The 72,089-nt window shown below is 37.3% G+C and overlaps 1 long non-coding RNA gene across 3 annotated transcripts; it reads left to right on the top strand.

Moving 5' to 3' along the window:
* Positions 1 to 22,197: 22,197 nt before the first annotated feature.
* LOC134484486 (uncharacterized) lies at positions 22,198 to 57,540 on the top strand. 3 transcript variants are annotated; one of them, XR_010061955.1, is made up of 3 exons: positions 22,198 to 23,353; positions 54,785 to 54,842; positions 57,322 to 57,540. It is a non-coding gene; the product is annotated as an uncharacterized LOC134484486 (long non-coding RNA). The 3 variants fall into 3 exon arrangements; XR_010061957.1 differs by lacking the exons at positions 22,198 to 23,353; positions 54,785 to 54,842 and adding an exon at positions 56,544 to 56,763; XR_010061956.1 differs by lacking the exons at positions 22,198 to 23,353; positions 54,785 to 54,842 and adding an exon at positions 56,880 to 57,005.
* The last annotated feature ends 14,549 nt before the right edge of the window (positions 57,541 to 72,089 follow it).

Genomic DNA, 72,089 nt, shown 5'->3' with positions numbered 1-72,089 from the left:
ACAGAAAGATAGAAATAATCCCACGCGTGCTCTCAGACCACCACAGCCTAAAACTGGTCTTCAATAACAATAAGGGAAGAATGCCCACATATACGTGGAAATTGAACAATGCTCTACTCAATGATAACGTAGCCAAGGAAGAAATATAGAAAGAAATTAAAAACTTTTTGGAATTTAATGAAAATGAAGGTACAACATACCCAAACTTTTGGGACACAATGAAAGCTATGCTAAGAGGAAAACTCATAGCGCTGTGAGCCTGCAGAAAGAAACAGGAAAGAGCATATGTCAGCAGCTTGACAGCACACCTAAAAGCTCTATAGCAAAAAGAAGCAAATACACCCAGGAGGAGTAGAAGGCAGGAAATAATCAAACTCACAGCTGAAATCAACCAAGTAGAAACAAAAAAGACCATGGAAAGAATCAACAGAACCAAAAGGTGGTTCTTTGAGAAAATCAACAAGATAGATAAACCCTTAGCCAGACTAACGAGAGGACCCATAGTGTGTGTCCAAATTAACACAATTAGAAATAAAAAGGGAGACATACCTACAGATTCAGAGAAAAATTAAAAAAATATCATCATATCTTACTATAAAAGCCTTTATTCAACAAAACTAGAAAATCTACAGGAAATGGACAATTTCCTAGACAAATACCAGGTACCGAAGTTAAATCAGGAACAGATAAACCAGTTAAACAACCCCATAACTCCTAAGGAAATAGAAGCAGTCATTAAAGGTCTCCCAACCAAAAAGTGTCCAGGTCCAGACGATTTTAGTGCAGAATTCTATCAAACCTTCATAGAAGACCTCATACCAATATTATCCAAACTAATCCACAAAATTGAAACAGATGGATCTATCCCGAATTCCTTCTATGAAGCCACAATTACTCTTATACCAAAACCACACAAAGACCCAACAAAGAAAGAGAACTTCAGACCAATTTCCCTTATGAATATCAGTGCTAAAATACTCAATAAAATCTGGCAAACCGAATCCAAGAGCACATCAAAACAATCATCCACCATGATCAAGTAGGCTTCATCCCAGGCATGCAGGGATGGTTTAATATACATATAACCATCAACGTGATCCATTATATAAACAAATTGAAAGAAGAAAACCACATGATCATTTCATTAGATGCTGAGAAAGCATTTGACAAAATTCAACACCACTTCATGATAAAAGTACTGGAAAGAATAGGAATTCAAGGCCCATACCTAAACATAGTAAAAGCCATAAACAGCCAACCAGTTGCTAACATTAAACTAAATGGAGAGAAACTTGAAGCAATCCCACTAAAATCAGGGACTAGACAAGGCTGCCCACTCTCTCCCTACTTAATCAATATAGTTCTTGAAGTTCTAGCCAGAGCAATCAGACAACAAAAGGAGGTCAACGGGATACAGATCAGAAAAGAAGAAGTCAAAATATCACTATCTGCAGATGATATGATAGTTTATTTAAGTGATCCCAATAGTTCCACCAGAGAACTACTAAAGCTGATAAACAACTTCAGCAAATTGGCTGGGTATAAAATTAACTCAAATAAATCAGTAGCCTTCCTCTACACAAAAGAGAAACAAGCCGAGAAAGAAATTAGGGAAACGACACCCTTCATAATAGACCCAAATAATATAAAGTACCTCGGTGTGACTTTAACCAAGCAAGTAAAAGATCTGTACAATAAGAACTTCAAGACACTGAAGAAAGAAATTGAAGAAAACCTCAGAAGATGGAAAGATCTCCAATGCTCATGGATTGGCAGGATTAATATAGTAAAAATGGCCATTTTGCCAAAAGCGATCTACAGATTCAATGCAATCCCGATCAAAATACCAATCCAATTCCTCAAAGAGTTAGACAGAACAATTTGCAAATTCATCTGGAATAACAAAAAACACAGCATAGCTAAAACTATCCTCAACAATAAAAGGAGTTCAGGGGGAATCACTATCCCTGAAGTAAGCAGTATTACATAGCAATAGTGATTAAAAACTGCATGGTATTGGTACAGAGACAGAAAGATAGACCAATGGAATAGAATTGAAGACCCAGAAATAAACCCACAAACCTATGGTAACTTGATTTTTTACAAAGGAGCCAAAACCATCCAATGGAAAAAAGATCGCATTTTCAGCAAATGGTGCTGGTTCAACTGGAAGTCAACATGTAGAAGTATGCAGATTGATCCATGTTTATCACCCTGTCGAAAGCTTAAGTCCAAGTGGATCAACGACCTCCACATCAAACCTGATACGCTCAAACTAATAGAAGAAAAACTAGGGAAGCATCTGGAACACATGGGCACCGGAAAAAATTTTCTGAACAAAACACCAATGGCTTATGCTCTAAGATCAAGAATGGACAAATGGGATCTCATAAAACGGCAAAGCTTCTGTAAGGCAAAGGACACTGTGGTTAGGACAAATCGGCAACCAACAGATTGGGAAAAGATCTTTACCAATCCTACAACAGATAGAGGCCTTATATCCAAAATATACAAAGAACTCAAGAAGTTAGACCACAGGGAGACAAATAACCCTATTAAAAAATGGGATCAGAGCTAAACAAAGAATTCAGAGCTGAGGCATGCCGAATGGCTGAGAAACACCTAAAGAAATGTTCAACATCTTTAGTCATAAGGGAAATGCAAATCAAAACAACCCTGAGATTTCACCTCACACCAGTGAGAATAGCTAAGATCAAAAACTCAGGTGACAGCAGATGCTGGCGAGGATGCGGAGAAAGAGGAACACTCCTCCATTGTTGGTGGGATTGCAGACTGGTACAACCATTCTGGAAATCAATCTGGAGGTTCCTCAGAAAATTGGACATTGAACTGCCTGAGGATCCAGCTATACCTCTCTCGGGCATATACCCAAAAGATGCCCCAATATATAAAAAAGACATGTGCTCTACTATGTTCATCGCAGCCTTATTTATAATAGCCAGAAGCTGGAAAGAACCCAGATGCCCTTCAACAGAGGAATGGATACAGAAAATGTTGTACATCTACACAATGGAATATTACTCAGCTATCAAAAACAACGGCTTTATGAAATTCGTAGGCAAATGGTTGGAACTGGAAAATATCATCCTGAGTGAGCTAACCCAATCACAGAAAGACATACATGGTATGCAGTCACTGATTAGTGGCTATTAGCCCAAATGCTTGAATTACCCTAGATGCCTAGAACAAATGAAACTCAAGACAGATGATCAAAATGTGAATGCTTCACTCCTTCTCTAAAAGGGGAACAAGAATACCATTGGCAGGGAAGGGAGAGGCAAAGATTAAAACAGAGACTGAAGGAACTCCCATTCAGAGCCTGCCCCACATGTGTCCCATACATATACAGACACCCAATTAGACAAGATGGATGAAGCAAAGAAGTGCAGACCGACAGGAGCCTGATGTACATCGCTCCTGAGAGACACAGCCAGAATACAGCAAATACAGGTGAATGCCTGCAGCAAACCACTGAACTGAGAATAGGACCCCCGTTGAAGGAATCAGAGAAAGAACTGGAAGAGCTTGAAGGGGCTCGAGACCCCATATGTACAACAATGCCAAGCAACCAGAGTTTCCAGGGATTAAGCCACTACCTAAAGACTATACATGCACTGACCCTGGACTCTGACCTCTTAGGTAGCAATGAATATCCTAGTAAGAGCACCAGTGGAAGGGGAAGCCCTGGGTCCTGCTAAGACTGAACCCCCTGTGAACTAGACTCTTTGGGGGAGGGCGGTAATGGGGGGAGGGTTGGTAGGGGAACACCCATAAGGAAGGGGAGGGTGGAGGGGGATGTTTGCCCGGAAACCAAAGAATTATTATTAAGTATTAAATAAATAAAAAAAATTGAAAAAAAATGGGTCACAATGTATACCGACCTTTCCATGCTGCTATGCAAATGGAATATTTTGATAATGTGACAGGTTTATAACTATTTCATCTTAGCTTCTCAGTAGTCTGTACTTTATGCCTCTGAACAATAAATATGTTGCCCTATTATACACACAGAAAAAAAGAAAAGGAAGTTTCTTTAAAAATATTTCAAATTATAAAAGTATTCATTTTCTGTGTTAGCTGTGGGAAGGTTGTTTATTTGTTTTTGTTAATTTGTTTGTTTTAATTGAAAATTGAGACATATTTACAAAACATCAAAATAAGTGTGAAATCCATCACAATAGAATCCTCTGCATTCCAGTAATTTTTCTACAAGAGCAAAGTCCACTGAGAGGTCAACTATGTACAACAAACCTACTGCTTAATAATTGTCAGAGCTTTAAGTCTGTCTCATGTTCTCTACACTTAGATTTTTATAACTTTTGCATGAATGGGTGCAGATCTAATGTAATAGATCTAATAAGCTAGTATACGTGATTATGTCTCCTGCCCCCTTGAGAAAGTACGTATTGTTTTGCTCTTTTGTTGTTGATGTTTGGGGAGCTATCTTTTTCATTATCCCCAATAGAAAATTAATCTAGTGATGAATTATTGAATAGAAACGAAAATTATGTATGATGATGAGAAGTTCCCCAAAACAGAGTGTACACAAAGTTAAATCTGAAATGTGTGTTGGTAGACATGCACACATGCTCTTGACTCATGTAGTTCACAAGCATTCAACTCCAGATCAACTTAAGTGATTTGGGAAATTAACTTATTTCACATAGAAGCAATCCAATGGGGAATATATTTTTTCTTAGTCGCTTCTTTAAGTGATCTAATGGTGAAATGGGATGTAAACAAATACTGTTACCCTGCATTTTTGTTTATACTAACATTTTAATTCATGTACAATCTCCATGTGCTCTTTCTCTATTTTGTTTCTCTGTGTCTGTGTTTTGCATGAATATATAGGCACACATGTGTATGTGGCATACATGTGAGTGCATGTGCATGTGTATGTGTGTGTGTGTGTGTGTGTGTGTGTGTGTGTGTGTGTCTTATATGGTATTTGTAAACATAGGTAACATGTGTATATATAATTTGGATATACTGAAACTCACGTTTGATTTGTGGATCAACCATGTGACTGATCTACTCACAAATCTCTGAAATCCCATTATATCAAGTGAATAGAGAGAGAAGCTAATAGGCAGGTGGTATCTCCTATTCTACCCTTGTAAGGAGAAAGTATTTTTTGGCAAGAAAAGCCAAACTTCAGCAAAGACATACACACCCCAAAAAAACAGGTAAGGTTATGTCATTTGAAGAGAAAAGATATCAACTGGGAGAAAAATGAGTTTGACACATCTTCAATGCTTGAGAGACATGAGATTGAACTTCAGAAAATATAATGGGATGGGACCGACAGAATCTCTAAGGAGCCAAAATAAGCTAAACACTGGAAATTCTCATTACATGAGAGCTCACGGATTGGTAAGTATGGTAAAAATAATGATAAGAACTTTGCAGACCATATTCAATATCCATATAAGGCTACAATTTGAACAAGGTGAAATGTAGTCACCACCACAGTGCTAACAACTACTTTATCAGTTACAGTGTGAAATACAGAGTTTAACTGTAGACAGAAGAGAAGGATGTTATCTGAAAACAGACAAGGCTGTGCTGGAACTGAACAGTTTTCCATGTAAGTAACCAAGCAAGAATACAGCAGCTGCCTGATGCAAAAGTGAGCAAAGAGGAATGAACTGCATAGATACTATGTGTACAGAAATACAGGCAATTTGGTAGAATTTTAAGATGCTGAGATGAAAGAATAGGAAGAAATTTCTATCAAGCAAGGCACCATGTCTTGCTCTTACAATACCCACATTTAAGAGACCGAGGGAGAGGAACTAGGAATTTCAGGTTAGCCTGGAATACATATCAAGACACCACCTCTTTTTTCTCTTTTTTTAAATTTAAATCAATAGTCTGATTGATAGAATATCATGAACAATATTAAGAAAACAGTAATTTAAAGCCTATGCAATCATACTCTCTCTAAGAAAACATGTTCTATAAAGAGACTGGAGGGGTTGGGGATTTAGCTCAGTGGTAGAGCGCTTGCCTAGGAAGCACAAGGCCCTGGGTTCGGTCCCCAGCTCCAAAAAAAAAAAAAGAACCAAAAAAAAAAAAAAGAGACTGGAACTATTAAGTTACAGATAACAGCTGCCATATTGAACGATGCATCATGAAGAATTATGGTGTTGTTTGGTTGATCCTTCTTCACTTTCATGGCTCATTTTACACTTCTTAAGATTTGTTTCTGTCCACATCATTATTGTGCAGACATCTAGATGTTCACTGCCTTTAAATTTATGTATGTAAACCAATAATTATTTATTTATCCAATGATTATTTGATTTTAATTCATCTTCAAAAATGATGAGTCTTGAGGAAATGATAACTTTATTGTGTGGGTTTGAATATTCATAATGGCAAACAGAGAAAAATCTGGGCCCAACACACACACACACACACACACAAACACACACACACACACACACACACACACACACACACACAGGGTGGTTGGAGAGACTATACCTGTGGCATCAGGAAAGCATAGAGATGAGTGGGTGGATCAGTTTTTCTGTATAACATTGATAACTAGTTAATGATAAGAATGTGTAAAAATCGAGATACACTTAAGGTTTTCTTTTCCTTCATTTGAATGATAGCTTATACAGCCTGTGAAACTGAACTTAAACCGAAGGTAAATCTTCCGCCTGAGCATCATTAGTCCAGGACTACATGTTTCCAAATTCTTTTGTAAATATTTGGACACTTGGCTCAATGCTTAGCACACTTTGAAAAATTCCCTGGTGTTAAGAGAGAAAGTATAAGATATGAAATTATGTGAGAAAAAAATCTTTTCTAAGCTTTGATTTTTGTAACTGCAGACTGACTTTGACTCTGAAGTAACTGAGGCTTTAAAATACTAAAAAATTAATATCTCTCATCTACAATAATCCTAAAAATTGCTTACTGTTCTGTGTTACTGGAGATGAGTGTCAATTATGTCAATTGCTCTTTGTGGCAGGAGAAGGGCTTGACTGTCAAATGCTTTGCAAATGCCAAGTTCTCTGAGGTCCCTGGAGAATGCTTCCTTCTGTTCACCCACATTCTTCTCTCATTGCCTTAGCTATCTTCACCAGTCCATCTCTACACACCCCCATGTACTTCTTTCTGGTGAACTTATGTATCCTGGAAATTGGTTACATGGGCTTTGTCACACCTAAGGTGTGGAGAGCCTTGTACTTACGACTCTCTCAGGAGGGATGTACCACACAGATGTTTTTCTTCACACTTTTTGGTATAACTGAGTGATGCATATTGGCACCCATGCCTTTGCCCAGCGTATGGCACAGCTTCACTATGCAACCCAAATGAGTCGTGGTCTGTGTGTCCATTTGGCAATTATTTCATGGAGAATGGGATGCCCTGTAGGTTTGGGACAAAACTACTTGAGGCCCAAATCTAATCACGCATCAGGAGTTAATAATCTCTTGGTCTATACAGCAGTGACATTCATGCTGAACACCATCATCTAAAGCCTAAATAAACAAGAAGTCAAGGCTGCATTGAGAAAAACTCTGGGTCTGAAGAAAGTTGTGATAACAAATAGGTAATTGAGGATCACAAAGTGCTTTTTCAAAAAGGTGCATAGTCTGTGAAAGAAAGAAAACAAAACCACTGTGCTCTTTCTGGCTGTCTTGAAACAAACTTTTAGAAACATAACTTTGTTTTAGAGTGTTCTCTACATTCACCACCATTCTTAATTGCAAACAGTGGTAAAGTACAATTACTATTAAATAAGTTTAGTAGATTAGTCCAGTACTTAAATATTTTGATCTGGGCAGAGTTTAAACCACATGCTAATGTCTCAGGGTCCTTGAAAGTTCTCTGTATCCTTTCTTAGCTATTTGGAGATCTTCCAAGAAATACTTCCAAGTGATCTCAGCTCATTTTGCTACAATTCCATATTCCTCAGTACATGTAAATTCATTTCACTGGACTGGAACTCCTAAGTAGTTCTCAGGGGAGTGAATTGTTAGACTCTGCTTTGTGTACCATTTGGTCAGTCCACATGTCAGATTTGGGCACCCAGCGCCTATGATTTTGGAACAGGAGTAATCATTCTTCCCTTTTATGATTTCTAACAGGGTGTTGGAAAAGAATTTCAGCCAGGTGATTCTCAAAATCAACATCATAGTTTCAGATAAACACAAACACACACACACACACACACACACACACACACACACACAAACACATCTGCATGCATGCACACATTATAAAGGAAAATAAGTGAGTTTACAAGTGACAGAAGACTAATATAAAAGGTCAGCTAGTGTTAGAAAATTAGATACTGGTTGTTATTCCCCAATAAAATAAAATTAGAATCTTGGGTCTTTATGTGTATAATGAAAGAAAAATAGAATTCCATTTTGGTGTGCAGACAATATGGAAGATTTTAAAATATAAATTACAGTGATACTAAAACTAGAGTATTGTTTGAGTCATGAGTCACCCAAACATTAAGACACTGGTTATATTTTCCTCAGAAGTCTTGTTTTGAGTCTACTTAGAGGTAGGAAGGACCATTAAGGCCAAAGTTTTGGAAAAAAAATGAACGAGAAACTGAAAACAAAGCCTAAAATTTTGAAGAGACACACAGTCTTTTCATAGTATTTAAGTAATTCTTCTAAAACTTCTATTACTTTAAAAGGAAATCCAATAGAAAAATACATTAAAATATTTTTTAACTATCAAAGGAAAATAATTTAAAATAATTTCATTGCTCCCTAATGGGGCGATATTAAGATGCCAGGTGTCCACCTAGTGCTGAACTGAGACAAAAAAAGCAGGAAACAATTTTTGGTATCTGCATCAAGTACATACAATCTCAACCTAAAAAAGAAAAAAACGCTAGGCAAATCCAAAATCAGAGACATTCTACCAAAGTAATTATTTCTCTTCAAAGGTCTGGTCATAGAAGATAAAAATAGTAATGAATTATCACAGAATAGAATAACGTACAGTATGTAATAATTGAATGTCAATGGATTTCTGGATTGGATATGGGCATAGAATATAGAAAGTGTACAGTAGTACAAACATTGCTTTTATGATTTGGTCAACCTACTGTGGTACTTGTAATATGTTTTTTTTCAATTATCTAATTTTTGAGAATTAGTTATTAGATGGATTATGTAATATAAAATTCAGGAGTGGGGTACGATATAAAAGAGTATTGTTTCCTATCAATTAAATCTGATATTTTTCTGTATATTTTGACTTCTGCTTATTTTTTGTATTTATTCATTTTATTAATTTCTTTATGTCTCAAATGCTGCCCTCCTTCCTATTTTCCCCCTCAGAGTCCCTTACCTCAACCCCCATCCCTTTCACATTTCTTCTTTTAAAAAGACAAAACAACAGTAACTAAGGCATGTTTACTCCCTGAATAGCCATTCATTTGAACATGTATTAGAAAGTCTACAACATTGATAGTGCAGATATCAGAAATAGTTCCTAAAATGATCTTCAAAAATTATATAATCTCCAGTTATCAGCTATCAGCTATCAGGTATCAGCTTGACAAAACTGGAAGAAATCCAGAACATGAATATCCTTGTTCATATATACATAGAGAAAAATGATCAGACAACAAGAAAAACAGATAGCAGCATTCCTGGATTCAACAGAAGAGGACCTCAGTTCCTGTAATATATTCTGCATGAGTTTAGAGACTCTATGAGCTAATACTTGAAAATAAACACCTACAATATCCAACAAAAACTAACCACAAACTGCAACCTTTATAAAAGTTAAACAAATATGTGGAAAGTATAATTTTTCAGCTATGTATGAGTATACTAAGGTATATTATATGTATATTAATAAAATTTAAATTTTATTACTGCAAATTTTTATTACAATTTTTTAAATAAATAGATTTAAAGTGACTCAGGTGATTGCTAACTTTTTCTGGCTTTGATTATTATGGATCAATACAATTTTTATTTGACTGTGATTATCACTTTGAATATTCACGTAAATCAAATGATTTCAACAAGGAACAGCTTAGTACTTTTTGTTGTACTTATGTAAGTGTATTACCTGCTTGTCTACATGTGAGACATATGCATGCCTTCTGCCCAGGAGGTTGAAGAGCATGTGAGATTCCGTGATGCTGAAATTACAGCCACCTGTAAGCTGTAACATGGGAGCTGGGGATTGGCCCTGGGTCCTCTGCAAGTACAGATAGTGCTATTAATCACCGAATCATTTCTTCATATTCAGCAAACGCCAATTTTTTTGTAAATATAGTGCCTAAGCTGCCTGTCTTCTGCATAGACCACTGTTGTCTCAAATGTGATAATTTAATATTAAATTCACAGAATTGCTTCTTACCTTCATATATATATATATATATATATATATATATATATATATATATATATTCTCACACAGACAACACATTCACACACACACACACACACACACACAACTGCATCCTTCCTTCAAGTAGACCTAGTTATTTGTTTATTTATGCACTTTACATACTGCACTCTGGCCCCCTCTAGTTCACACTTCTCACAATCTATCTCCCAGCCCTTTCTCCTCTAAGGAGTTTCAGACCCCACAGGGTTATTCTTTCATGATGCATGTCCAGTCTCTGTGATGCTAGTCACATCCTCTGCCACTGAGTCCAGACACATCAGTCTAGATGGATAGGGGTGGGGAGGTTGAGGTCATATACAGAAAGAGGCCTAGACCTGGGGAAAGAATGTTGCCCATGAATCAATGGGTTTTTCCTTACTTGAGACTCACAGCCTCAGTGATATCCACCTGAAGAGCCCTCCTCCTGTAGCCAGAGAGCAACCAAAATGGAGTGATAGAGACACTAACTTTTGACCCAAAATGTATTCTGACCACAGGAAATGCAGGGTCCGTGCATAGAGCAGAGAGTGAGGAATGGTCATCCAATGGTTAGTACAGATTGAGAAGTCCCCCATGGATCAGCACCAATCCTTGACACTACTAATGACACTCTGCTATGCTTGCAGACAGGAGTCTAGTCTCAGAGACTCCACAAATCTGCTCACTCAGTCAGATGCAAAAACCCATTAGTCAAACCACAGTTGGAGCTTGGGGATTCTGATGGAAGAATAGAATGAAAAGGATTATGGCCTCTAAGGACATAGGCACTTCACAGTCTTTGTCTTCATGCGGATACCTAACAACTAGAATTGGAATTTCCCAAAACATATTGTCTGTTGATGGGATATCTGTTTCTTTAAAATTCATTTATTTACTTACTCACTTTACATCCAAAAATCGGTGCTCCGTCTTCATGGGATGGCAACACTCATTTTCGATGGCACCTGTAAAAAGACAAAGCTACACATTTGCTACCTATGTCCTGGGGGCTCAGGTTCTGTCCACTTTCACTCTCTGATTGGTAGTTCAGTCTTTGGCAGTTCACAAGAATCACTGTGAGTTGACTCTATTGTTCTTCCTATGGAGTCCCTCATATCATCTGGGCCTCAATTCTTCACCTGTTTTTCTTTGTTTTTTTTTTAAGATTTCCCAAGCTCCAGCTAGTGTTTGGTCATGAATCTTTACACTTGTTTCTCTCAGCTGTTGGGTGGAGTCACTCAAAGGACAGTTATGCTAGGAATCTGTCTACAATCACGATAGAGTATCTTTAATAGTGTCAGGGATCGGTGCTTGACCACGAGGTAGTTCTCAATCTATGCTAACCATTAGTTGGACGTTCCTTCCATGTCTGTTGTATCTATATTTGTCTCAGAAGATCTTGTAGGCTGTGTTCATTTTGTTTGAACGTTTTGTGGGTGTGTTTTCTTCCGTGTCACATCATTGGGAGTCATGCCTGGCTACAGAAATGGCAAATTAAGGTTCTGTATCTCTATTGCTAGAGTCACCCCAATAGACACCCTGGGGATTCACCTTTTACCATTCTCTGGCAATTTCTAGAGATGTGCACCCCACACTTGTGATTTCCATTCCCTTTTCCCTGCAATCACTATACCTAATTCTTCCAAACTCACTATACTTAATTCCTCCAACATACTCCCTTCTCTACCTCCCCTTCTATTCAGTTTCCTCCCTCCCTCCATCCGCCTCAATATCTATTCTGCTGAATGCATTTTAAAGTCAATATTTAGGAAAAAACACTAAGCAAGTATAGGAAGTATTCCATAAGTACTTGTGGTGGAATTTCAGGCAAGACATGAACATATTTAATTTTATAGAGGCCAAAATTACAACATATATTGTTAGAAGAGACACTGTCTACATTATATTCAACATGAAGGAAAACCATTTATATATTCTTTTAAGTTATACAAGAGAATCTATTAAAAGTGTTACACACATCACACAACTTTATTACTTTGAAAACTCTCTTTATTGCAAATATTTACACAATGAAAAGTACAAAGGTTTAAACTCATGTGAGTGTACTTTGCTGTAAAGTTAAAGTTTATATATACGGGTGGATGACAACAGCCATCTCAGATTCACAGGGGATAAATACATCAGGGAGTTCTCTATTACCTTACCTGTCTTCTTTCCTTTATTCCTGATGAAGACTCAACTCATCGGCAGCCCCTGCTGTGAGAGATAGATCATAAAATGCCTAACGGTCTACAACCCAGAGTACATCGATAGAAAAGATAAAAGACAACATCTCCAAATAGTATATGCAATCGAAACTTTCTTGTAGTTTTTAAAAAAAAATTCAAAGAACAAACCACATCCGAGGTTATAACCACATATTGGAAACGGTAGCTGTAGGAAGCATTCAGGGGATTTTAAACATCTGCACCTAAGATCGAAACTGCCTCCGTGAACATGAAGATTTATTCCTTTGGCAAGAAAGTCAGTCTGTCTCTTGACAGTCGTGCAGTCTGTCCTTCACTAGAGTGACGGCCATGCTCTATGAATGTGTACAGATAAACACATACCGGTTTTCACATCTTCAAATAATTTCAAGAAGAACCTGAAAGAGAATATATAATGTTCCAGAGAAAAAAATACAGGAATTTAAATTAGCCAGCATTACTATGTTGTTAAAATTTTCTGCCTACAATATTTTAATAATTTTGACTCTTCCTGCTATGAATGAAAAGATGGTTATGTAATGTCTACCAACCCCCAAAACCTGTAATATTGTGAAAACTGTCTTATTTCTCCATAACTTGGGTCTTTGGTCACCAACCTACTCATTGCCTATCTAAATTCTGTTCCTCAAATAGATCAGAAGACTATGTGTGGGTGTCACTCTCATGTAGAAGACCAAGGAACTTTCTGTACTTGCATGTATTTGCTCTTGGGAACATGTAAATGAAACTTTCAGTTTCAAGAACTAAAACATGGCCGTCGAATGGGACACACATGGAAAATAATTTTCCTGCCATCAGTGAACATTAGCACACTGGTAACAGCACAGACAATAAAATAATGTAATAATCCTGGAATAGTAATAATAATAATAATAATAATAATAATAATAATAATAATAATATAATGATGATTATTTTAATAATAATAATAATAATAGAATAATTCCCTCAAGGGATCACAGACTAAGTAAAGTAAATATTGAGACATGTTTTTCAAGGGTTATTTTACCCATGAAAGCTATTTTCACTAGGACAGACTCCTCATACTTGAAAATCACTCAACCTGTCATGACTTCACAGAGAGATTTGAAAATCAGGGTGGTCTTTTCTTAGGACAGGAGAAAGATTTGCCAACTTTCCAAAAAGAAAAGCAAACCAGACAGTCTGTGTGAGGATGGTTAGCTTGTGCATGACTAACACACACACACACACACAAACACACATACACACACACACACACACACAAAAACACACATATCCACACACACACAGACACACAGACACACACACATACACACAGACACACCAAGAGAGACACAGACAGACAAACAGACAGATACACACACAGATACACACACATACACACACATAAACACACATACACACACATACACACACAGAGACATACACACATACTAACACTCACACGCATAGAAATACACACACAGAGACACAACACAGGAACACACATACACACACATAAACACACATACACACACATACACAGAGATAGACACACACAGATGCAAACACACACAAACACTCACACACATAAAAATACACACACAGACACACACAGACACATAGATACACAGACAGACACACAGATACACAGACACACACACAGACAAATAGACACACACACACACACACACACACACACACACACACATCTCTGATGTATGCTTCTTAGAGTGTCCAGGTGCAAAAGGATGAAGTGGCCTCTGGAACTATTCGGTCAACAGAATCTTGGTCTGCCTGCAAGTGAGTTGGGGGTTGCTCCAAGGTATTCAGTGTCACAACTCTGTTAGAAGGTATTCAGGGACGCGCTGTGTGCATATATTTTACTCAGGTTGAACAAAGGCTACACAAACCTTGAAGAGCGGGAAGGGGTTTTCGGGTGGATTTACATCGATGGAGGCTTAAGGTACCAGAAGGGCTCATTTGCTTGAGCTTTTATAATCTCTGTCCCAGCATCGGTCTGTTATTCAGGGATCTCCATTTGACCTCCTCAGAAACCGACTCCACTGAATGTGCCCCATCCCAAAACCTGAGGTTCCACTTGCTTGATTTCAAAAGATTGAAGGTTCGGATTCTGCGTTCTCTATCAGATTAAATACTCGGGAGGTTGTTCTCTAGACGCCATGAACTAACAAGTGCATCCATTGAGTTTCTGCATTAACCCATATGTCCCCTAATTCTGGCCGGTTCTCTCTGCACAGCGCTATTCCTCCATCTTCCCCACCAACCTTCAGCTCCTGTCTCAGTCGTCCGAACTTCAATCACAGAATCTGTTACAGTTTTCCTTTCAGAGAGGTTGATGCTTTCCCTCTCACCGGCCTTCTCCTTTCCTTTGTCCTCTCTCCATTTGTGGATTGTAGATAGAATATGATTTGCCTCACACCTGATACCATCCATAGGTAAACACGCGCCATGTTTGTGTCTCTAGGTCTCAGCTCGCTCTCGGGCTGTTTTTTTTTGTTTTTGTTTTTTTTTTGTTTTTTTGTTTTTGTTTTTGTTTTTGTTTTTTTTTTCTAGTTTCAACTATTTTCCATGAAGCTTCATGATATCATGACCCCATCCCCATGAGGATATGCCCCACTCACATGATGTCATGCCCCACCTACACCATGTCATGAGCCACACCCTTGATGTCACGCCACCATCCCCGTGATGTCATGCCTGTGCCCCTTGCAAGAATGGTTGTATATATTCACCAGGTAACAGTCTGAATGCTTCACTGTCACCACACTCCTCCAGGCTCCCACCATTTACAGTCCCTCTTTCTATCCTCTCCCCATCTTCTCTGAGAGAGTGGAGTGCCCTTCTGGGTGCACCCTCTCCCCTGGCACATCAAGTCTTTGCAGGGTTAGATTCATCATCTCCCACCAGGTCCTGAAAACGAAGCTCGAGTAGGAGAACAGGATCCAAAGACAGGCGACGGGTTTAGTGAACCCTCGTGAAGACCACTGTGCTCCTCTGCCTCTTTAAGTCCTTTCCTCAGCTCTTTGGTTAGACTCTCTGAGCTCTATCCGATCTTTGGCCGTGCACCTCTGCTTCTGTGTCAGTCGGCTGCTCGGTGGAGCCTTGCAGAGAACAATAATGCTATCCTCCCGTCTGCAAACATGTCAGTGTTTGAGGTTTGCCCGTAGGATAAGTCTCACATCCGGCTACTTATCCTTTGTCCATTCTCTGATTTCTCTTCCATCTCTGTACCTGTGTCTCTTATAGAGAGGGCAATTTCTGTGTCAAAATTTTGGGGGTGGCTTTGTGTCCTTATCCTTCCACTTTTGGTCCTCTGTGGCTATGGAAAGTGACCATTTCAGTATTTGTATCCCCACTGCTCCGAGTCTCAACTAAAGTCACCCTCATACACGCTAGGGTAGCCTCACCAATCCCAGATTGCAGGCAAATCTTAGAGATAGCACCCACCCTGGACAGTCACTGATTTCTCTTTATTCTCTTGGCCCTCTGTCCCTCTTGCTCGTCTCTCTCAAGAAATGATTCTCAAACCCCATTTCCCGTCCCATCCCCTCAGCCACCCATTCCTTTCCTTCCATCTGCCTCCTCTCATTATTTTATTCCTCCTTCTGAGTGAAATTCAATAATTTTTCTTGGGTCTTTCTTCTTGTTTAGCCTCTTTGGTTCCTTAGATCTTAGTGTTTGAATTCTGTACTTTATGGCTAATACCCTCTTTTAAGTGAGTATGTACATGTTATTTTGGGACTCAGTTACCTCATTCAGAACAATACTTTCTCATTCCATCTACTCCACCGCATCTTCACAATGTCCTTACTTTTCATAACTGTGTAGTATTCCATAGTGTAAATGAACCACATTTTCTGTAGCCATTCTTTGGTTGAGGGGCTTCTGGGTTATTTCTATTTTCTGCTCATTATGAAGAAAGCAGTTAGAACGTTATGGAGCACATGTCCTTGCGGTATGGCAGAGGTTTTTTCAGATATAAGGCCAGGAGTAGTATAGCTGGGTCTTTAGGAAAAATATTCCCCATTTTCTCAGAATACACTGGATAGATATGCAAAGTCATTATTTGAATTTGATCTTCCCCCAGCAAATGTTATTTGTATCCTGATATTTATCTGCTTCCTCAAAGGAGGTTGCCCCTGACTAGTCCTCTTTCATGGAATAAGGAGATCGCATATGAACCTTCTGTCCCTTTTAACTGTTCTTTAAATGTTAAAGCCTATGACAGTGAGCCAGAGGGGAAAGTTGATACTGGAGTACTGAGGGTGTGGTTACGTAGAGAGTCAGAAGAGGGTAAGAGAGGTATAGTTTATTACTATATAATAATTTAATATACTAACATAATATATTAGTATCAATTATATTTTATTATGATATAAATATATAATAATATAATGTATTAATAAAATATGACTATATTATTTATTTTAATAATAATATTCTTTAATATGTTAATATAGTATATTATTAATTATATTATTATAATGATTGTACATATCACTTTAATATATTAATTTATTATAATAATATTTTATATACGTGTATAAATATGTATATATATGTATTTATATATAATATAAATATATATGTGTATATATATATACTGCATGGTATGCAACATCCACAAAGTTAACTCCAGGTGGAGCTCGCACGTTATTGTGAAATGCTGAGGGCAGAATATTTTTATTTTTCAGTTCAGTTTGCTTATATAGTGGATCACTTTGATGGGTTTTCATAGACTGATCCACTCCTGCAGCCTCAGGAGGTAGCCTACATGATGGCACTGAATGGCGGTTTTGATATGCCCTTGGATTTTATTTTTGAGCATTTTACCTAGTATTTTTTCCACCAATGTTGGTAAGGGAAATTCTCCTGAAATTCTTTCTTTGTTGTGTCGTTTGTGATTTATGTGTCAAGGCGAAACTGGTGTCATGGAATCATTTTGGCGTTTTCCTCCTGTTTCTGTTTTTTTGGTGTAGGTTGAGAATTCTTTGAAAACCTGGTAGGAGTCTGCACTCAAACAATCTGGCCCTTGAGCTCTTTCAGTAGGGAAACTTAATTACTGTTTGTGTCTCATTAGGTGTTGTAGAGCTATTTACAGAGTTTATCTTACCTAAATTTACCTGTGGTCAGTGCAATCAGTCTACACAATCATCCACTTTAAAGTGAGAACTAATGATTATGTGACTTTCATCATTGTACATTGATACGGCTCCCTGTTCATTTCTGAATTTGTTATTTGGATGCTCTCTCCTCCTATTACATTATCTGTCTGAGGATTTGTCTGTCGGATTGATGTTCCCAAGGAACCAGCTCTTGTTTTTTTTTTTTTTTTTTGTTTTTGTTTTTGTTTTGTTTTTTTGTTTTGTTTTTTTGATCTTTGTATTCTCTTTGTTTCTGATGGATCACTCTCACCCTGAGTCTGATCATTTCTTGCTGTCTCTTCCTTTAATATGTATTTGCTTCTTTTTATTTTAGAGATCTAGGGTGTGCTGGGAAGTCGCTAGTGTGGGGTCTCTCCGGTTTCTTTATAAAAGCACCCTGTGCTGCATATGCAGGTAAGTTTGGAGAAGTTGTGCCTTCATTTTCATTAAATTCTAGGAGCACTTTTTGTTTTTCATCTCTTCCCTGAACTGGTGGATCTTAAGTTGCCAGCTATTGAATTTCAATGAGATTATAAACTTTTTCTTATTGTTGAAGTCTTGTTTTAATCCATGGTGATCTGAGAAGATCCAATGGTTAGTGCTGTATTTCTGTGTCCATTGTGGCTTCTTTAGAGTGGGAGAACATGTTCATTTTAGGATAAGGTTCCATGAGGTACTGAAAAGAGAGTGTGTACTTTTGTGTTTGTGTGAACTATTCTGTAGATATCAGTGAGGTCAATTTTATTGAACCCCGTGTTTGTTAAATCATTTATTTATTTTTTTTTTAATTTCTGTCTCAATGGCCTGCCTTTGGTGAGATGGGACATTGATGTCACCCACTATTAATGTGTGAGGTTCGATGTGATATTTACGCTTTAGCAATATTTTTCTCACCAATATTTCTGCTTTTTGTCTTTGGCCTATATACATCCAGAATTGAGATGTCATTTTGGTGGATTTTTCCTCTGATGCATATGAAGTATCCTTCCCCGTCTCTTTTGATTACTTTTGGTAGAAAGTCTGATTTGCTGGATGTTAGAATGGCTACACCATCTTGTTTCTTGTGTCCATTAGGTTGGAAATCTTTTCCAACCCATTGGTCTGAGGTTGTGTCTATCTTGGTTGCTGGATTGTGTTTCTTGAGTGCAACAGAAGGATAGATCCTGATTTTACATCCATTGTGTTAGCCTGTGTCCTTTTACTGTTGAGTAGAGGACATTAATGCTTAAAGGTATTAATGAGATGTTGCGGGAGCAGGGTTTTTTTTTTTTTTTTTTTTTTTTTTTTGCTTGCATGTTTTTTTGGTTTTTGTGTTTTCGATTAGGATGTTTGAGTATGTATGTGAGTATTACATCTGTTCAGTAGGGTGCATGATTTTTTTTGTTTGTATTTTTTTGTTTTTTTTTTGGGAGGGAGCTATTGGAGTATGCATGTGAATGTGAGATCCTTTCTGTAGGTTCTGCTGTGTAATTATTAATTTCTAGGGGGAGGCAGAGATGTTTCAATTTCTGAAAATCCATCAATATAATTCACTATATAAAAAACTGTAAGAGAAAAATCACATGATAATCTCATTAGATATTTAAAAAGCTTGCAAAAATATTCCAACCCACCTTCATGTTAAAAGGGTGAGAGCAATCAGGGATACGAGTCCTATGCAGAAACATAATAGAGGCAATGGACAGCAGGCCGGTACCCAGCATCAACCTAAATGGAAAGAAATGTAAAGCAATTCCTTTAAAGTCAAGGACAATGTAAGGCTGCACACTCTCCCTAATTAGTATAGTATTTGAAATTATATCTAGGGTAAAAGCATAGTTCAAATTTGGTTCTGAAATGGAGTATTGCCAAGGCCTGTGAAGGAGGAATGGCACAGAGCTTTAGAAATCCTGGGGTATGGCCCAATCTTCAGCACAGTCTCGTTGGACCTTGGTGAGTCATGAACCCCACGAGGATTTCAGGCAGAGTGGTGCTCAGTTATTGCACTCATTCTCTCTTAATCTAAGAAGTGCATGAAAATCCTCATGGAGCTTTCTACCACTCAGAGGGCAGTGCCATTGGCATTTGCAATAAGAGTGATACAGGTCTTTTAGCAATTGCCTCTGGGGTAGATCATTGCTTCTATCATTGCCCGAGGAAGTGTAGAATGATTAGCGAGGACCACAACCCATTAAAAGCATTTGGAAAAATAAAATTGTTTGTGAAGCTGGCTAAGATCTTTTCCCTACTGACTCTGATATAAAAAACAATGTATGGAACAATGTGTAGTTCGGAAAGGCTGGGATCTTTTAAGGTCAGGGATCAAGAACAATGGCGGCACAGGCTAATGGTGTGACTGTCACAAATGCTGGACTGTTGATGACTGCTTTCTGAACCAGTTTTACCCTCAGCTTCCTGATAGGATTTAATAAGGTTTGCCAATCACAGATGTGCATTCTGATCATTTAAAGCAGGTATAACATTTTTATACAGATGTTTAGATTTCTGTTTCTAAAAGATTCTTACAAGTATCCTTTTAAGGATAAATAATACAATACTTTAACATTTCTCTGTGAATTCAAATTGCTTACTTATGAAGTTACGTTGACCTTGGGAGCAATTTGTTTTCTTTAGGTGTACTATATAATGTTTGTTCTAATACAGTACTGGGTATCACTTTTTTCATCACTAAGCAAGAGAAGAAAACTAGAATATGATCACATTTGTAATACAATATTCAATAAATTAAAGGTCTATAGGGAAAATACTGCCCGTTGCGAAACAGAGAAAACCTAGAAAATTGAACTGTATGTCACAGGAATAATCCTGGGAGTATAAATATTATCTAGAAGAATCACCTCCACTCCATCTTCCTAAATCTTTTCTACCCGTGACGTGCCCCAGACTAACTTTCACCATTCAGAGCATTTAACCACTAATGAAGAAAAGAGAAGTATCTAACTTTATAGAGAGATGGAGTACGTAAATGTTTCCACTGTGACACAAGAGACTCTCCTGGAAAAGGCACTCTTGAAACTGGTCAATGTAAGGAAAGCTGTTCAGCATGTAGGCCATGGGCGTTCTAAGAGACATTATCATTAGGTCCTCTCTGAAAAATCTCTTGTAACCTAGAGAGCCCTAGCTCCTTTTGTGAGGTCACAAGTGTTGTCCTGATAGCATCTGCCTCTCAGATATTTCTTCAGTACCCCTAGAGCTTACTAATTGGCCTTTCATTCAGAATAAACAGACATTTTTGAAGGGAGAACAAAGAGGATGAAGAAATCAGAGATGTGCAAAGAAAGCTTCCCTTCTGTTTTGGTATCATAAAGGAAGAATTACCTGGTCCATTTGAGAGCTCAGTGAGTCCAGGGTAGGTGTTTAGTGGGTTTCCTGAAGAGACAGCCTTCATCTCAGCTTTCCACATATGGGAATGAGGACATGGGAGCCTCTCAAAATCATCTGGACTTACCTGTTCTTATGGTTCCTGGAAGTCAGAGAGTTTATATCATTCATTTCTTTATTCCAAAAGCCAAGGGATGGAAAGGGCACAGTTGTTTTCCTGAGAGTGGATGGCCTTTATTCTTTTTGACAAGAAGAAAAGGGACTTAAAGAACACGGGAAGGACAAGTTTTGTAACCCTAGCTCTGTGTAAACTCCTCCATGCTTTAGATTCCTATAGTGCAGTTTGTGCCTGACCCTGATATCTGGGATAGAGAAGAGCTTCTATTTGAAACATCATCATCTCAGTCCTTCAACTATTATTTCTATGACTGTCATTACCTGATAGTGACTCATTAGATTTCTGAGTCAATAGCTGTAATTAGCTGGTAGTTTTCTCTTCTTTTATTTCTTATATCTTTTATTTTTTACAAATTTTATTTCTTTTTTTAAAATGTATATTTATATATTTATATTTAAAATACTGTTTCCTTTTAGAATTTCCTCCCATAAGATCCCTAACAGGTCCCTCTCCACTTCTTCTATAAACCATCCCATTACTGTCCCTTCACATTCCCTTTAAATGCAAGTCAAACCAAGGGAGGACCAAGGGCTTAACCTTCCTTTGGTGCCCAACAAGGCCATCCTCTACTACAAATGCAGTTGGAGCCTTAGGTCTTTCCATTTTCCACCTTTGAATATTGGTCTCGTACCAGAAAGATCTGGTTCATTGGCATTTTTGTTCTTATGGGTTGAAACCCTTTTCAGCTCTTATTATCCTTTCTCAGAATCTACCAACTGGAACTCCATTTCCAGTTTACTGGTTTGCCATTGACATTCACTTTTGTATTTGACATGCTCTAGCTTTGTCTCTTAGGAAATATCTATATCTGTTTCCTGGCAGAATGCATTTCTTAGCTTCATCAATGTTATCCAGTTTTGGTGGTTGAATATATATATATATATATATATATATATATATATATATATATATATATATATATATATATATATACTTTAGGTGCTTCCTACACCTATTAGGTTAGGTGGAATGATTACATGGATTCTGCACAACTAGGTCAAGAATGTAGAGTTTGCAAATGAGTATATCAAAGAGACTCCCTCCTGTACTTATGAAGGTATTGAGTTGAGGTTTCACTGTTCCTCAAGTCTTTCTTCCCCCTGCCCATGCTCCTGTTTCTTATATATGACATTAAGGAAGAATCATGGCAACACATCTAAAACCTTCAAGTCTGGCCATGGGAACACAGGAAGTAGATAGTGTAGTACAGATATCAAATGTGAATAGAGAAACGAATTGTATACTCCATGTGGTCCTTTGCTTTATTGATGTTGGTAATTTTTGAATAACATAAGGATTTGGGAATTTATAATTGAAGTAGGTACACCATATTTACACTGTTATTCTCAGTCTATAGATGGGCCCACTTTGTTTCCAAAATCATAGCAGAGAATGGAATTTGAAAACAGAATTTTTGAGTACATATTCAGGAATATTTATAATGTCCCCTATGAAGGAATGTACAATAGGAAAGTGAAATACAATATTCATTCAACGAAAGTTGTGTAGGTAAAGTACTGGCCTTTATAAAATTAAGAAAACCTAGAAAATTGAACTGTATGTCACAGGAATTGACCTGGGAATAAAAATATTATCCAGAAGAATCTCCTCCACACCAAGTTCCTAAATAATTTCTATCCATGCCAAGCCCCTGACTCATTTTCTCCATTCAGAAGTCACTAGCTTTAGAGAGATGGAGAACGAAAGTTTCCACTGTGTCACAGGAGACATACCTAAATTGGCACCCTCAAAACTGGTTAATGTAAGGAAAGCTGTTTAGAGTCAGGCCATGGCAGTTCTCAGTGACAATATCATTAGGCTCTCCCTGAAAAATCTCTTGTATCCTTGAGAGCACTAGCTTCTTCTGTGATGTAATAAGTGTTGTCCTGACTGCAAATGCCTCTCAGATATTACTTCAGTACCTATAGGTTTTACTAATTGGCCTCAAATTCAGGGGAAACAGTCATTAGGGTGGGAGAACAAAGACGATGAAGAAATCAGAGATGGGGAGAACGAAGCTGGTCTTCTGTCTTGGTATAAAAGAAGGAAGAAATACATCATCCCTGAGAAATCTCACTGAAGCCTTGGTAGGAGTGGAATATGTAAGTTGAAGAGATAGAATTGATCTGATCCTTCCACACATGGGATCAGGAGCTGGGAGCCTCTCAGAAGAATCTGGACTTCCCTGCTTCTAATGGTTCCTGGAAGTCAGAGAGTTTATATCATTAATTTCTTTCCCCCAAAAGCCAGGTGTTTGGAAGGACACTGTCATGGAATATTGGTTTAATACCAGAAAGCTCTGGTTAATTGAACTTATTGTACTTTTGGGGGTTGAAAGCCCATTCAGCTCTTGTAATCCTTTCTCAACATCTACAAACAAGGGGTCTGTATTCAGTTCTCTGCTTTGCCACGAGCAATCACTTCTGTATTTGACATGCTCTAGCTGTGTCTCTCATGAAAGTTCTAAAACCATTTATTGGCAGAATGCAATTTTATCTTCATCAATCTTATCTAGTTTTTGTGCCTGATATATATATATATATATATATATATATATATATATATATACACATACATACATACATATATATATGAATACATACATATATATATATATGTGAATACATACACACACATATATACATATATATATACATATACACATATACACATATATACATATATACATATATACATATATATATATGTGTATATATATATATATATATATATATATATATATATATATATATATATATATACTTTTGGTGGATCCTACAACTAGGAATTTTGGTTTAATATTTGGATGGATTCTGCATAGCAAGGTGAAGACTATAGGATCCACAAGTGACAATTGCAAATAGACTCCCTCCTGTTTTTTATAACCTATTGAATTTGAGGTTTCATTGGCCACAAGCCATTCCTATCACTGCCCATCACTCAGAAACTGATGTGTGGCCTGAAGAAAGAATCATGGTAAAACATCCAAAACCCTCAAGCCTATCCCTGGGAACACAAGAAGGTAGATATTAGAGGACTGATATCTAATAGAACTTCAGAACCACATTCTTTACTCCATGTTGTCCTTTGCTTTACTGATGTCTTGTAAATAATGGATAAAATATGGATTTGGGAGTTGATCATTAGAAGTAGGTACACAATATTTCCACTCTTATATTCACTCTATAGCTGAGCCACGTTTGATACCAAATTCATTGCAAAAAATGGAATTTGAAAAATGAAATTTTGAGTACACATGCAGGAACATATATAATGTCCCCTGTCAATGAATTTACAATCAGAAAATATAAAACAATATTCACTCAATTAAAGTTCTGTAGGGAAAATACTGGCACCAGCGAAACAGGGAAAACCCAGGGAATTGAACTTTATGTCACAGGATTTGACCGGAGAATAAAATTAATCTCCAGAAGAATATCTTTCCTTCTGTGTTCCTAGATCTTTTCTACCCATGACAAGCCCCTGACTAACTTTCTTCATTCAGAGCATGTAATCACTAATAAAGCAGAGAGAAGGCTCTAGCTTTAGAGAGATGTAGCATGTAAATGTTTCTACTGTATCACAGGAGACACTACTGGAAAGTGCACAACCAAATCTGGTCAATGCAAGGAAGCTGTTGAGCAGGTAGGCTATGGCAGTTCCATCATCATTAGGCCCTCCTTGAAAATTCTATTGTGTCCTGGAGAGCCGTAGCTTCTTCTGTGATATCACAAGTTTTGTTTTGACAGCAACTACCTCCTTCCATATGTCTATGGTTTAGTAATTGGCATCTAATTCAGAGTAAAGAGCGATTTGGGAGAGAGAACAAATAGGAAGAAGGGATCAGAGATGGGGATGAGGAAGCTGGCCTCTTGTCTTGGTATAAAAGTAAAGAAGAAATAAGTGGTTTTTGGAAAACACCCTGAGCAGATGGCTTTAGTTCTTTTGTTCTTCTATGGGTTAACCGAGCTCTTGGAGAAGTTGGTGAACATCCTAAAGACCTTTTGGCAGATGGTAAAGTTTCTAGACACCCCTTTTTGTATTTCAATGATCCTAGGGATTGTATGACTAAAGGTAATTGTTTCCTAGGATGAGTGCTAGAGCAAGATAGATTTTTAGGTGCTTTAAAAGACATGGAATTTTTCTGATATACTTGGACTAATGGCACAAGGTCTAAATGATTTTTTTTTCGATGTGGACTTTCCCTCAGACCTTTGGTAATATAAAAAAAAGCGTTTTATATGTTTGAAGTCTAATTTGCACAATGACAAACCACTTTGAGCATGGAGAACACTTTCTGGAGCCCTAGAGAGGAGTGAAGAAATTCTCTGAAACCCTAGGTTAGATGGTGAGCATGCCTTTTTTGTAGAAGGAGGAGTTACTTGAGCATCTTGGGACAATATGGAATGTCCAGCAAGTCCTTTCAAGGAATGGCATCTTTGCACAATTCCTTCATATTTTTTGGAAATTCCATGACCCTTTGGACAGATGGAGAAGGTTAGGACTCACCTGAGGAGAAAATGTAGCTTTTGCTGTCTCTTTGGCTGCAGAAGATGGCACAAGATCCCTTTTGGCAGAAGGGGGATGTTTGAAACTATCTTCTTTAGAGGAAATTTCTCAAGACTACATCAGAAGGATCAAATCTTAACCTTTTTTTTTATAGAAACTGGATGCCTGTGGTCCACTTTGGTAGAGGGAGAATGTCGCCTCTTTATCCCCAGAGTGGACATGTTAAATAAATCTACTTAGGTATATGGGGATAGTTCTAAAACATGCTGTTCAGATGCAGTAGATCCTAAGACATCCTTCTCAGATGAGGAAGGTCTTAATGTACCGTGTATACGTGTAGAATCCTTACTGTGATATCAGAATGGAGAGTATGTATTAGAGCTACCTCTGAAAATGTGACCTCTCCCTGAGCATCATAGACATATTCTAGATATTGTTTTGTAACTGTGGAAGTTCCAAGAGAAATTTCTTCTGCTGGAGAAGTGGAAACCGACTTTCCTATAGAAGTGTCAGGTTCCCTAGCCTGCTTGAGAGGCAAAACAGGCTCCAAAGCCCCTTCAGAAGATGAGGTAAAATCCAGAGCTTTTGAGGTATTTGGCAGATGTTCTGGGTCTGCTTGTGGGTATAAAGAAGGAATGGCAATCCTTTCTGAATATTTGGAAGAGTGTGTAGCATCTTCTGTAGTTGGGGAAGATGGCTGATTTTGAGGAGATAAGGAAGTTCCTATAGCCTACTGTGGAATTTGTGGAGGTCGTATTCCTTCTTTTACACTAATGGAATACAAGGAATCCCTTTCCTCAGTTGTCGAGGATGCTACAGACTCTGGTGTTCGCATTTCATGGTTCACATATGTTTGGGTCCATAAACTTCTCTACAGATGGAATCTGTCCTAGAATATCTTTTGTATATGTGTCACATCCACAAGACATTTCTAAAGATGTGGCTATGGGTAGACCTCCTTTTGTAGAAGTTTCTTGTCCCACAGTCTCTTTATGAGATAGAGTAATACTCAGAGAATACTGCTCAGTTTTGGGAAGTTCTAGCATCTCTGATGTATATGTGGAAAATTTTGGAGCCTCTGCTTTCAGGACAGAACGACTTAGAGTCCCCTGAGGAGGTAGGGGATATTTTATCTTCTCTGCACATTGTATAAATATGGAGCCTGCATGGCTCATTGACAGTGTGTTTTGATAAACTTGGCTTTTTGGGGCCTAATGGGATGTCAGGAGGGTCCCTTCAGTGGTAGAGGATATTTGAATAATTCTCTATTATATAGGGACATTTGAAGTACTGGGGGATATGGTGAGGCTGCTAGAACATATTTTTTATGTGCAGAAGGCACAGGAGTTCCATCGGTGGATTCAGAAATTTCTACCACATCTTGCGTGGGTGTGGAACTCTCAAAAGCCCCTTCTGAATCTGTCAATGGTCCTTGATCTAATGGTGTACATGCAGAAAATTTTGTCTCTTCTTGGGCTGGTATGTGTGTTATGAGGTTCACTTGGGTATTTGTAACTGTATTTTGTACGCCTTGGATCATAAGTGATGATTTAAGCGTATTTTTAATAGTGGAGGACTTTGAATGTCCTCTTGGCTTAATAGGGTAGTTCCGCAATCCGCTTTGTCAGCAGAATCAGGTTTCAAACTCATTTACCCGAAGCAGATTTCATAAGCACGTTGGTGGAGATAGGGCACATCTTTGACTGTCTTTGTGAATGGACAGAGCTCTCTGCCCTGCTTTGGCAGCTGGCAAAGGTATTAAAGTCTCTTCTGGAGAAGGGGCAGGACCTGTTCCACTTGTGGAATATGAGAAATCACTGAGATTACCTTTAAGAGAAGAAGATTTCCAGCCCTTTTCTTTCTGATTGGGCCTGTTGTTCCTCCCCTTAACCAGAGGCATCTTCTCAAACAAAATTTGGAGGAGAACTGGAAAGACTGAGGACCTGTAAGATAGGGAGTGAACATTTGAAATCCTTTGGAAAGTCTGTGGGACAAGAGCTGAACACCCAGAAGAGTGTGCAATACTGAGACCTCAACGAGGAGACCCTGCTACTTCTTCCCACATGTGCTCAGATCCCTAGCCCAAGAGGAAACTGCATAGTGCCACTGGATACATGAATATAGGAGCAGTCAATCTGCAGGAGCCCTGCAGTCCAAACTGCAGCTGAATCTGAACTTGTCCAAACAGTGTTCTACACCCAAATGTCATGAGGGGTGGGGAAGTATTACACTGTCAGAGGGGCAGAAACCCGTGAGAACTCTGCTCAAATTCCTGACTCAAGAAAAAAACACCTAGCTCCATCTGGGCCTCCTGTGCATAGGAACCTAGGAGCAGTAGGGTCAAGACACTTCTGGTTGCAGCCCTTATGGAAAGCTGAAAGTCAGCCCAACAAGTGAGTTCAGGCCTGAGAGAAGAGGTGATTCCAACTTTTCTGCTTGAAGCGAGCTCACTGGTTGACTCAGGACATGCAGAACTCCTCTGGGATCAGGCATTTCCAGTTTCAAGCTGGCTCCTGAACCTTGCTGATTCCAGCACAAAGCTCCCTTCTCCTAGAAACTGTGGGAGAGAGAGCTGATCACCCAGGAGTGTGGGCAATACTGAGCATACAATGCACACAGACTACCACTTCTGCCCACAATTACCCACATCTCTGGCCCAAGACAAAATTGCATAGTGACTCTGGAATTGAGGAGGAGTAAATCTACTGGAGCACCATGTTCCAGACTGTGCCTGGATCGGAACTGATCTTGTCAAACAGCTCCCTGTACCCAAATCATGATGGTGGGGTAACTAGAGCCTCAGAGAAGCAGACACTCCTGGGAAATCAGAGGAGACTACTCTCTGCCCAGATTCCTGACTCAAGAGGAAAACACCTTTTACCATCTGTGCCCCCTCCCCCCACAGAGGGACCTAGGAGAAGTATGGGAAGTTCCTTCTGGTTCCCGCCCACAGGGACAGCTGAAAGTAAGTAGACAGGAGCAACTACATGCCTGAGAGCAGAATACTCTGTTCCCTTAACTGGGTAAAAGAAAACAGGAAAACAGGTCTACAGCAGCCCTGACACACGAGCCTACAGGACGGTCAAGCCACTGTCAGAAAGAGCAAGACAAGCTAATTCCAGAGACCACCTGATGGCCACAGGAAAGCACAGGAACACAAACAACAGAAACCAAGACTACTTGGGCTCAACAGAACCCAATTCTCCCATCAAAACAAACACTGGATATCTAAACACACCAGAAAAGGAAGATCTAAATTTAATTTCACATTTATCATGATGATGGAGGATGTTAAGAATAGTAACTCCCTTAAGAAAATGCAGGACAATAGAAAAAACTGAAGTAAACAAATATAATGCAAGAAAGAGGGAACACAAAACTACCTTAAAGAACTACTTGAAAAACAGCATAACAGGAGAAGGAAATAAACAAAACCACCCAGGAGTTAAAAATGGAAATAGAAACAATAAAGTAAGCACAAGGAAGATAACCCTGGAAATGGAAAACCTAGGACAGAGACCAGGAGTCATAGAAGTGAGAATCACCAACAGGATAAAAGACATAGAAGACATAATCTAAGGAGCAGAAGAATCACACAACTGTCAAACATAATGTAAAACAGAAAAGACCTAGCTCAAAACATAAAGGATATCCAGGACACAATGAGAAGATCAAACCTAGTCTTAACAGGTATAGAAGAAAGTGAAGACTGTCAACATCAAGGGACAGTAATATCTTCAACAAAATTATAGAGTAAAACTTCCCTAATCTAAAGAAAGAGATGCCCATAAACATACACAAAGCCTACAGAACTCCAAATAGATTGGACCAGAAAAGGATATTCTCCCATCACATAATAGTCAAAACACCAAATGCACAAAACAAATAAAAATGTTAAAAACTGTAAGGAAAAAGGTCAAGTAATATATAAAGGCAAAGTTATCAGAATTAAATCAGAATTCTTTCCGGATACTATGAAAGTCAGAAGATCATAGACAGATGTCATACAGACACTAAGAGAATAAAAACACCATCCCAGGGTACTGTATCCATCAAAACTCTCAATTAACAAAGACGGAGAATCCAAGATATCCCATGACAAAACGAAATTTACACAATACCTTTCTACATATCTAGTCTTATAAAGGACACTAACTGGCAAGACCGAACACAAGGATTCAAGTAAAACCATAGATAAAGCAAGAAATTAGTCTTTTCACAACAACACATAGAGAAGAGAAGCACACAAACATAAACTAACCTCCAATTATGAAAATAACAGCAAGTGACCATCACTATTCCTTAATATCTCCAACATCAATAGACTCAATTCCTCACTAAAAATACACAGATTGACACACAATATGTAATGAGGACCCAGCATTTTGCACTACAGGAAACACACTTCAGAGACAAAGACAGACACTACATCAGAGTAAAAGGCTGGAAAACAATTTTCCAAGCAAATGATCTGAAGAATATATAAAATCGACTTTCAACCAAAAGTCATCAAAAAGCATAAGGAAGGACACTTCATATTCGTCAAGGGAAAAATCCACCAAGATGAACTCAAAATCATAAATGTCTATGCTCCAAATACAAGGGCTCCTACATACACATAAGAAACCTTACTAAAGATCAAAGCACATATTGCACCGCAAAAAATAATAGTATAAGATTACAACACCCCATTCTCATCACTGGACAGATCACAGAAGCAGAAATTAAACAGAGATATAGACAGACTAGCAGAAGGTATAAACCAAATGGACTTAGCAGATATTTACAGAACATTCTATCCTAAAACAGAAAGATAAACCTTCTTCTCACAGCCTCCTGGCACTTTCTCCAACATTAATCATATAATCAGTCAAAAAGCAGGCCTCAAAGCATACAGAAAGATAGAAATAATCCAACGCATCCTATCAGACCACCATGGGCTAAGGCTGTTCTTCAATAAAAATTAGGAAAGAACGCCCACATATACATGGACGTTGAACAATTTTTTTACTCAATGATAACTTGGTCAAGGAAGAAATAAAGGAAGAAATTAAAGACTTCTTAGAATTCAATGAAAATGAAGGTACAACACACCCAAACTCTTGGAACACAATGAAAGCTGTGCTAAGAGGAAAACTCATAGCTCTGAGTGCCTGCAGAAAGAAACTGGAGAGAGCATACATCAGCAGCTTGACAGCACACCTAAAAGCTCTAGAACAAAAAGAAGCAAATAAATGCAGGAGTAGTAGAAGGCAGAAAATAATCAAACTCAGGGCTGTAATCAACCAAGTAGAAAAAAAGGGACCATACAAAGAATCAACAGAACCAATACCCGATTCTCTGAAAAAATCAACAGGATATATTAACCCATAGCTAGACTAAGCAGAGGATACAGAGAGTGTGTCCAAATTAACAAAATCAAATATTAAAAAGGGAGACAGAACAGCAGAATCAGAGGAAATTAAAAAAATACTGTACTACAAAAGCCTAGGTTCAAAAAACTTGAAAATCTGGAAAAAAAAAGACAATTTTCCAGACAAATACAAGATACCAAACCTAAATCAGGAAAAGATAAACCATTTAAACAACCCATAACTCCCAAAGGAATACAAGCAATCATCAAAACTCTCCCACCCAAAAAGAGTCCAGGATCAGATGGGTTTAGTGCAGAAATCCATCCAAAATTCATTGAAAAATTCATAACAATACTGTCCAAACTATTCCATAAAATTGAAACAGATGGAGTACTTCCAAACTGCTTTCATGAAGTCACAATTTCTCTTATAACTAAAACAAAGAAAGACTCAACAAAGAAAGATAACTCAGACCAATTTATCTTATCAATATCAACACAAAAATACTCAATAAAATACTGGCAAACATATTCATACAACACATTAAACAATCATCTACTATGTTTAAGTAGGATTCATCCCAGGCTTGCAGGGATACCTTAATATACAGAAAATAAACAACATAATTCACTATATAAACTCCAAGATAAAAACCACATGATCCTTTCATTAGATGCTGAGAAAGATTTTGACAAAATTCAACATCACTTCATGAAAAAAGTCCTGGAAAGCACAGGAATTTAAGGCCCACACCTAAACATATACAGCAAATCCATAACTAACATTAAACTACGTGGAGAGAAACTTAAAGCAATCACACTGAAATCAGGGACTGAACAAGGGTGCCCACTCTCTCACAACTTATTCAATATAGTTCTAGACATCTTAGTCAGAGCAAGCAGACACTGAAGGAGGTCAAAGGGATATAGATTGGAAAAGAAGAAGTTAAAATAGCACTGTTTGTAGTTGATATGATTGTATACTTAGTGACCTCAAACATTCCACAAGAGAATTACTAAGCCTGATGAACAATTTCAGCAAAGTGGCTGAGTATAAAAATAACTCTGCACAAAGCTAAACAAGCAGAGAAAGAAAGTAGGGATATGACACCCTTCACAATAGCACCAAATAATATAAAATGTCTTGGGGTGACATTATCCAAGTAAGTAAAAAATATGAGCATATGAGCAGAACCTCAAGTCTCTGAAGAAAGTGAAGGAGATTTCAGAAGATGGAAAGATCTCCCATGTTCATGGACTGGCAGGATTAATACAGTAAAAATGGCCATTATATCAAACGCAACCTACATATTCATTCCAATCCCCATTAAAATTCCAATCCAATTCGTCAAAGATTTAGACAGAACATTCATTAATTCATCTGGAATAAAAAAAAATACAGAATAGCTAAAACTGTCCTCAACAATAAAAGGACTTCCATGGGAATCACTATCCCTAAACTCAAGCAGTATTACAGGGCAACAGTGACAAAAAAAAAAACAAAAAAAAAAAAAAAAAAACTGTATGGCGTTGTGACAGAGGCAGGCAAATAAACCAGTCGAATAGAATTGAAGACCCAGAAATGAACGCCTACAACCATGGTCACTTAATTTTTGAGAAAGAAGTCAAAACCATCCAATGGAAAAAAAGACAGCATTTTCAGCATGTGGTGCTGGTTCAACTGTGGGTCAGTATGTAAAAGAATGCAGATCGATCCATTCTTACTGCCCTGTAGAAAGCATAAGTACAACTGGATCAAGGACCTCCATTTCAAACCAGATTCTCTCCAACAAATAGAAGACAAAGTGTGGAAACATCTCAAACACATGGGCACTGGAGAAAATTTTCTGAACAAAACACCAAAGGCTCATGTTCTAAGATGAAGAATCAACAAATGTGATCTTAAAAAAACTGAAAAACTTCTGTAAGGTACAGGACACTGTTGTTAGGACAAAATGGAAACCAATAGATTGGAAAAAGATCTTTACCAATCCTACAACTGATAGACAGCTTATATCCAAAATATACAAAGAACACATGAAGTGAGACTACAGGGAGACAAATAACCATTTGAAAAATGGGGTTCAAAGCAAAACAGAGAATTCACAGCTGAAGAATATCAATTGGCAGAGAAATACCTAAAGAAATATTCAACAACTATAGTATAAGGGAAATGCAAATCAAAACAACCCTGATATTCCACCTCACACCAATGAGAATGTCTAAGATCAAAAACTCAGGTGAGAGCAAATGCTGGAGAGGATGTGGAGAAAGAGGAACACTCCTCCATTGTTGGTGGGATTGCAGAATGATATAACTATTCTGGAAATCAGTGTAGAGGTTCCTCAGAAAATTGGACATTGAGTTATCTGAAGACACAGCTACACCTATCTTGGGCATATACCCAAAAGATGCCCCAATATATAACAAAGACATGAGCACCACTATGTTCATAGTAGCCTTATTTATAATAGCCAGAAGCTGAAAGAACCCAGATGATCTTCCACAGAGGAATGAATACAGGAAATATGGCACATCTAACCAATGGAGTGTCATTAAGAGATACATTGAAATGCTAGCACTCTATACAACAGGGTTTTAGAGTCCCTTAGTGAGAGAATGGTCTTTTACAGCAAGGTCTTCATTATCAGACTTTGATTTAACCCATCTACCTATGAAGTGAAATTATCACAGACATAAAATAGTGCCTCTCCAGAAACAGCTTTTATCCACTAATACGCATCTACTTCTATTTCATAATTGTCATGTTTATATGGGTTTAGGATACAATATGTTCTGATTTATTAATGATATTTAAGTATTATTTGGGGTAATTTTGAAATTTTCAAAGGAACAAACCTATTTTATGATTGTATTCCATACTACTTGTAATTTGATCTTGAAGAATTTCATGAAAACTGAAGTATCGAAAATGTATATCTTCCCATTGAAAATTTGTAACATCAATCATGTGAAACTCCCGCTGAACCTCAGTGGATTGATTTCTCTGAAAGCATTTATAGACTCTCCTACTGCATTATTGCAACTCTACAGAAGCTTCACTCCCATAGTGGCAGTTCCAGATCAGATGTAAACAAACAATTTTCTTTGCCTTGGAAAAGATTTAAAATATTTTCATTAACTTTTTATATGAAACTACTAAGGATTTTGAGAAAAGGGGGCAGACAGGCCCCAGAAAGTATGTTTTTAAAATTCTTTTCTTAAAATTAGACTTTTTCATGCAATATATTTGAATTATGATTACTCTACCCACTATTCCCCCCTTCTATTCCTCTCCTGTCATCTGTATCTACATCCTTCTGACTCTCAAAACAAACCATCATCTAAGGGATAAAAATAAAATGAAAGTTAATGAATAGGAGTAGAACAAAACAAGCATATAGAAAAGAGCCAAAACAAGGTTCAAGAATCAGATACAGACACGCAGACCCAGACTTCCATTCACACACTCTGGAATTCCATGGAAACATAAAAGCAGGAAAAATATATACACAAAACATACAGAGCAAAAATTAATAGATAAATAAACATAAAACAAAATGAAAAAGACATTCTGAAGAAAAAGTCCTGACCCATTATGAGACAAGGATCCTCCAAAGATGATGTTCAGTTCCCTTAGTGCTTTATACGCAGTCTACCCTTAAAATTAGTTTGTGTACCCAGTGATATTCCCTTGGAGAAAACTAAGTTTTCATTTTCACATGATTATCCAATGGAGATAACTTCCAAATTAGAGATAAGGTGATATGTAGGCATTGGGTACTTTCAAGGGCTTATTAATGGGTAAGGAGATCTGTGAGGTGCTGTCCACTGAGCATGATACAATTGTGGCCCTCCAGAACTCAAAATACTTACATCTATCTGAAAAGACCCTATATAATATTGACACTGCCTATTCAAAGGAACTAAGTGAAGTGCTGGAGAATAGAGAATGATGTAGCCATGGGTGTCTTACTTCATGCAAGAAGATTTTAAGAGACTAAAATTTACTATGAGTTGGTGTCTCAAAGTAACACCAGAAATTACACTGTTAACGTCTCACTAACACAACTGCCTAAACAACAGCTGAGGAAGAGAGGGAATGGGGAAGAATGGAAGTTTAGTTCTCTTTCTGTTTAAATTCCTTCTTCCTCTTCTTCTTCTTCTTCTTCTTCTTCTTCTTCTTCTTCTTCTTCTTCTTCTTCTTCTTCTTCTTCTTCTTCTTCTTCTTCTTCTTCTTCTTCTCCTTCTTCTCCGTCTTCTTCATCTTCGTCTCCTCCTCCTCCGTCTCCTCCTCCTTGTCTTCCTCCTGTTCCTCCTCCTTCTTCTTCCTCTTCTGCTTCTTCCTGCTCTTCTTCCTCCTCCTCAATCTCTTCTTCTTCCTGTTCTCCTTCCTCCTCCTCTTCTCCTTCTTCTCCTTCTTCTTCTTCTTCTTCTTCTTCTTCTTCTTCTTCTTCTTCTTCTTCTTCTTCTTCTTCTTCTTCTTCTTCTTCTTCTTCTTCTTCTCCTTCTCCTCTCCCTCTGGTTTGATGTGTAGGTCCTTGATTCACTTTGACTTAGGCTTTGTACATGGTTATAAAAATGAGATAATTTGCATTCTTCTTCATGCTGATTTCCAGTTGAACCAGAATTATTTTTGGAAAATGCTATGTTTCTGCCTTTGAATGGTTTTTATCTACTTTTCCAAATATCAAATGATAGGTGTGTGGGTTCATTTCTGTGTCTTCACTTCTAATCCACTGGTCTATCCATCTGTGTCTTTACCAATACCATGCAGTATTTATCACTATTGCTCTGGAATACTGCTTGAGTTCAGGGGTGATGATTCCCCCAGAAGTTCTTTTCTTGTGGAGGATAGTTTAATCTCTTCTAGTTTTTTCTTATTCTAAATAAATTTGGAAATTTCTCTTTTTATCTCTATTAAAGAAGTGAGTAGGAATTTTGATGGAGATTGCATTGAATGTGTAAAATTAAATTGAATGGCAAAATGGTCATCTTTACTATATTAATCCTGTCAATCCATGAGCATGTAAGCTCTTTCTATCTTCTGAGATAGTACTCAATTTCTTTCTTCAGATACTTGACGTTTTGTCATACAGATCATTCACTTGCTTGAATAAACTTAAACCAAGATATTTTATATTATTTGGGACTATTGTGAAGTGTGTGATTTCAATATTTTCTTTCTCAGCCTGTTTATCCATTGAGGAGAGGAAGGCTACTGGTATGTTTGAGTTAATTTTATACCCTGACACTTTGATGAAGTTATTTATCAGGTTAAGAAGTTCTCTGGTGGTACTTTTGGGTCACTTAAGTATATACTATCATATCATCTGCAAATGGTGATATTTTGATATCTTCCCTTCCAATTTGTGTCAGTTTGACCCCCTTGTGGTCTGGTTTCTCTGACTATAACATGGAGTCCTGTTTTGAATGAGTAGGGAGAGAGTGGGCAGCCTTGTCTAGTCCCTGATTTTAGTGGGATTGCTTCAAGTTTCTTTCCATTTAGTTTGATGTTAGCTACAGGTTTCCTGTATATTTCTTACACTCTATTTTGATATGAGCCTTCAGTTCGTGATTTTGCCAGGACTTTTATTCGCATGGGTTGTTGAATTTTGTCAAATGCTTTCTCACCATCTAATGAAATGACCTTGTGCTCCTTATCTTTGAGTTTGTTTACATGATGGATTACATTTATGAATTTTCCTATATTAAACCATCCTTCCATCCCTTGGTTCAAGTCTACTTGATCATGATGGATGATTTTTTTGATGTGTTGTAATATTCGGATTGCAAGAATTTTATTGAGAATTTTTTCATCAATATCCCTAAGTGAAATTGGTCTGAAGTCCTCTTTCTGTGCTGAGTCTTTGTGTGGGCTAGGTATAAGAGTAATTGTGGATTCATATAAGGAATGTGGTTGTGCTCCATCTGTTTCAATTTTGTGGAAGAGTTTGGACAGTATTAGTATGAGGTTATCTTCCATTCTCATTTCCCTGCTTTCCCTATACCTAATTCCTGCAAAGGCCACTCCCTTCCCAACCTCCCCTCTCATTCAGTTTCCTCTCTCCCTCCATCCTCCTCAATATCAATTCTGCTAACTGCATTTTAAAGTCAATATTTAGGAAAAAACACTGAGTAAGTATAGGAAGTATCCCATAAGCAATTGTGGTTGGTGTTTTGTCAAGATATGAACATATTTAATTTAATAGTTGTCAAAATTCCTACATATACTTTTAGAAGAGACACTGTCTTCATTACCTTCAACATGAAGGAAAAGCATTTATATATTCTTTTAAGTTATACAAGGGCATCTGTTAAATGAGTAACACACATCACACAACTTTATTACTTTGAAAGCTCTCTTTATTGCATATATTTACACAATGAAAAGTACAAAGGCTTAAACTCATGTGAGTGTACTTTGTTTCAAAGTTAAAGTTTAGATATACAGGTTGATGACAACAGCCATCTCAGACTCAGAGGGGTTAAATACATAAGGGCATCATCTATTACCTTACCTTTCTTCTTTCCTTTATTCCTGATGAAGACTCATCTCATTTGCAGCCCCTGCTGTGAGAGATGGATCAGAAAATGCCTGAAAGTCCACAAACCAGAATCCATCTATAGGAAAGAAAAAAGACAACATCTACAAATAGTACATGCACTCAAAACTTGTTTGTAGATCTTAACACTTGAAATAAAATGCAAAAAGAAACCCATTTTCTAGGATATTACAATATACAGGAAATGGTACCTGTAGGAAGCATTCTCAGGGGATTTTAAACTTCTGCACCTAAGAATGAAACTGCCTCCATGAAGGTGAAGATTTTTTTCTTTGGCAAGAAAGTCAGTCTGTCTCTTGACAGTTGTGCAGTCTGTTCATCACTAGAGCAATGGTGATGCTTTATGAATGTGAACAGATAAACACATACCAGTTTTCACTTCTTCAAATAATTTCAAGAAGAACCTGAAAGAGAATATATAATGTTCCACAGATGAAATATGGGAATTTAAATTAGCCAGCATAAATATGTTGTTAAAATTTCTGCCTTTATTAATTTTGAATATTTCTGCTATGAATAATAAGATGGTTGTGTATGTCTACCAATCCCCAAAGCCTGAAACATTGTGGAAAACTGTCTTATTTCTCCCCAACTTGGTTTTTGATCACCATACTTTTCATTGCCCATCTAAATTCTCTGTTTCTCATGTAGATCTGAGGACTATGTGAGGATGTCACTCTCATGTAGAAGACCAAGGAACTTTCTGTACTTGCATGTATTTACTCATGGGAGCATGCAAATAAATCTTTCAGTTCCAAGAACAAAATCGTGGCTGTCCATGACCCACATGAAACAAAATCTTTCTTTCTGCCATCAATGAACTTTAGCACACTGGTAACAACACAGATAACAATATAATGGAATAGTCCTGTAATAATAATATTAGTGATGATGATGATGATGATGGTGATGATGATGATGATGATGATGATGATGATGATGATGGAAAAATCCCCTCGAGGGATCACGTTATAAGGAAAATAAATATTGAGATGTGTTTTTTTTAAGTGATATTGTATCCAGAAAAGCAATTTTCAATAGGACAGACTCCTCTCACATGAAAATCACTCAAACTGTCATGGCTTCACAGAGAGAGTTGAGAACCAGAGTGGTCTTTTAGGACAAGAGAAAGATTCGCCAACATTCTATAAAGAAAAGCAATCCAGACATTCTGTGTGAGGATGGTTAGCTTATGCATGGCTAACACACACAACATATACACAAACACACAAACACACACACAGACACATATGCATGTACACACACACAGATACACAGAGACACACAGAAAGAGACATAGACAGTTAGACAAACAGACATTCACACAGAGAGACTGACAGTCACAGACAAACACACAGACACAGACACACATACACAGACACAAACACACAGACACACACACGTATACACACAAATATACAGAAGCACAGACACAGAGACGATAACCAATATACAGATACACACACAGACACAGACAGACACACACACACAAACACACTTATGTACACACACACACACATACACACACACACACACACTCACACACACACACACACTCATCTCTTGTCTCCTACCTAGAGTGTCCAGGTGCATAAAACGTGTGAAAGGATGAAGTGGACCCAGGAAACAGTTAGTCAGCAGAATATTGGTCTGCGTGCAAGTGAATTTTGGTGTCTTCCAAGGATTTCAGTGTCACAGCTCTGTTAGAAGGTATTCAGGGACACGCTATGGTTGTGTGCATATAATTTACTCAGGGTCAAAAGGGCTAAACGAACCTTGGAGAGCAGGAAGGGGTTTTTGTGTGCACTTACATCAGTTGCAGGCTTAAGGTACCAGGAAGTCCTCTATTGCTATATCTTTATAATCTCTGACCCAGCATCGGTCTGTTGTTCAGTGATCTCCATTTTACCTACTCAGAAATCGACTCCACTGAATGTGCCCCATACCCAACCCTGAGGTCCTACTTGCTCGATTTCAAAGGATTGCAGGTTCATGTTATGCATTCTCTGTCAGAATAAATCCTCAGGAATTTGGCCCTCTAGACATCATGAATTAACCAGTGCTTCCATCGAGTTTCTGCATTAACCCGTATGTCCTCTATTTCTGGCCAGTTCTCTCTACACCCCGCTATCCCTCCATCTTCCCCTCTGAACTTCTGCTCCTGTCCTCAGTCGCACTCACTCACTCACAGAATCTGTTCCAGTTTTTCCTTTCAGATAGGTCGATGCTTTTCTTCTCAAGGTGCCTTCTCCTTTCCTTTGTCCTCTCTGCATTTGTGGATTGTAGATGGAATATGATTTATCTCACAGCCGATACCATGCATAGGTAAACGCCTGCCATGTGTGTGTCTCCAGGTCTCATTTCCCTCTTGGGCTGATTTTTTTTTCTAGTTTCATGTATTTTCTTTTTGGCTTCAGGATATCATGCCTCGACCACTATGATGTTATTCCCCCACCCCTACGATGTCATGCCCCACCCCCATGATGTCATGCCTTGGCCCCTTGTTAGAATGGTTGTATATATTCACCAGGTAACATTCTCAATTCTGCCCTGTCACCAGACTCCTCCAGGCACCCACCATTTACAGTTCTTCCTCCTATCCTCTCCCCTTCTACTCTTATTGAGTAGAGGACCCTTCTGGGTACACCCCGTCTCCTGGCACATAAAGTCTCTGCAGGACTAGACTCATCGTCTCCCACTAGGTCCTGAAAACGCAGCCCGGGTAGGAGAACAGGATCCACAGACAGGCGACGGGTTTACTGAACTCATGTGAGAACCATTGTGCTCCTCTACCTCTCTCAGTCCTTCCCTCAGCTCTTTAGTGAGACTCACTGAGCACTGTCTGATATCAAGCCCTGTGCCTGTGCATCTGTATCAGTCGGCTGCTCGTTGGAGCCTTGCAGAGGACAATAATGCTACACTGCCGTCTGCAAACATAAGAAAGGACCATTAATAATGTCAGTGTTTGCCGTCTGCCCATAGGATAAGTCTCACATCCGGCCACTTTTCCTTTGGCCATTTCCTCATTTCCTCTTCCATCTCTCTCCGTGTGTCTCTTATAGAGGGGGCAATTTCTGGGTCAAAATTTTGGGGATGTGTTTGGTTCCTTATCCTTCCACCTTGGCTCCTCTGTGGCTACAGAAATTGACCATTTCGGTGTCCGTATCCCCACTGTTACGAGTCTCAGCTAAAGTCACCCTCATGGACGCCAGGGTATCCTCACCCATCCCAGATTGCTGGCAAATCATAGAGATAGTACCAACCCTGGACAGTCACTGATTTCAGTTTATTCTCTTGGCGCTCTGTACCTCTTGCTCGTCTCTCCCAAGAAATGATTCTCAAACCCTATTTACCTTCCCATCCCCTCAGTCACCCAATCCTTTCCTTCCAACTGCCTCTTCTCATTACTTTGTTCCTCCTTCTGAGTGAAATTCAAACATTTTTCTTGGCCCATTCTTATTGTTTATCCTCTTTGGTTCCATAGAACTTAGTGTGTGAATTCTGTACTTAATGGCTAATACCCTCTTTTAAGTGAATATATACATGTTATTTTGGGTCTCAATTACTTCATTCAGGACAATACTTTCTCACTCCATCTTCTTGACAGCAGCTTCTCAATGTCCTTATTTTTCTTTCTTTTTTTTCTTTTTTTCAGAGCTGGGGTCCTTATTTTTCATATGTGTATAGTATTTCATAGTGTAAATGAACTAAATTATCTGTAGCCACTGTTTGGTTGAGGGGCATCTGGCTTATTTCTATTTTCTGTTCATTATGAAGAAATCCACTAGGAACATGATGGAGCACATGTACTCTCTGCATGGCAGAGGTCTTTTCAGATATAAGACCAGGTGTAGTATAGCTGGGTCTTTAGGAAGAATATTCCCCATTTTCTCACAATCCACTGGACAGATATTGATAGCATTATACAGATTTGCTCTTCCCAAGCAAATGCAATTTGTATCCTGATATTTATTTGCTTCCTCAAAGGAGGTCTCCCCCCACCAACTAGCCCTCTATCATGGACACTGGTGATCACATATGAAACTTCTTCCCATTTTAACCGGTCAGTAAATGCTAGAGCCTATTACTGATAGCCGGAGGGGAAAGTTGGTACTGGAGGAATGACAGTGGGGTTAGGTAGAGAGGCAGAAGAGGGTAAGAGGGGAAGGGAGAGGACTGAAGAAAAAGAGGAGGAAGTAATGATGGAAACAATCCATGTGGCCTGAAGAATGCACATGTAGCAGGGGTTTTATGGTTGGAGTATAAGTTATGATAACGTTAGATCTACCCAATACACGTTTATAGATTATAATTATAATAACCAAGTTGTGTGTTTTCTTTATGGGTCATTGGATTTGGAAATTCCAACAAGCTTTCCTCAACAGTATTTCTGAATCAAATTTTCTGTTAATAGAGATCACCCCTTGTAGGGGCTCTAACCATTGCTCCATAGTCCAGTAGATACAGCTGTTTCTTTCTCAGTCATGTCTCTTGTATTTTCTGTGGATATCTGTTTCTTCAGTGATCCATGCCCAGTGTTCCTTTTTCTCAAGGTTTTCAATGATCTCACCCAGAGGAGTTTCAGGTTTCTCAACTTGTTCCACTTAGTTAACCGCAGCTTCACAATGTCCTTATTGCTCATACCTGCATATTATTCCACTTTAAAAATTTTCTGATAACAGTGAACCGTTGTGAGTAGGCTAAAATTTCCCAAGAAAACATTAAACATTCAGTCTCTAAATCTAGATCTCCTCATCCCATTATGCTTGCTTTGCCTGAATGGCCATGGCATGAGCAGTTTTTTCTTAGGGACATCAAAGCCATTTCCTTCTCCAGTAATGGCTGCCATCCCTCTGTCACAGGTTTTTACCCTGGTTATTTTTGGTGATTGATGTGATTTAGAAATTGTAACACCATCTGCATGGTAGAAAGCCAGAGATGTTTCAGGTTGACCCTGCTTCCACAGCCAATGATGTCACATGTGCACAATGAGCAACCATGTGACACCCAAACAGCAAGATGATGTCATCTTTGACTCCACATGTGACTGCAAGATTGCCTCTTCTCCTGCATGCACCTTGGCAACCATGTCATCCTGACTGCAAGATAGGAACTTTGAATCTACACCCAAAATTAAGATGGCCTCTTTAACTCTCTTAATCCTACCCGTCTGTGAGTATGGGAGGTCTTTCTGTCTTCTGCTACCTTCCTCAGTGTCTCTTTTCAGAGACTTGGAGTTCACACCAGATATGCTTCTGATGTGCTAGGTAAGAGTTAATTTATATTTCATAATATATATATATATATATATATATATATATATATATATATATATCCATTGTGATTGGCATGTCTTCCATAATTTCTTCTCAGCCTCTCTGTCATTTGCATGGCATATTATTTTCATTTAATTTTTCATCCATCCACTTGGCTGAAGGTGTTTTTCATATGTAGGTCATTTCTGGTAAAACTTTTGCATCACATATGTTCACTATTATATGATGTGTGAATGGTGATACACTGAGTTCTCCTTTTGCGATATCACCCCCTTGACCTCCTTTGGTTGTCTTATTGCTCTAGCAGGAATTTAAGGACTTTACTGAAAGGATGCTGCGAGGTGTGCAGTCTGTTCTCATTCTCCAATTTAGTAGAATTGCCTTTTGCTTCCCTACCCCTTATTTAGATATTAACTGTTGGCTTGCTATATTGCATTTTATGTAATATTTTTTGTATTTATTTTAGTATTTTATTACATTAGGTATGTGCCTGACATCCCCGGTCTCCCTGAGACCTTAAATATGGAACGACGATGGATTTTGTCAAAAGCATTTTCAGCATTTAAGAGATAGTCTTGCATTTTTTCCTTCTTTCTTTAATTCTGCTCCTTCACACCATTGAGTAATAGTGAATATTAATAAATCATATTAAATATGTTAATAATTAATATATTATTTTTGATATATTAATGTAATATATCAGTTACATTATTATATCAATATATATTAATTTAATATAGTAACATAATATATTACTATTAATTATATTTACCTTATTAATATAATAATTTAATGTATAAATACATGTTAATATTAACATAGTATATTAATATTAGTTATATATTATGATGTTAGGATATAACAATTTAATGTTACTTTATTAAAATATATATGTATTTTATTAAAAAAAATATATATTATGATATGCAACTACCAAAAAGTTAAATCCAAGGGGAGCTCCCACGTTAATTTGAAGTGCAGAGGGCACAATTTTTTTTTTCAATTAAGTTTGTTAATATGGTGGATCACTTTAATGGGTTTTCATAGATTGATCCACTCCTGCATCCTCAGGAGAAAGCTTACATGATTGCACTGAATGGCAGTTTGAAATGCTTTTCATTTTGTTTTTGAGCATTTTACCTAGTATTTTTTCCACCATTGTCTGTAAAGAAAATTCGTCTGAAACTCTTTCTTTGTTGAGTCATTTTGTGATTTCGGTGTCAGGGCGACAGTGGTGTCGTGGAATCTGTTTGGTGATTTTCCTTCTGTTTCTGTGTTTTGGAGTAGGTTGAGAATTCTTTGAAAATCTGGTAGAAGTCTGCGCTCAATGAAACTGGCCCTGAGAATTTTTCAGTGGTTAAACTTTCAATTACTGTTTGTGTCTTTTTAGGGGTTGTACAGCTATTTAAATAGTTTATCTTACTTTAGTTTACCTGTGGTCAGTGTTATCCATCTACACAAACATCCATTTAATTCAGAGAATCTAATTTTGTAGAAAGAAGGTTTTTGAAGTGAGACCTAAGGATTCTGTGACTTTCATCTTTGTCTATCGATGTGTCTCCCTGTTCATTTCTGATTTTGTTATTTGGATGCTGTCTTACCTCGTATTACATTATCTATTTAAGGGTTTGTCTGTCTGGTTGATTTTCCCAAGGAACTAGATCTTGTTTTTGTTAATATTTGTATTCTTTTTGTTTCTGGTGGATAACTCTCACCCTGAGTCTGATCATTTCTTTCTGTCCCCTCCTTTAATATGTGTTTGCTTCTTTTTATTCTAGAGATTTCATGTGTGCTGGGAAACTGCTAGTATGGGGTCTCTCCAGTTTCTTTATAAAATTGCTCTGTGCTGCATGTGCACGTTCCTCTTATACTGCTTTCCTTATGTACCTTAAGTTTGGAGACGATATGCCATCATTATCATTGAATTCTAGGAACTTTTTTTTTCAAGTCTTCTCTGAACTTGTGGTTCTTCAGTTGCAAGCTATTGAATATCCATGAGTTTATAGACTTTTTGTTATTGTTGAAGTCCAGTTTAAATCCATGGTGATCTGAGAAGATCCAATGGTTAGCACAGTCTTTCTGTGTCTGTTGTGACTTGTTTATTGAGGGTGAACATGATCAGTTCAGGATAATGTTCCATGAGGTACAGAAAAGAAAGTGTGTACTTTTGTGTTCATGTGAAATATTCTGTAGATATGAATGAGGTCAGATTAATTGAAACCATTGGCAGTTATATATTCTATTTTTATTGTTTTATTTTTAGTTTCTGTCTCAATGACCTGCCCTTGGTGAGATGGGACATTGATATCCCCCACTATTAATGTGTGAGGTTCGATGTGATATTTAAGCTTCAGCAATATTTCTCTCACCAATGTTGCTACTTTTGTCTTTGGGATATAGACATCCAGAATTGAGATGCCATTTTGGCGGGTTTTTCCTCTAATAAATATGAAGTGTCCTTCCCCTTCTCTTTTGATTACTTTTGTTTGGAAGTCTGATTGCTGGATGTTAGAATGGCTACACCATCTTGTTTCTTGTTTTATTTCTTGGAAAACATGTTCCAACACCTTAGTCTAAGGTTATGTCTATCTCAATTGCTGGAGTGTGCTTCTTGAATGCAACAGAATGACACATCCTGTTTTTACATCCATTATTTTAACCTCTGTCCTTTTGTTGTTGAATAGAGGCCACTAATGCTTAACGGTATTAATGACCAGTGATATTAACTTCATGCTATTTTGATGTTGTGGGTGCAGGGTTTTCTTGCTTGCATGTATTTTGGTTTTTTGTTTTTTTTTTGTTTTTTTTTGGGTGGGATGTTTGAGTGTGTATGTTAGTATAAAATCTGTTCTGTAGGGTGAATGATTTTTTTTTGTTTGCATGTTGTTTTTGTTTTTTTCAGGGGGGGGGATTGTTAGAGTATGCAGGCGAGTACTTCCCTTGGTTATGCTGTGTAATTTTTAATTTCTAGTCGGAGGTTGGGATGGTTCAAATTCTGAAAATCCATCAGTATAATCCACTATAAGTGAAACTGAAGGAAAAATTACATGATAATCTCATTAGATGCAGAAAAAGCAATTCCAGCCCCGCTTCATGATAAAAGAGTGTGAGTGATAAGGGATACAAGTCCTATGGAGAAACATAATAAAAGCAAGGGAGAGGAAACCTGTAATGACCATCAAGCTAAATATAAAGAAACTTTAAACAATTCATTAAAGTGAAGGACAAGGTAAGGCTGCCCACTCTCCCTATTCAGTATAGTATTTGAAATTCTATCCAGGGTAAAAGCATGGTTCAAATTTGGTTCTGACATGGAGTATTGCCAAGTGCTGTGAAGGAGGAATGGCACAACATTTTAAAAATCCTGTGGTATGGCCCACTCTTTAGAACAGCCTCATTGCTCTTTGGTGAGTCATAGCCCCAAGGACCAACTGTACTGAGAACTTCATGCAGCGTTTCGCTCGGTTGTTCCCCTCATATCTCTCTAATTCTAAGAAGTACAAAAAAATCCTCCTGGAGCTTACCACCACTCAGGGAGCAACATCATTGGCATTTGCAATAATAGTGGTCGAGGTCTTTTAGGAATTTCCTCTGTGGAAGACCAATGCTTCCACCATCACCAAAGGAAATGTAGAATAATTAGTGACGACCAGCACCCTTAAAAAGCATTTGGAAAAATAAAATTGTTTGTTAGGCTGGCTAACATGTTTTAACTACTGCCTCTGATGTAAAAAAAAAATTAGGGAACAATTTGAGGTTTGGAAAGGCTGGGACTTTTTAAGGCCAGGGATCAAGAACAATGGTGGCACAGGCTAATGGTGTGACTGTCACACATGCTGGATGTTGAGGACTGACTTCTGTCCCAGGTTTAGCCTCAGTTCCTGATAGGATTTAATAAGGATTGACAATCACAGGTGTGCATTCTGATCATTTAAAGTAGATATGACATTTTTATACACATATTTAGATTTGTGCTTTTTAAAAGATTCTTATTAGAGTACTTTTAAAGATAAATGATACAATATCAACCATTTCTCTGTAAATTCAAAATGCTCTCTACAGTGAAGGGAAACCGAATGAGAAAACTACTTTGCTTACTCTTTGTTACTCTATAACAAATTGCTTACTTATGAGCCTTGTTGGCCTTGGGAGTAATTTGTTTATTTTACGTGTACTATGTAATATTTCTTCTCATACACTATCACTCTTTTCAGCATCAAGCATGAGAAGAAACTAGAACATTATCACATTTGCAGTTTTACTTGGCTTGAAAGATTTCACTAGGATATCAAAGCTATTTGCTGTGGTTTGCCCTGAAGTTATCCGTATTTTGATGCTAATTCCACTGCCCCAAGGACAGCTGCCTACTCATGTACTCAGAACTCAGGTGACTTCACCAAAACCACCTCCCATTGAATTTGTAAAGTACAGGTGTGGGGCAGGTACATGATAGAAGGATGCTTTGGGAGTAATTTTTTTTCTTTACTTGTACTATGTAAAGAACTTTTCTTTACCATGTAAAGAAGGAGGTCATTGGAGGAGAAGGAAGAATGGGTGAGAGAGATGTTTGAAGAAAAAGGAGGAGACTGGAGGAAAAAGGGGAGATAGGAAGAGGAGAGGGTGAGAAGTCATGGCAGGTGAGGTTACAATTATGGTCTGTGTATTTACAGGTTATTATTAATGTTCCTAAGGGATGGATGGTAAAGGGCTTTGTATATTTAAGTGCGCAATTATATCTTAGCAATTGGGTCAAAATTTTTGTGATGTGTGTTTTCTATGTGAGGGATTGAGTATAGGAAAATGTGTGGCGGCAAGGGACACTGGGCTGACAGGGAGTAGGGATGTGTTTTCACCAAGATATCTACCTATTATATTAGGACACTACGGTGATAGTGATAGCATGGTAAAAGACAAGTTTCCTTTTTTTTTACAACAACAGATGGCAAAACAAGGTGATGGGCAAGAATCCACTAGTAATCAAAAAGTTGAGAGAACCTTTTTATTTTCTAATTAAGAGGACACCTGTGCCATATTAATTCTTGATAACTTAAGAGCAGAATATAAAACAAAAATGGGGAAGCAGCAAGGGCTGACAGGCTGTTGGTCCCCTGCTGTGTGATAAGTAATGGCAGTTCAGAGAGTTAAGAGATTAAAGCTGCTTTTTAATGAGAGTTGTTTAGTAAGTCTTTCAGGATACACATTTTCTTTTTAACATAGGCTCCACAGGGGAATTTTGTGTGGAAATCCTAGTTACACAAGATACTTCTTCTATTAAGGTATTATTAACAAGTGATTAAGTTTTATTTAAGAAAGAAGAGAGTAGAGAGATTACCTGAATCAGGTGGGGATTTTCATCTACTGCTCAGACTTAGGGAAAAATTAGGCACTACCAAGTAGAGAGTTTTGATGAAATGTCTGTAACAACAGGGAAAGTGAATGCAGACATATATTGTAGAAGTTATTAACGATAAAGAAAAATCTGTGGCTTCAGGTAGAGAGCTTAACAGACTGAGCTTTTTTGGGCAAAAGTCCTGGTTTGAAGTTTTCTTATTGATATTAGAATTGATAGAAGGTATTCGATTAGTTTTATGAATTATCCCACTATATGGCTCGTTGATGACGCTTAGCGATGATTTGTGGTTACTTTTGATATTTATGACAATAGCAAGTTCAAATTCTCTTAACATGGGCTCCATGGGAACTTTGGGTTTATTTCCTGATATCACCAAGTACTGAGTTATATCAGGCTCATTTTATACTTAAATTCCTTTTTTAAAATTGTTTAATCTTCAGGATGGGTGTGACTTTGAGTTTTATGCTTATATTATTACTCTGGGAGAGAGTGCAAGATACAAGCTTCTCTGGTTTCAGATTAAGAAACAGAGTATTTTGGAAGAAAGATTTTTTCCTTGTGTTTTTAAAAATTGTGATTAGGATTCTGGAAACCTCACAGAGTCATACTGATCAGGTTTGATATCAGTAGACGGCTATCAAATATATATTCAGGAGAATCAAACAAAAGATATATCGATTCTTAACCTTTTTCCTGAGAGTTGTATTTTGTAGAGTGTACCTACTTGGAATCCTGGTTTCAGTGAATTTCAGCTGGGTCCAGTCAGGACATATCGGCTATCGCATTTGTTTCATTTTTCCTACCCCCTACACCTAAGGATATCTCAACGCCCATGTACAACTTGAAGAAGTTATGGTGGATCCGTTGTCTCAATTACCTGGAATTTGTGGGGTGGGGCTGGAAGTGGTTATTCTAAAGATGTTTTTATAAAGAATTGAAAATTGGTTGAAATTTAGCAGGGAGGAATAAGCTAGATTTAGTTATACAGTCATAATCGTATTTGGTAACTAAGCTTAATCTTATCTTTGTTTGGGTATAGAAATAATTGGAAAAAAAATTAAAATTACAAGAGCCAGTTCTATTATTTTTGTCATTACACACTTCTGAGTTGATTAAACCTGTGAGTTAAGATTGAAATATTAAAGTCATGCATCTGACTTGGTAAGAGTACTATCAAGAAAAAATTAAGATATAAAGACAACAGTCCAGATTGTCTTAGATAGATAGATGCTTTTCAAAAATGTAAGAAATCCACAAAATTTGAGATTTAAAGTTATTACGTATCTTTTGTTGAGTCCTATCTTCTCCTAACTGTTCCCCTTTGGCAAATTTAATGAAGAATTTGAACATCTCTACCTCCAAATGAGGCAATACTTTGTGGCTAGGCAGTCACTGGAAAAAAAATGCCTGTTTCATATGCAGATTAATACTATCCAGAAAAGGACAAATTATGCAGAGGATTTGAGGGATAAACCCTGCCAATACAGGGTAATCAGCCCTTCCAAGTCTGCCTTTCAATAGGCTGTCAGTTGATCTTGTGTCAGAAGGCTGAAGACTTAAGCTCACATGTTGCTAACAGGGGATTGTGCTATTGGAGATTTGTCTCTACAACCTCTCAGTTCTAGAAGCCCTCTAAGACATCCTATGTGTATAGATATTTGGTCACTCTCACATTTCTGACGGGGTAGGAGACTGATTATAGCCTCATTGCTTATCAGGCTGTATAACTCTGAATATACATATTTTACTGGATAGTTATCAGATAGTATACAAGCTAGCCAAGACATAATATAGATTTTAAGCCTTTCTGAAGCTGGAATGAAGAACTAAATGCTCTTTCTAACTGATATGGTGACATACTGGGTTTTGAGTATATCAAATGCTTTATAAATTGTAGAATAGTAATAATCTTACTCAATTGATATATATAAATGAAAAGTCTGTTTAACTGGACAAAAAGGGGGAAACGTTGTTTACACTAAAGTTATCTGTATTTTGATGCTAATCCACTGCTCCAAGGACAGCTGCCTTGTCCTGTACTCAGAACTCAGGTGAATTCTACAGAACAGCTTTCACATTAAATTTGTGAAGTACAGGTGAGGGGCAGGTACAGGATAGAAGCAGGCCTATCATTGGAAGAGAAGGAAGTATGGGCAGGAATGAAGTTTGAAGGAAGTAGAAGAGACTAGAGGAAAAAGGAGAGACAGGAAGAGGAGAAGGTGAGAAGCCATGGCAGGTGAATTTAAGATACTGCTCTGTGTATTTACTGGTTGTTATTATTGTCCCTAAGGTATGGATCGTACCAGGCTTTGTATGCTTATGTGGGCTACTATATCTTATCAATTGGGTCAAAGATTATTGTGTTGTGCGTTCTTTCATGTGAGGTTTTGAGTGTAAAAACATGTGTGGCAATAAGAGACACTGGGAAGCTGAGGAGTGGTGATGTATTCAACCAAGATATCTAGCAGAGACTTGGGAAACTACAGTGCCAGAGATAGCGGGATATAAGACAACTTTTTTATTTTTATATTTTTGCAACAACACATTCACTTCTGTATTTGACATGCTCTTTTTGTGTCACTTAGGGAAGATCTATATCTGGTTCCTGACAGAATGTGCTTCTTAGGTTCATCAATCTTATCTAGTTATCTATTTTTGGTGGCTGATTATATATATATATATATATATATATATATATATATATATATATATATATATATATATATATCGGTTGTTCCTACAACTATGAGATTGCGTGCAATTTTAACATGGATTCTGAGCAGGTATGTCAAGAAGGTAGAATCCACAAATGGCAATGCCAAATAGACTCGCTCCTATTCTTATGACCCTAATGAAGTTGAGGTTTCATTGGACCTCTAGTTCTTCCCTCCCTGTCAATCCTCCTGTATCTTATCTTTGGCGTGAAGAAAGAATCATTTTAAAACATCCAAAACCCTGAAATCTCACCCTTGGAACACGACAAGGTTGATATTACAGAGATCATATCTAATGGGACTACATAGTCCACGCTGTCCTTTGATTTACTCAGGCAGTTATTTCTTTGCATAAAATAAAAATTTGGGAGTTTATCATTTTAAGTAGGTACACAATATTTACACTGTTAAATTCACTTCATAGCTTAGCCACATTTGTTGCCAAAATCATTGCCAAAAAACTGGAATTTGAAAACAGAATACTTAAGTACACATTTAGGAATATCTATAAAGACCCCTTTCAAGGAATGAACAATTAGAAAATGAAATACAATATTCACTCAATTAAACATCTGTAAAGAAAAAATGGCCTGTGGGAAACAGGGAAAAAATAGGAAATTGATCTGTTTGTCAGAGGAATGGAACTGGGAATAGAATTATTATCCAAAAGAATCTCCTACATCCCATGTTCCTAGATCTTTTCTACTCAATACAAGCCCCTAACTGAGTTTCTCCATGTAGAGCCTGTAACCATTGATGAAGCAAAGAGAAGTTTCCAGCTTTAGAGAGATGTAGTACATAAATGTTACCAATGTGTCACAGTAGACATTCCTGGAAAAGGCAAACTCGAATCTGGTCAATGTAAGGAAAGCTATTTAGGAGGTAGGCCATGGCAGTTCTCACTGACATCATCATTTGACCCTCCCTGAAAAATTTCTTGTACCCTAGAGAGCTCTAATTTTGTATTGTCACAAAAAACTGCATCACATATATTCCTGCAGTACCTCTAGGAATTACTAAGTGGCCTCTATTTCAGTGCAAACAGCCATTTGGGAAAGAGAACAAAGAGGATGTATATAACAAAAATGAGTAGAAGAAAGTTGGCTCTCTGTTTTAGTTTGAAAAAAATGAAAAAAAATATGTGGTACATGGGAAAGTGCAGTGAGTGCCGTGTAGGGTTTGTGAGGGTTCACTGAACACATGAGCCTTCCACATATGGGATTCAGGAAGTAGGAGCCTCTTAGTAGCAACTGGATTTCCTTGCTTGTTATGGTTCCTGAAAGTCAGAGGTTTTTTTTTATCATTAATTTCATTATTCCAAAAGTCAGGTACAGCTTTTTTTTTTTTTTTTTTTGAGAGCACATGGCTTCTATTTTTTCTTCCAGAAGAAAAAAGTCCTAAGGAGGAAGGGAAAGACAAGTATTGTATCCTCAGCTCAGAGTAAACTCCTTCGTGTATATGATTTCTACACTGTAGTTTGTGTCTGACACTGATATCTGGGAGGGAGAAATGCTTCTAGTTCAGACTTAATCATATCAGTCTTTCCACTAGTGTTATGCTGACTACCATTCCCTTACAGTGTCCCTCTAGATTTCTGAATCAATATGTCTGATTACCTTGCAGTTTTATTTACTTTTATCTCTTTCATAATTTTTTTTAATTTAAGCTAATTTTAATATTTTTTGGATATTTCTATATCTACATTTAAATGTTATTTCTTTTCCCAGTTTCCTCTCCATAAGAGACCTAAATGTTTCCATTCCTTGACATTTAAACCACCCTTACTCTCCCTTGACATATCCTTGAACTGGGAGTCAAACCTAGGGAGGACCAAGGTCCTCTCCTTCCTTTGGTGTCCACCAATGCCATCCTCTGCTACATATGCAGTTGGAGCAATAGGTCTGTCCATGTACAGTCTTTGATTATCTGTATAGTACCAGAAAGTTCTTGTTCATTGTTCTGATGGGGTTGATAGCCTCTTCAGCTCTTGTAATCCTTTCTGAAAATTTATCAACAAGAGGTCCGTTTACAGTTCTCTGGTTTGCCACTAGCATTCAATTCGGTAACTGACATTGTCTAGTTGTGTCTCTCAGGGAAGATCTATAACCTGTTACTGGCAGCATGCACTTCTTAGCTTTATTAATCTGAATCGTATCTAGTTTTGGTGTCTGATCTATTTATCTATCTATCCATCCATCTATCTATCTATCTATCTATCTATCTATCTATCTATCTATCTATCCATATATTTATCTATCTATCTCTGCCTCTGTCTCTAGCTCTATCTCTTCTCTATCTCTATATATCTATATCTATTTATCTATATCTATTTTTATATATATGTACATATATTTGATGGCTTATACATCTATGAAGTTAGTTGAAATTTTAACATGGATTCTGAGGTCCTAGGTCAAGAATGGAGAATCCACAAATGCCAATACCAAATATACTCCCTCCTGTTCTTATGCGCCTATCGAAGTTGAGCTTTTACTGGGCCTCAAGGCATTCCTCTCCCTTCCCATCATCCTGTATCTTTTGTATGGCCTGAATAAAGAATCATGGTAAAATATCCAAAAGCCTGAAGTCTCACCATTGGAACACAGGAAGGTAGATATTCCAGAAATGATACCTAATGGGACTACAGAACCGCATGCTAGAGTCCATGCTGTCCTTTGATTTACTGATGTCAGGTAATTTTTGCATAAAATAAAAATTTGGGAGTTTATCACTTGAAGTAGGAACACAATATTTACACTATTACATTCACTCTTTAGCTTGGCCAGCTTTGTTGCGAAAATCATTGCAAAAAACTAGAATTGCAAAACAGAATTTTTGAGTACATATTCGGGAATATCTATAATGTGCCCTATCAAGGAATGAACAATTAGAAAATGAAATACAAAATCCACTCAATTAAATATCTGTAGGGAAACAATGGCCTTTTGGAAACAGATAGAACTTAGGAAATTGAACTGTTTGTCACAGGAATGGAACTGGGAATAAAATTATAATCCAGAAGATTGTCCTACATCCCATGTTCCTAGATCTTTTCTACACATGCGAAACCCGTAATAACTTTCTCCATTTAGAGCATGTAACCACTAATAAAGCAAAGAGAACTGTCTAGCTTTAGAGTGATGTTCTACATAAATGTGTCCACTGTGTCAAAGGAGACACACCTGGAAAGGTCACCTTAGAATCTGGTCAATATAAAGAAAGCTCTTTAGCAGGTAGGCCATGGCAGTTCTCAGTGACATCATCATTAGGCTGGCCCTGAAAAATCTCTTGTATACTGGAGATCCCTAGCTTCTCCTGTGATGTCACAGTGTTTTCCAGACTGCAACTGCCTCTCAGACATTCATTCAGTACCTCTAGGGTTTATTAATTGGCCTTTATTTCAGTGTAAACAGCTATTTGTGAGGAAGATCAAAGAAGATGTAGATATCAGAGATGGGGAGAAGGAAGTTGGCCTAGGAAGTTTTAGTTTAAAAAACGAAGAAATATGTGGTACATGGGAAAGCACAAGGAGTGCTGTGTAGGGGTTGTGAGGGTTCACTGAACACATAGCCTTGATCTGAGCCTTCCCCATATGGGATTCAGGAGGTGGGAGCCTCTCGGTAGCATCTGGATTTCATTGCTTGTTATGGTTCCTGGAAGTCAGAGGTTGTTTATCATTAATTTCTTTATTCCAAAAGTCAGGTATTCGGAAGTTTACAGTTGTTTTTCTGAGAGCTAATGGCTTTCATTCTTTTTCCCCAGGAAAAATAGTCCTGAGGAAGGAGGGACAACAAGTATTGTATCGTCATGTCATCTCAAGGTAAACTCCTCCTTGATTTGGATTCCTATAGTGCACTTTGTTTCTGACACAGATATCTGGGACAGAGATGTGCATCTAGTTCAGACATCATCATCTCAGTCTTTCCACTAGTATTTCTCTGATTACCATTCCCTGACAGTTACCCTTTTGATTTCTGTGTCAATATGTGTGATTCATTGACAGTTTTCTTTTCTTTTAACTCTATCATTTCTTTAGGAATTTTTATTGCGTTTCTAATTGGATACTTCTATATTTACATTTCAAATGTAATTTCCTTTCTCAGTTTCCTGTCCATAAGAGCCCTAACCTGCCCCCCTCCCCTTTTTCAATAACCCCCCTTACTGCCTCTTGACAGTCCATTGAACTGGGAATCAAATCTAGGGAGGACCAAGGGCCTCTTTTTTCATTGGTGTCACGAAGGCCATCTTCTGCTACATTTGCAGTTGGAGACATTGGTCTGCCCATGAGCAGTCTTTGAATATTGATTTAGTACCAGAATGGTTTCGTGTATTGGCATTGTCCTTGTGGGGATTAAAGCCCCATTCAGATCTTGTAATCCTTTCTCAACATTTACCAACAAGAAGTCCATTTTCAGTTCATGGGTTTGCCACTATCATTTACCTCTGTATTTCACATACTCTAGCAGTGTCTCTCAGGAAATGTCTATATATGATTCCTGGCCGATTGCAGTTCTTAGGTTCATCAATTTTATATCATTTTGGTGCCAGATGTGTGTGTTTGTGTGTATATATATATATATATATATATATATATATATATATATACACACACACACACTTTTGGTGGCTCCTACAGCTAGGTGGTTCAGTGGAATATTAACATAGAATCTGCCAAACTAGGTCAATAATGTAGAATTCAGAAATGACAATGTCAAATAGACTCCCTCCTGTATTATGAACATATTGAGTTTGAGGTTTGACTGATAAACATGTCATTCTTCTCCCTGCCTATCCTCCTGTATCTAAGGTTGCTACTTAAGGACGAATAATGATAAAACATCCAAAACCCTTAATTCTGGCCATGGGAACACAGGAAGATAGGTAGTGCAGGTTTGATATCAAATGGTACTAGAGAACCGAATTCTGTAGTCCATGTTGCCCTTTGCTTTTCTGATGCCTGGTAATTTTTACATAAAAGAAGCTTTTAGGAGTTTATTAATTGAAGTGAGTACACAGTACTCACACTGTTATGCTCACTCTATAGCTGGGCACACTTTGTTGCCAAAATCACTTTGTTGCAGATAATGGAATAGGAAAAAAGAATTTTTCAGTACACATTCAGGAATATTTATGAAGTCCCCTGTCAAGGAAAGTACAATAAGAATGTGATATACAATATTCATTTAATTAAAGGTCTGTAGGGAAAATACTGGCCTTTGTGATACATAGATAACCAAGAAAATTGAACTCTATATCTCAGGAATGAACCTGAGAAAAATAATATTATCTAGAAGAATCTTCTACACTAGATGTTCCAAAATCTTTTCTACCCATGCCAAGCCACTGACTACCTTTCTCCATCCCAAGTTTGTAACTGCTAATAAAGCAAGGAGAAATCTCTAGCTTTAGAGAGATGGAGTACATCAAGGTTTCTACTGTGTCACATGAGACATACGTGGAATGGGCACCCTTGAATCTAGTCAATGTAAGGAAAGATGTTTAACAGGTAAGCCATGGCACATCACAATGACATAAACAGTAGGCCCTCCCTGAAACATCTATTGAAACCTGGAGAGGACTAGCTTCTTCTGTGATGTCACAAGTGTTGTCGTGACTGCAACTCCCTTCAGATATCCCTTCAGTACCTCTAGTGTTTACTAATTTAACTCTAATCGAGAGTAAACAGTCATTGTGGAGTGAGAAGGAAGAGGATGATGAGATCAGAGATGGGAAGAAGGAAGGTGGTCTTCTGTCTTGTTATAAAAAAAGGATGAAATACATGATACTTCGGAAAGCTCAGTGAGTCCTTGTAGGAGTTGAGTTGGATCACTGAAGAGATAGACATGTTCTGAGCCTTCTGCATATGGGAATCTAGAGCTGCGAGCCTCTCAGAAACATCTGGACTTCGCAGTTCTTATGGCTCCTGGAAGTCAGAGTTTTTATATCATTCATTTCTTTATTCCAAATGCCAAGAATTTGGAAGGTAACAGATGTTTTACTGAGAGCTCATTGCATTTATTCTTTTTGTCAATTATAAAAAGGTCCTAAGTAAGAAATAAAAGGCAAGTATTGTGTCCTCTGCTCAGAGTAAACTTCTCCATGCTTTGGATACCAATAGTGCAGTTTCTCTCTTACACTAATATCTTGGAGAGAGAAGTGCTTCTAGTTGAGACTTCATGATCTCAGACTTTCCACTAGTATTTCCACTGACTAACACTTTAGATTTCTGAGTCAATTGGTGAGATATACTTGCCGGATTCCTTTCTTTCATTTCTTCCATTTTTTCTTTATTTTTTTAGAAAAACTCTCAAAACTCATCCTGGCTGACAATGTAGATTAGACGCATCAGATGAAATGAATTGAAAAACTCTCCTGGGAATGAAAGTGGTAAGGAAATCACATTGATGTATCCTAAATGCAGTGCTAAGAGCAATATTCAGACTAGTCTGTGGAGATGCTGCTGTCATCAGAGACCACAGACAATTAGTGGAGAATGATTCAGCATTAAACTGGGAATGGAAGATGATGGTTGATATTGTTCTAGTAGATCTCACTACATTAAAAAGTGTTTCTTCCAGATAACTGAATGATTATTGTAAAGCAAATCCCGGAATGAACTTATGAGACCCACCATCAGCCTGTCAAATAATGTGCGAAAGAAGAAATCTGTGTCTCTCCAGGGACAAATTGTTGCTTTCAAACCAACAGTAAAGTGTCCATTCTATGAATGATACATTGATATATACACATTATAGAAGGATGGATACAGAGTTTCTTAAGGTCCATGAATGAGGTATTCAGCAGTTGACCTGGATCAGAAATGAAGGTAATTTTTGCCAACTCTTCAGACTTGAGCTCATTCACTAGGATCCCCATGATTGAAGAAAAGAACAAACTTCAGACAACTTGTCTCAGATTTTTATATAGTTAAGATTTCCTGGTCTTGGTCCTAGGAAGGAAGGATATCTTGCTTTCCAATTCTTGTTTATCCTATAATCCTCTCTGCTGCATTCATGCAAATAGATTACTGTGCATTTCTTTAATAGGTTACAATTGCTATTTTAATTATGTTGCCAAGAACTATAGAAAAAAAGAAGTACTGTATCAAAGCATCATATGAAAATCCGACTAAGGTAATGTGGCCATTGGAAATTTGTAACTGACCTGAAACTCTTACTAGAGACAAAATGCCATAAACGGTCTTCTCTAGATATCTGGTGTAGTAGTTGGTGTTCCCCAACAGACAGTAAAGGATGAATCTCTCTGTACAGAGAAATCGGACTAGTCACAATGATCACAGACTATGGAACACATAATTTAACAATGACTGACTATTTTTAAAGTCCTAGAATCCATTAGTTTATTAGTCCAAAAGGCAAGATGTCTTATCTGGTCATTGACATATGGATAAATATTCAGTGTGCAGGTTCTAATGTCTATGAGGATTTGGTATCACTGTGAGTGCAAAAATGAAAAAGTAAAGGCTTCTTTCTTCCATGTTCTCTACGGGGATTCAAATAGAATGCATGGTTTAGAATACATTGGGTTTGCCATTCTCAAACAGACCAATATCTTCAACTGAACATTCTTTTCTTGGAAGCTGTACCCTGTCAGCATGGCTCACGTGTATGTGAACTGCAAGATCTAGTCTGGGAAGGCGGTCCTGTTCATCGATCCAACCTGCCCCTAATACTGAAATACCCAAGACTTCCTCAATCAACTCCTTTGCAAACATGGTCTTCTGGGATTTGAAGACATTACATCTACTAACAACACCAATGCAATTCAAGATTACTTTCAACAGCTCCCTGGAGTAAGAATTGTTCCTTGGGTCCTTATATGTAGAGAAAGACTGCATAGGCAGACACAGTGATCTAATCTACCTGCAACAGAATGAAGAGATGATGATGTGGCTGAAGCAGATTGGAGCTCTGCATTTATTAAAGGGATGGCAGTAAAAGCCCATGCTGACAGCAGACATTCAGACATGCTGAAGCCATGCTGAGACTTGATGTTTGTCACAGATGATGTCTGTATTTTCTTATGACTGGGATTTTCAACAAATTGGCTTTCATTCTATTCCTCATTCCAAAAAATCTTTTGCTGTAGGCCTCAAACCATGGGGCAGGGAAACTTAAGAGACAACAGAGGATTGATAATCCAGTCTTCATTCACTAACTTGTCTCTACCTCTAAGTCCATGTTTCACAATCCAGTGCATTTAAATCTCCAGGGAATCAGTTACTTTTTCTCTACCATGCTGGTCTGCTGAAGTCATTTTACAGAAGTCCACTTCCAAGTAATTATTAAAGCAATGAATAATTTTGAAGTTGTTTATGATCTACACACAGGCTTTTTACGCCCCAAGCATGTACCATCCCACTTCTGCGTTTGTAGCTCTCAGCCAGTGTTCTCGACCTATCCATCCAGCAACCCTTAGATTCCACACTTTGTATGAGGATAATATTTGAAAAAACAGAAGAATAGCTGTAGCATAATTGTTCTTCACTGAAGCCATATTAACACAGACGGCAGAGCATATGATGCATTCATCTCTGTTTGTAGTGTTTAATTCCCCATAAAGTCCCAAACAATTGAGAGTTTATTCTGTCAGAGTACCAGCAAAGTCAAATAGGAAATGCAAAATTTCAGAATTCTCCTGCCAAAGATGTTTGTGAAAGAAGTTGTTTGCAAAACACTGTCTTAATAAATTTATTCCATTCTCACTTTGATATTTTGCTTTGATGTCTTGAAGTGACGTTTAATTATCACTGAAATGCAGGTCCCCTCTATAGTCTCCAGTAAGAAGAATTCATTCCTCAAAAGGATGTATCTGCAGATGCCTGAAAAAATAATAGAAAGAATATTTCTTGATAAAGATCTAGGTTAAAGTTGCAACATCTTACCACAAAGATACATATAAGAAGTTCATTTGACATTGACCTTATATTATGCAGAAATTCTTCACATATTCCCTCTATCGTTGGGGTTTAATTAATCTCCAATGAATAGTTGACAATGAAGAGTAGCCTTTAGAATCATTTTACCCTTTTCAGTAATAGTTTTAAGCAAATGGAACACTAAAAGATCACAAAGAAGAAATGGTTATAATCAAAAGATACATGTGGGACAGTCTAACTCTCATGGTCAAGATGACTTTGCACATGCTCATTATGGTCATGGATTGCTCTCATAATACTCTGCAGAAGGTTGTTCCTACTGCCTCACTTTAAGCTCCAGGAATTCCAAGCTACCAGAGCTGTTCAAGTTCCCTTACAATGCACTTGAAAGCCACATATGCTTAGGAACTTTTGATGTGCTTTAGCTCTATTGTCAGGTTTTTTTAAGCCTCTACCAAATAGCAAGCTGTCCTTTTTACCCTCTTCTCAACACCTCTAAATCTGCCCTAACTCAATTTCTCAATTGACATTAGTCATAGCTCAGCACCCCAAATATGCACTCATCTTACTGTGTTTTTAACATCCTGCCTGCTACACCAATGGCCACTCCATACTAGATCTCACATGACTGGTAACTCTTGCTCCACCCTAAATCTTTTCTCCACCCTTGTTGGTAGAAATCCACACAACTGATTGGCCAAGAGCATCTTTATTGAACTATACAGAATCAATTTGGGAACAGGACCTTCAGTGTTCGCAGGATGATTCCCGATCTAAGAATCAAAACGATAGCAAACAAGACTCAATCCATGTCTCTGGTTTTGGGAGGGAGATAGAGCACTTAGATTCAGAGTTGAAATTTAAATAATTATAATATATATGTAGTATTAATTATGCCAGGATGAAAGGATCCAAAAAGTGGAAATGGGCAACATTAAAGGCAAGAGAAAAATCCCTAGTACAGCAAACAATGTGGACCTGTTAGAAAGACTGGTCTCTTTCCAGCCATCTGAATTTGTACTTGAAATTCTTCTAACCACTCTTGATCTCTGCATGTAGAAAAGAACAAAAAGAAAAAGAAAACAAAATAAAACAAAAAATCACCAAAATGAAACCAAAAGCAAAAGCAATAGCTAATCAACCCAATCCTAAAAGAAGAGGACTGAGTGAAGATTGCTTGAGGTCCTCATTTTTAACTACAACTACAAGTCACCAATAGCTTTCAATGCAAAAGTTTGTCATTATTTTATTTGAAACTTCTCTCTGGGTCAAAGAAACAAGGTTTATAAGCTGCAACAACAGAAAGAGAAAAAAATCATACTGTAGAGCTCAACACTGATATTACTATGGTGACTGTGGGCAATGCAGAGAATATTGGTGTTTGACAATGGGTTTTGTCGTTTTCTATATGCTGGCAATATCTATGACTCTGAAATGAATTAGAGTCATCACCAAATCATCACTAAATGAACTGCTCCTTTCTTTGGAGCACAAGATCTGGCAAACTGTTGACTGACTATGATTTTTAACTTGGATCTAGCCTCTGTGGTAAAGCTAAGGCTTCTGATGGAAAATCCTCCACCAAAATACTGGACTATCAATTGTGCTGCCAGCCAAAAACCAAGTCCTGACTCTACCCTGCAATCCAGAAGAGGTTTCAAAGTGTCAACCATAACAATATTTTAATTGTGGCTTTGTCTTTTTTTCACTTTTTATTTTAAATAAAGTGTGATTTCTGGCATAATTCCTTCTAATTTCTTCCTCACATAGAACTTCACTTTTGACCTCAAATTCCATTCATGAAGGGGTACTCTTATCTTTCGTGGCTAAGTTTTCTATTTTGCTTTTATGGCTTGCTGTGATTGCTTATTGTGACTGTCTAAATGATGCATTATTGAGCAACTGACTCCATAAGAATGGCTTGCGGGCATCAGTATTTTGCATTTTCTTGATGGTTAGTTTATGTAAGGTGACTTAGCCCACTGTGGATGGTAACAGCACTAGTAAGCTGAGGAGGTTACAGAGAAAAGGTAGCTGAGCAGATTAGTAAGCAGAGTTCCTCTTTATTTTCATGCTGCTGCCTTGTGTTCTTTTCTTGGATTCCATTGATTATGAACTGGAACTTGTGAGGTGAATTAAACCTTCAATTTCCCACACTGGCATTTTTATGTTTACTATAACATAGTCATACTAACTGGAACATTTGGCATTTTCTTGAGATCTGATCCGATAGTCCATCCTCCTGCTGGCATGCAACCTACCCTTTTAAATTAATAAATAAATCCAAGTCACTCCAAACTTTTGACATATTCACTCTGCCAACAAAATCACACTGTGTATGTAACTTACTTTTTTAATCTCATATTTTTCCTCCCACATTTTTTCTCTTTAAAATTATCTCCCTAAACATGTTAGCACTTTGTCGTTTTAAGTTATCTTATGTCCCATAGAAATAGTATAGTCAAATTTTTGATTTTCATAAAAGTGGGTGATTTGTTGTAGTAAAATATTCTAATCAATATTTATTGCATTAACTTTATTAATTAATCAAAAATTGACATTATTATACTATCTAGTTATCCTTAAAACTATAAAAGATTTGATTCATTCAAGGCTTTAAGGTCCTTCAGAACATCAGCTGGAACGTTCTTATGTATAATCTGGATGTATCATGGTTACTTCATATGTCTTCTAACTCACAGTGTTCTTTCTAACAATGCGAATTCAGGGTATTTGATATATATTTTAAGAGTGTTTAAGTGGAATATTTCCCTGATGACTCGCCCATAGTTTGAAATTGGAAAACAAAAAGATAACGTGTTTTGAGTGTTCACTTTGAATTCTACTATTTCATGAATTCATTTTCAGCTTTAAGAAACTTAATCTTTTAAAGAGAAATTGTCTCTATTCAGGATCACGTCTAGCTAATTCATAGTGGTCTTTGCATTTTAAATACTTTAGTCCACAATATTTTGTTTTATATTTTCAGAGTATTGTGAGGGGAATTTCACCCATATTTCCTCACAGTATGGTTTGGATTGGCATAAAGGAGGCTAAGGAATGTTGTGTGTTCGTATGATATTCTGCTATTATGACTGTATTTTTCAGTCTTAAGAGACTGACATATTTTTAGAGTTTTTAAAATGGTATCATGACATCTGCAAATGAGAACACTTTCATTTCTTCATTTTTCATTTGTATTCCCTGGATCTTCTTCGGTTGTCATATTGCTCTAGCTAAAATTACACATACTGTAATACATAGTTGTGAAACCAGTGTATATTCTTGTCTTCTTCCTGCTTGTAGTGGAACTGCTTTGAATTTTTCTCTCTTTAGCACGATGCTTGTGCTGGGCTTCTTGTACCTTGCCTTTATTATGTTGTACTATATCCTCCATATCTACAGCTTCCCCAGGATGAATCAAACTTTTATGTTGGGATTTGAAGAAAGCTTATCTGGTAGAAGATTATTTTTAATGTTGACTTGAATCTCTTCACAAGTATTTTATTGAGAATATGTGTGTATATGTGTAAATTAGTGTGTAATTCTCTCTCTTCCTCTCTTTGTGTCAGTCGTTTGTAACTCTTTCTCCCTCTCTCATTACCTTCCCTTTTGCCTCATTGTCCCCATGTCTCATTCTCTCTCCTTATTTTGTCTGTCATTGTTAGATAATACCAGATTCAAAATACAATTTTAATGTATTCAATCCTTTTGTCTACTTTATTGAATAGTCTTAGACACTTTAAATGCTATTTAAATGTATATTCATTTCTTTTCAACTGAAAACATGTGGTCCTATGATATTTCAGGTGGGAGAAATTAAAAACCTGATTCTTTGTAATTGTTTAGTATATAGCTTTTTAAATTATGCAAAATGAGCTGATTTAATATTGGTATATAAATACATCTAGTATTTACTGTCACTTCCAACCCCGACCAGCAGGAAAGGAGAGACACCACACATTCTTCTCAAAGCAGTTTTTTCAGGAACCCTTTTGTCTGCAAGCAGGAACAATGCCTCCATCCAGCCCCCGAGCCCACTCCCTTATATCCTCCCTCAACCACCTCAACCGTCCAGTCTGCGTGACCTCCATTCATAGGTCCACGTCACATGGCCTGATATATCGTCATGGTGTGCCTGTGCAGCTCTCACGATGGGGCATGGCTTAATTTCAGTTGTTATTCATGAGACGTGGCAGCAGTCCCGGGCTCCATTTTGGGATTGCCGCTATACCCGCTCCCCACAGTAAATCCGAATGCTTTAAAAAAATTCTAGATTTTGGACTGTAAATATAAAAAATCTGTGTTTTCTCCATGTTTCCGATTTTCTCTTTCATTTTATATAATTCAAACCTTTCATTACCTAACATGGCCAGAGGTTATGACGATTCTGTTAATACTTTCCAAGAGTGACCCCTTCCTTTCATTCGTTATATTGTCTACATTTGTCTACATTTTATTGATTTCAGCCATGACGAGTTGGATATACATGTTATACCCCTTCCCCAAGGCTAAAAAGCCATCCTGAAACAAGATGCAAAGAGAATATAGGTCCCCAAAATTGTGGATGGGATCAGACATAAAGCGTCTTCTTGATACAAGAGGTGCTGCCCTCATGTCACATAGCAGCTGTGGTTTCCTGCAAAGCTTCAAGCCAGTCAACAGTCAAGAATGCAGTGAAAAGGCCTAAAAACTGCTGTACATAACTGACATACTATGGACAGTAAGTATCTTCAGTTGGAGGGTTGAAAAATTATTTGTAAGGGTTTATAATAGAGTTATTAAACAGTACTTTAATGTAGAAGATATACAAATTTAGGATTCAAAGAAATAGAGTGAGTGGGTAAAATAAATGGAAAGATTATCATCAAAATTCTTTGGAAATTCTCAAAGAATAAAATATATGAACTCTATTCCTTAACATTATGTACATAGAAAATGTTTTATTATATAGGGATACTTCATGAAGCGACCTTATGATTTCTGTTGGTTAAAACAGATCTGCCAATTCTGTGAGTTGAATATGTGCATTATGTAATTTGATCTTAATAAGTTTAAAGTGGCTATTTTCAAAAATAGTAAGCATTATTTCCATGTACATGTTCAAAAACGGGCTTCAATAAATAATAATAATAGAAAAAACTAAAACACTATATATCAATAAAACATAATTAAATTTGGCTACATGTCTAAGCAAAATATTCAAAAGTGAAGAAACTCAAGTGACTCAGAATCGAAAGTGAAATATTTATCATCCTTATACAATACAGAAATGCAAATCAAAATTATTCTGAGATTTTTTTCCTCCCTTTCAGAAATTTTAGTTTTATAACACATGAGTCAACTTATGTTTGCTGTGTTATGGGGAGAGGGGAACATTGATATTCTTCTGGTGGGAATGCAATCTTCTACAGCAACTTTGGAAATCAGTATGATGTTTCTTCAGGAACATGGAAATGTATGCACCTAAAGATATAACGCGAGGAAAATATATCCAAATGTTGATTCATGCTAGTATAGAGACTCTTGAATATTTAGAAATATTCACGTTGTTCCTTAACAAATGAATGCATAAAGAAAATGTGGTGCTTTTACAGATTGGAAAAGGAAAGCATGTAATTTTCAGGATAATGAATGGATCATGTGAAAGTCATCATAGATGAGATAATCTGGACCAAAGAGAAAAAATGGGATACATTTTCACTTTAATCTGAATATTAATTCTCCACACTGTATCAGTTTGATTAGTTTAGTGTAAAAGTCAAGGGATGTGGTCCAGACTATCCTCACTTTGTGATGTACAAATGTACTTATGGATTGCAGAGGAACACTGTCAGGAACAGGAATGTCAAATGTGAAGAGAGTGGGAAGAGTATGACAATGGAGGGAATGTAGAGATGTACAGTTAAATTGGGAGACGTTTGAGGCATTGAATGAAAACCATATGCAACAGAAATAAAAACTATTTTTTTATTTAATTATGTTTTTTGTCAAACTAAAGATTTAAAGCTATAAGGACAGAAGATAAAACATTGATTGGGTGTTTCTATGTGAAATTTCAATAATAAGAAACTCACAGTACTTATGGATTTCAACTTTCAATAAAGCTATAGTACAGATAGTGAAATATACAGTCCTTAAGGAGACAGATGGGAATATCTCTGCTGTTAAAAAAATATTAATTATATACATTATATATGTAAAATAATCTATTTATTTGCTTACATTTCAAATGTCATTTCCCAAACTGGTCTTTCTTTCTTGAATCCCCTAAGCTATTCTGTTCCTCATTTTTCTAATATGGTGCTCCCCATCTACATGCGCACTTCCGCTTTAGTCCTCTAACATCCCCCTTCTCTGGGATATGAAGTCTCCACAGGACCAATTGCCTCCCTTCACACATATGGCAGATGAGGCAGTTGTCTTCACCATGTACTCTGCTATTTGTGTAGCAGAAGTCTTCGACTGGGCAAAGCATACTCTGGGATGTGGAAAATTTCCTGAGGGTCTGAAGGTTATATTTAGTTGATACTGTAATTCTTCAAATTGGGTTGCAATCCCCTCCAGATACTTAAGGCATTCCCCTAACTCTTCTTTTGTGGCTGTCAGGTGCTGTCAAATGCTTAGGTGTTTCTGCATCTGTCACAGTCAGGTGATGGCAGAGCCCCCCAGAGGGCAAACATATTAGGGTCTTATCTGTAAGCACATTTGAAATCAGGAATAGGGCCAGGATTTAGAGTCTGTGGAAGAAATGTTTCTTATGGTGGTGTGTCTCTGAAGGGCCTTTCCTTCAGTTTTTGCTCTGTTTTTGTATTTGTCTTTTTTTAGACCTTGGATGTATATAGGATAAAGATTTTGAATTGTGTGGGAAGCACCATTCCTTCACTGGTGGGCATGTCTAGCTACAGGAGGCAGTCTCTAATGGTTCTATCTCTTTGCTGCTTGGTATTTCAACTACCATCATCCCATTAGGTTTATCAGAACCTCTTGCATCCCTGGCACCTGGGACTTTCCTGGGGAAACCCAAGTTCACCACCAACCACTGATGTTTGTTGTCATTTATTACACTTTTCCTCTGGAATTCTCTCCTGTCTCTTTTCATTGTTGCAACTCCCCCCACTTTGTCCATCATTCTCTACCTCTAAATAAGTCCCTCCGTCCCTCTGCCTTCCATGATTATTTTGTTCTCCATTCTAAGTTGTTTGCAAGGATTCGCAATCTGGCCTCGTAACATGTTACCTTTCATGTGATAAATGCTCTCAATAATGGGAGTTCTGAGCTTTAAGGCTAACATCCATTTGTCACTAAGTTCATCCCATGTTATGTCCTTTTTGATCTCTGTTACTTCACTAATTTCCAGCACCATCCCTTTGCCTACAAAGTTCTTGGTGTCCTCATTTTTAATACCTTAGTAGTGTTCCTTTGTTTAAATATAGCACACTTTCTCTATTTATTCCTCAGTGGAGTTGAGGTAAATCACGCTTGCGCCCAGCATTCGACTATTGTAAGTAAGGCTGTTGTGAACCTGTTCAACCTCATGTCCTTTTTGTATGTGGATCAAGGTTGAGTATATGTGTTGAAGTGAGTGGTAAAGCTGGGTCTTCAGGTAAAGCTATTTGCAATTTTCTCTGAACGTCCATATTGATATCCAAAGTGGCTCTACAGGTACTAATAACACCAGCAGTGAGGGAGTGTTCCATTTGTCTACATCCTAGCTTACTCTGCTACTGCATCAGTTTTTTATCTTAGTCATTGAGATTGGTGTAATGTAGAATCTCTGGTTCATTTTGATTTGCCTTTTTCAGATAAGTATGGATGTTGAACATTTCTTGATGTTTTTCTCAGCTATTGAGGTACCTCAGTTGAGAATTCTTGGTTTAGCACTCTAACCAATTTTAAAAGTTTGGATATTTATTTGTCTGGGACATTAAGTAAGGGGATATCAATGTGGAGGGGACAATCACTATAAAAGGTGAGGGGTAGAGGTTAGCGGAGATGGACAGGAAAGTAGACAATATCATCTGTGATTTTAATCAGTGTAAATATGCATGTATGTATGTATGTATGTATGTATGAATGTATGTATGTATGTATGTATGTATGTATCTATCTATCTATCTATCACTCTGATCTATCACATATTGCAGTACTTTGATATATTTTCTCCCTCACATAGGTCTAGTATTATCCTCTAATTATATCACATGCTGGAAAAGCTAATTAGTTATGTTTCATGCTAAAACGTATACAGTCACATAACTAAAGTAAATATTTGTGTTTTTATGAAATAGTTGAGAAATTTGATAGCATAAAAATTAATTATCTTTATTGAATCTGTTTTCTGAACTGATATTTAACCTGAATCAATATTTATAAAGCAGCTTTTAAAATTCTTGAGTACTAATGTATACATCAGAATTGTTTCATAAAATTAGAAAATAGAGTGCATTTGTATGTTACATATATACACGTACAGACACATATATATATATATATATATATATATACATATACACACACACACACACACATATATACATGTGGCCACATACACATATATACAAATATATACATATATACATATACAAATATAAATATATGTACAAGATATAAACATATGTCCTTATGTACTCATACACACATAGACATACACATACATACATACATACATACATACATACATACATGCATACATACATACATACATGTTTTTAAAAAGCAAAATCCTTGCTTTAAAAGAATTTCCCTAGGCATGATGTATATGGTTTAGCCAAATAAGAGAAAAATGAAGTTATTGCTAAATGGCTCTGTCTTAGTACTCATTTCTGCTTGTTTAACATGATGATGGTTCTACCAATCCGACTTCTATGTACTTGGGGATTGAAATGATGTCCTTTACTTCTCTAACTCACTCATACACTTTCTCCAAAAATAAGTGATTCCTTATCCCTACAACTAGATGCCATGTGCCTTTAGCCAAACATAATAGGAATAATAAAATAGGCGCTTCACATCTTGCAAACATTTGTTTATAAACTTGCTTGAAATCATAGTTTTGATAATTATCATTTTGATCAAAGGCACCATCAGGCTTACACATTCAAAAACACCTTGTTTTCACCTTTTTTTAACTAACTTTATTTTATTACATACAAGAGTAAGAATAAGTAACTGCTATTGAGGTGGTTTTAAGAGTTTGCAGTACCATTAAAGCTCACAGGTTTTTAAACTTCTTATTTTGGAAACATGGTCAAAGCATCTCCTCTGATCACATATTGGATTACCCATTTCACCATTAGCGGCAATAGCTATAAAGGATTGGAATAGTCTCTATCCCTCTGAGAAGAAAATGATGTACAGGATTACTCAGCAACAGTAATATATTTGTAGCAGCAAACGTTTCAAACACCTTATATATTTCCAAGGGAAATCTGGCAATACAGACTATGACAAACAAATAAAGCAGCAGGAACAATGTTTTTGCATCTTGAGTCTCTGTTGATCTTCAATTCCCTGAGAGAACCACAACATAGAATGTCTCTCTGTCCAGGTAACTGACAGAAGCCTGGCTGTTATACTAGATTGTGCCACTGCTGCTCTTTCCTGTTTGTTATGACAAGTCTACAGACCAGAACTACTAGTGTATTCATGAAATGTTTGCTAATGGAACAAGCTGCCTATTCCAACTTGAGAACTGAAATTCTGGTTTCCAGAGAACACAGATGGGAGTTGCTCCAATGAACCTTTCTAAAGAGGGACACCACCCCCACTCCACAATGCCCCCATCCTTTCTTTTACCGCTGGTGCCTGGAGGGCTACAGGGAGGTTAAAGATTTTAAGAGTCATCAACAAATAGTGATATTTGGAAAAAAAATAAAGTTTTAGTTTGTAGAGTTATAAGTTTTAGGCTCTCCTTGGGGTGTAATATCACTCAGGCATTTGACATATGCTGCATGGAAGGAGCCTGAGGATGCCAAGTTAATAGCAATAAAGACAGGTATTTTCTGGTCCTGCATATATCAGTGTATATAAAGTATTTATCAACAGTGGTAAGAAGCAGGAGATTTGGGGTCTGGGAGGAGAGAGAAGGAAGATGGTTACTATGTGTAAAATGCATGGCATCTCAGCTCCATAAATTCAAAAAGATCTGGGTCAGAGAGGGTGTGACAGGCACACACCAGAGATGCTGAGTACTGTACAAAAATGATAGAGTGCTAAGTTTTGTGCTCTATATATATTGATACAAAACCAAACCAAAGAAAACAAAAAACAAATAAAGAACCATGCGTGTGTGTAAAGATCTGCTGGAAGAAATTTGTCTGAGGCTCTCAATAGTCAACACTAAATAAATAATCTCAAATAAATGATGACCCACTCACTCATGGAGATGGCCACCAAGTAATACTGGCAATAGTATTTTGAAACAGCATTGAACCCCACGGCAAGTGTTCATTACACAACATTTGGAAAATATTTGCATGCTTTTTTTTAGTGGGAACCAAGCTCTGGTTACATGTGTTCATGCATTTGTCTGAACATTCAGCTTACTGAGGTCCAGGATCACTGACCATTGTTTTCCCTACTGCAAGGACAGCACTGATAGCAGTGAATCATAATAAGCTTTTGTCCAGTGAATGAAGAAGGAAGTGAGGGATTAAATACCAATCAAAGAGTACACATGGAGGTATCCATGGCTTCAGCCTCATATATAGAAGAGCATGGCATTTTCTGGAATGAATAGGATGAAAGGACTTGGTCCTATGAAGTCTGGTTTCTCTAGTGTAGGGAATGCCAGAGTGTTGAGGTGTGAGTGGGCAGGCAGTAATCGTAGAAAACTCACAGAAACATGGAAAGGGTCGATGGGAGAGAGGGGAAACAGGAAAGGGTATAACATTTGAAATGTAAATACAGACAATATCCAATAAGAAAAGAAGGAAATGAGTGAGAAAGGAGCAGGAGGCTTACCTCAAAGAAATGAGAGAGCTTCTAGATGCTGGTTTAACTTAAAAGATTCAAGAATCTTTGTTATATATGAAAGGCAAGGGTCAGCAGACTGTAGTATTTCATGTTTTTAAAGAAATGCAATTGAAATAATAGTTCCATTTTCTTATATGAACACACAGAATCATTGGAAAGAAAAATAGACAGCTGTTTTTATTACATTTATTGGTTGAAGAATCATTGGCATATTTTTCAACATAGCTTGATATACTCTCAAAAAGGTTTTTATGGGATAAGACAGCAATAGAGAGTATTGGGTCAGTGTTGGGATACAGGTATCTTCCATGTATTTTCAGACACATACAAACATCCTTTTAAACTGTGAAAATATAAAGTTATTAATTGATTGAATGCAATACTATGAATATAATTCTTTATATGAAGCAGTACTATCTGTGTGTATGACTTTCACACTTAGTATAAAATTAGGAAATGAATTCATTTAAAAATTGTTAAACGTGCTGTGGTATAGTGGAGGGATGGAATCCAGGCTCTCCACTCTCTAATCATAAAGCAAACAAGAATGTAAAGAGACAAGTGCCTCTAAGAAAAGACTCACTATAAAACTTAAAATAACCTTATACATTCAAAAGAATAATATAAATATTTTAGATATTCTAATAGGATATAAGGATTATCATTTTAGAACGGGTTCATATTTCCATACAATATATTTTACTTAAAATTTAAAGCTCATATGTGTGCAGTTTTGTTGGTCCGTACTGTTTTCCAGCCAGCATGCATTGATCTTCTTCATTACTTACCCCTTTAATTCTAATTGACTGTATTTATTGCAACCTTCTTAGTTGCCAACATTTTTGTCTGTTCTGTGATAACAACAACCATTTTTGTGCGGCTGAATCTGTCAAACATGTAGAGCCAGAATAAATCTAATGTATCATGGTGAATGGAATTGCAAAAATAGCTAAAATTTACAGGATATATTTTGATATTAAGTACAGGCATAAAGGAAACTCTGTAGTACATTTATTTTTCCTAATTTGTTTCTAAATATTTTGAGATAAAAATGTAAAAGCATGTTATTTGAGAAATGAGAATACCCTATTGCTAAAGTGCCAGAAAATATAAGATACTTATTTTGAATTGCAATGGAATGCAAAATCAAATATAACAAGAATGATTTGATGGGATGGCTATTGTGTATGC

Source organism: Rattus norvegicus, chromosome Y (assembly GCF_036323735.1).
Source record: "Rattus norvegicus strain BN/NHsdMcwi chromosome Y, GRCr8, whole genome shotgun sequence".
In the NCBI taxonomy this organism is placed as follows: Eukaryota; Metazoa; Chordata; class Mammalia; order Rodentia; family Muridae; genus Rattus; species Rattus norvegicus.
Note: the sequence above shows the minus strand (reverse complement) of the source record. Positions and strands in the feature narration are given on the sequence as shown.